The following is a 70201-nucleotide window of genomic DNA, read 5'->3' on the forward strand; positions in this document are numbered from 1 at the left end:
TCAGCTGCCCGGGTGGGAAGTCTCGGGGCTGGAGGACATCATCCTGGAGAGGAAGGAAACAATTCCCTGGGGGGGACCCCTTCTCCAGGGGACGGGCCCATATCCAAACGCACTCAGGATACTCCTCGGCGGGAGGGGCATCAAGGGCTTCTTGTAGTGGGGGATTCGATTATTAGAAACATAGAGAGGGGGGTTTGCGATGGATGTGAGGACCGCATGGTGACTTGCCTGCCTAGTGCGAAGGTTGCAGACATCACTTCTCGTCTAGACAGGCTGGTAGACAGTGCTGGGGAAGAGGTAGCGGTTGTGGTGCATGTCGGCACCAACGACGTGGGCAAGTGTAGCCGGGAGGTCCTGGAGGCCAAATTTAGGCTTTTAGGCAGGAAGCTGAAAGCCAGGACCTCAAGGGTAGCGTTCTCGGAAGTGCTACCTGTTCCACGCGCAGGGCCAGCTAGGCAGGCGGAGATCAGGGGTCTCAATGCGTGGATGAGACGGTGGTGTAGGGAGGAGGGGTTTAGATTCGTTAGGCACTGGGGAACTTTTTGGGACAAGCGGGGCCTGTACAAGAGGGACGGGCTCCACTTGAACCAGAATGGAACCAGACTGCTGGCACATAACATTAAAAAGGTGGCAGAGCAGCTTTTAAACTGATCCCTGGGGGAAGGCCGACAGGAACCGAGAGGCATCTGGTTTGGGACTCCTCATCCCTATGGGACGAGGATGGGGAGGTTAGAGAACAACAAGACAAAGGCAGAGTAGGAGAAGAAATTGGGAAAAGTAGCGTGATAGGATGTGATAGACAGTTTGGCACAGTGAGAGGAAGTGGGGACAAAGGAGCGAATCAGCAGACATAATGGGCATAACGGAAACCTGGTGGAATGTGGAGAATCAGTGGGATACCGCAATCCCGGGCTATAAACTCTACAGGAGGGACAGGCAGGGGCGTGTTGGAGGTGGGGTGGCCGTTTATGTTAAGGAAGGGATAGAATCCAGCATAGTAGAGATTGAAGGTGGGTCCGACTCTACCATAGAATCTCTGTGGGTTAAATTACCAGGCTTGTGCAGCGACGTAATACTGGGGGTGTGCTATAGTCCTCCAGACCAGAAATTGGAAGGGGACCTTGAAATGAGGAAACAGATCAGGGAGGTGACAAGGAGGGACAGGGTTGTAATCATGGGGGACTTCAATTATCCTCATAGAGACTGGGTCAATTTCTGTTCTGGTCACAATAAGGAGACCGGATTTCTTGACATGCTAAATGACTGTGGCTTAGAGCAGCTAGTCACGGAGCCCACCAGAGGGCAGGTGACTCTGGATTTAATATTGTGGATATTAAATAACACAGGACCTGGTTAGAAATGTAAATGTTACTGAGCCATTGGGGAACAGTGATCATGCTGCAATCCGTTTTGACATGCACGTTGGGGGAAGAATACCAGGCAAATCTCTAACAAAAACCCTTGACTTCCGACGGGCAGACTTCCCTCAAATGAGGAGGCTGATTAGAAGGAGGTTGAAAGGGAGGGTAAAAAGAGTCCAATGTCTCCAGAGTGCATGGAGGCTGCTTAAAACAACAGTAATAGAGGCCCAGCAGAGGTGTATACCACAAAGAAAGAAGGGTTCCACTAAATCCAGGAGGGTGCCCGCATGGCTAACGAGCCAAGTTAGAGAGGCTGTGAGGGTCAAGGAAGTTTCCTTCCGTAAATGGAAGTCTTGCCCTAATGAGGAGAATAAAAAGGAACATAAACTGTGGCAAAAGAAATGTAAGAAGGTGATATGGGAGGCCAAGTGAGACTATGAGGAACGCATGGCCAGCAACATTAAGGGGAATAATAAAAGCTTCTTCAAATATGTTAGAAGCAGAAACCCACCAGAGAAGCGGTTGGCCCTCTGGATGGTGAGGGAGGGAAAGGGGAGATAAAAGGAGACTTAGAGATGGCAGAGAAATTAAATGAGCTTTGCATCTGTCTTCACGGCAGAAGACCTCGGGCAGATACTGCCCGAACGGCCCCTCCTGACCGAGCAGTTAAGTCAGATAGAGGTTAAAAGAGAAGATGTTTCAGACCTCATTGATAAATTAAAGATCAATAAGTCACCGGGCCCTGATGGCATCCACCCAAGAGTTATTAAGGAATTGAAGAATGAAGTTGCAGATCTCTTGACTAAGATATGCAACTTGTCCCTCAAAATGGCCACGGTGCCAGAAGATTGGAGGATAGCAAATGTCATGCCTATCTTTAAAAAGGTAAAGAGGGGGGACCTGGGAAACTATAGGCCGGTCAGCCTAACATCTATACCGGGTAAGATGGTGGAATGCCTCATCAAAGATAGGATCTCAAAACACATAGATGAACAGGCCTTGCTGAGGGAGAATCAGCATGGCATCTGTAAGGGTAAGTCTTGCCTCACAAACCTTATAGAATTCTTTGAAAAGGTCAACAGGCATGTGGATGTGGGAGAACCTGTGGACATTATATATCTGGACTTTCAGAAGGCGTTTGACACGGTCCCTCACCAAAGGCTACTGAAAAAACTCCACAGTCAGGGAATTAGAAGACAGGTCCTCTCATGGATTGAGAACTGGTTGAAGGCCAGGAAACAGAGAGTGGGTGTCAATGGGCAATTTTCACAATGGAGAGAAGTGAAAAGCGGTGTGCCCCAAGGATCTGTCCTGGGACCGGTGCTTTTCAACCTCTTCATAAATGACCTGGAGACAGGGTTGAGCAGTGAGGTTGCAAAGTTTGCAGACGACACCAAACTTTTTTGAGTGGTGAAGACCAGAAGTGATTGTGAGGAGCTCCAGAAGGATCTCTCCAGACTGGCAGAATGGGCAGCAAAATGGCAGATGCGCTTCAATGTCAGTAAGTGTAAAGTCATGCACATTGGGGCAAAAAATCAAAACTTTAGATATAGGCTGATGGGTTCTGAGCTGTGTGTGACAGATCAGGAGAGAGATCTTGGGGTGGTGGTGGACAGGTCAATGAAAGTGTCAACCCAATGTGCGGCGGCAGTGAAGAAGGCCAATTCTATGCTTGGGATCATTAGGAAGGGTATTGAGAACAAAACGGCTAATATTATAATGCCGTTGTACAAATCTATGGTAAGGCCACACCTGGAGTATTGTGTCCAGTTCTGGTCGCCGCATCTCAAAAAAGACATAGTAGAAATGGAAAAGGTGCAAAAGAGAGCGACTAAAATCATTACTGGGCTGGGGCACCTTCCTTATGAGGAAAGGCTACAGCGTTTGGGCCTCTTCAGCCTAGAAAAGAGGCACCTGTGGGGGAACATGATTGAGACATACAAAATTATGCAGGGAATGGACAGAGTGGATAGGGAGATGCTCTTTACACTCTCACATAACACCAGAACCAGGGGACATCCACTAAAATTGAGTGTTGGGAGAGTTAGGGCAGACAAAAGAAAATATTTCTTTACTCAGCATGTGGTTGGTCTGTGGAACTCTTTGCCACAGGATGTGGTGATGGCGACTGGCCTGGACGCCTTTAAAAGGGGATTGGACAAATTTCTGGAGGAAAAATCCATTACGGGGTACAAGCCATGATGTGTATGCTCAACCTCCTGATTTTAGAAATGGGTTACGTCAGAATGCCAGATGCAAGGGAGGGCACCAGGATGCAGGTCTCTTGTTATCTGGTGTGCTCCTTGGGGCATTTGTTGGGCCACTGTGAGATACAGGAAGCTGGACTAGATGGGCCTATGGCCTGATCCAGTGGGGCTGTTCTTATGAGATCAGACATGTGTAGGGTAACAGGCATTCCCATTTCATTTCTTGGGCAGTCTCTCTCAACCAACTCCACAGTCCATTTCATTCATCCTGCCAATTCCCATTCTAGGAGGGAAACGACCCAAGCTCTTCAGGTCATGGGAAGAGCCTTCAATTTCTCCCATTTTCGTCCCTCTCTTGCTCCCACAGGTTGCCTCTGGCCTGGCTGTCTGGTTCCTTGTCCGGACAGATGAGGAGTAGTCCTCCCTCCAGGTAAGAGGGGTCAGACTGGTTGTGCTCCCGGGGCTACCTCCAGCCAGGGCTCTCCAGCAGCCCTGGGAAGGATCTCCTGCCTTAGCACGCCAGGCTGCACCTTGGGCAGGTTCCTCCTTCTCCTTCCCTCCTCAGGCCAAAGTCTAGCTAATGGACTACCGGAACTGCTGATGGACTGATTGGTGAATGGACTTTGGAGGCTGCTGGAGACACTGAGATTGGTGTTTGGCTGCCATGCCCAAGACCTGCAGAGGACCAATGTGCTGCTATAGTGGTGGGAGGAGCTGCTGGCAGGAGAGGGGAGGAAGGAGGCCTCTGCAGATGGAACAGTTATGTAGGTCTACAAGTTATGTAGGTCTACTCAGAAGTCCCATTTGAGTCAATGGGGCTTACTCCCAGAAAAGTGTGGATAGGATTGCAGCCACATAGAGCAAGACTACAACTCACCCCCAAAGTAGATGGGGGCATGTTCACACACATACACCCCAACATGCTGCTGCCACCCCTATTCCCCCCCAGGCAAGACAAAGTAATGCAGGCTGGGGCATTTGGACACACACCCCTAAGAGCAGGCTGGGCTCCCTCCTTTCCAAGAGGAGGAAAGCGCTGTGCTGCCTGTACTTACTGGTGGAGCTCTCTCTAGGTCAGGCTTCCCTCCCAGTTTGAAGCCTGCCAGGAGCGCACCCTGTGCTGATGAGATGCAGCACCTCTAATGCTGCCCATCCAGCCTTCTCTTGGTTTGGTGGGGAGGCTCCACCACCTCCCCCCACCATGTTTCACACGCCCTCTCCACCTCGCACTGCCCCACCCACCTCATAAGAACAAGAAGAGCCCAGCTGGATTAGGCCATAGGCCCATCTAGTCATACCCAGGGCTTTTTTTTCTAACAGAACACACCAGAACTGCGTTCCTGCACCTTTTTTCTGCAGAGAAGCCCCCCATCCTCTGTACAGTGATGAGGCATGCAGGTTCCCAGCAAAACAGAAGGTGCGAGCCTGACCAACTCTCAGTCCCTCCCCGGCTGCCACCAATGGGGTGACCAACACTCAGGGATGGGAAGAAAGGCGGGAGGGGACACAGCCACCCAGCCCCACTGAACACACAAAGCACACGCCTGGCTGGCTCACCTGGGGGGGGGTCCTCTGCGGGGATCCCCCAGGCAAGCTCGTCCTCCGGCACCGCAGCTCTGGCGGCTGCCTCCCTCAGACAGGGTGAGTCCGGGGAGGGAGGAGTCTGGCTAGCAGCAGCACCTTCTGGGCTGGGAGCTGAGCGCTGCCCACCCACCCCCCATTGGAGGTGGAGAGCTTCTTTGTTGCTGGGTGGGGTTTGGACTCCTCTCTACACTTACCTGGGAGTAAGCCCCACTGCCTATAGTGGGACTTGCTTCTGAGTAGACATGCCTAGGCTTGGGCTGTGAGGTTGCAGTCCTAGCCACACTTTCCTGGGAGTAAGCCCCATTGACTCTTATTGGACTTACTTCTGAGTAGACACGCATAGGAGCGGACTCTCGGGCTGCAATCCTGTCCTCACTTTCCTGGGAGTAAGCTCCATTGACTACAGTGGGACCTGCTCCTGAGTAGACATGCCTAGGCTGGGGCTCTTGGTCTGCATTTGTCCAGGATTCTTCTCCCCCTCCATGCACTTTTCTTCTGCAGCATCCAGGCTGATCTTGTCTTCTTTATCCCAGTCTGTTTCTGGGCAGCCCGGCCATAACCAACTTTCCCACACCCATCCAGCCACCTTCAGCCCAATCCTGTCCACACTTTCCTGGGAGTAAGCCCCACTGACTCTGTTGCACGGCGAATCAGGGTTCAAGAACAAACTCAGCAGACTGAAGTTGTGGTGGTTTCCAAGCTTTTATTCATTGCCAGCAATGGGCTTCTCTTGGTGGTTCAAAATGGGAGACACAGAGTGCTGTGGTAACTCTCAGTGCCTTCAGAGAATAGCCGCCTTCCCATAGGTGTCCATTGTTTAAATAGTATTTTGGCCTCTTTGTCTCAAAATCTCACACTCTCATTGGCTTGAAATAATGACATCAGAGGTAGCTCATTTTACAGACATCTGGTTGGCTAGGTTTAACTGACCAATAAGAAAATAGAAATTTGCATTAAAACATGTCCAGAGGTGGCACTGTTCACCCAATTATTACTGTCTTTACCTATCTCTGCTTATTCTTCTATTGGCCTGACCTTGACTTCATCTCTTTACAATCTTAGTACCAGGCTTCATAGGGCTATGTGCCAGCATTGTTTAAACTAAGTTTTCTCTTATATGTGTACTTTAGGAGATGTTAGTAAGGTATAGTAGTAAACATATATTTATTCTGTACAGGGAAACTAACTTTTAAATAAAGATTTCTCTTTTAGAACTCTTTTCCTATTTATTTTAATTAAACTTAACTTTTTCTGTCAGCTTTTAGAGGCTTCATTAATGTTTTGCTGACCAGTGGACTTTCAAGAATGTTGGCCAATTAGACAACTTCATAGACAATTTATTACCTCATTATTTTGTTCTTATGCAGGTGTTTCTTTTATCTTAGGGACTCAATGTTAGTTAGCTGAACTTGATTTACAAGTGTCCTCATTAGAGTGTCTATGTCCAGTCTTGTTAGACAAGATTAATGGCTGCTTAGCTCAGGCTTTCTTAAAATGATTTAAGTTATGTCTCTTTATTTTACGCATCGTGGTGCTAAGAGATAAGTTCTTTAATTATCTCATTTCCTGGCCAGGTGCATCTTTGACTTCTCATTATTTTCAAATCTCCTTATGAGTTAGGAGTTAAACATACTCATCAGTTAAACATCAGTTAAAACATCAAACAAGACTTTGAATCTTACAGAATTGGAATGTACTCCAACTAACTAACTTTAGCCTTTCAAGGTTGCTTCCGGCTGCTACTTGTCAATTCTCACTTCTCTGTGTATTCTTACAATTAACCTATTAAAATTCACTTAAACTACCATACTTGTATCAACTTATACTTTAAAGAATAGCTTCAATAATTATTAAAGCTATTTTCCTGGTTTAATTATGTCTTTTGTTTCTAAAATGCTCTTTTTGTCCAGCTTAACTTTCAAGCTTTGGGGGTGTATTTTCTGTTCAGCCTGGCTCCATTTATCAATTCAATTAACTTTTGACAACTGGATATTCTGAATTCATCATTCTGGCAGGCTGCCAAGAGCAACACCTTTCAGGACTGCCTCACCAGCTTCCACTCTCTGTCCTCTGAGCATCCCCCTAAATTTGCCTTTGTTTATTTGTGAAATGCTTAAACACTCAGGCTTCTAGCATTTGAAATGTTCTAAGCATAACTGTAAACTTTATATGTTTATTTGGCTAAAAAGGGAAAACTTGTTGAATCACATTCTAACATTCAACTTAGCTTTTCCTATTGCATCCTTTTTAGAAAGAAAAGCCTATTAAAACTGTACAAAATACAACTTTTGCTAATTAGCTACTCAATTTGACATATCAGTTCCTTTGGCAGTTTGCCTGGACATTCCTTAAAACTGGACATTCCTTAGGCAGTGCCTGCTTGAAGCTGGGACCTAGCATTTGATTTTTTCCCTATCATATTACCAGTAATTAATCCATTGGTGTATTTAATCCTAGAGAAGCCTAAATGAATTTCATTTCAAACCTTTTCTTCTCCCTGGGTCACTTATTTAGAAAGGGAATTTTCCTGCATTTTAGCTGGGGTCCTCTCTAATTCCTTCAAAAGAACATTTGCTGGCTGTCAAATAACACTTTAATTGGACTGATTTATGGCTGGCTGTACCTTTGGCCTAAATCAGACTGTTTCAAACTTGAGAGAGGGCAGAAATGAATCTAGCTGTTTGTCTTATGGGAACATATATATAAGCCTAACTAATTTACTCATAACATTGCATGAACAAGCATTTGCATAAATGATTAGTTTCAGCATAAGTAAACATGAGTAAACATTTAGCATAAGTGGCTTACACTGGCCTGTTGCACAAACAGACCCTCTCAGAGAGAAAGAGAGAGCAAAGTTGCTTTTCTGGGCCTGCTTGAGCAACCAAACAGAAGGCTGCTTCTGAGAAAACATACATTTTGGCTTACTTTGGGTATGCTGGACTCTTTAAACATACATCTTCTCCTTACTTAACATAACATTTGGTTCATAAGCACTATTCAGCATTGATACATCTTGGCATCATGTACACTTGGTTCATACATACATTTGAACAGCATTAGCACATGAACATGTATACAGTTTGGATTACCTCTGCCAGCTTGCCTCAACTCTAATGGGACAGACTTCTGAGTAGACATGCCTAGGATTGGTCATCACCACATCTTGTGGCTGCAGATTCTATACATGTGTGTAGAAGAACTTTCTTTGGACTGTTCTGAATCTGTTACCCTCAATTCAGTGGCTGAATTTTAGGGGTTGGAACACTGAGTGTCTGTGGAACTCCTTTCTGAGATGTGTTGACCAGAACTGGATGCAATACTCTAGGTGTGGCCTTACCATTGATTTGTACAATGGCATTATAATATTAGCTGTTTTGTTCACCCCCTCCACCTTCTATCTTAGTAAGCTGGATTGTACTGGAGATATAAAGAAACCACAGGCCTTCAGACACAGGTTGCCCTTGCTCTGAAGTACTGTTTGTGCAGACTACCTCCTTGAGGTCCTGTTATCTCTACCACAAAGACACAATGAGGGGTGGCTTGCAGCTTTTAACCTACAACATTAGAAAGCCCAAAAGTAGGGACAATGAGCTGATGTTAAGATGGTGTTACTTTGGTTATGTAAAACTCTTAGCACAGGCATCAGTGGGTAGCAGAAGGAGGAAAGCAGAAATCAGGAGACTGGATTAATGGACTCATGAACTAATAGCTAATGGACAACTGGAAATGCTGATGGGTGAATGGACTTTGGAGACTTCTGGAACAGACTGCTGAAGAGCTGAGATTGGTGTTTGGCTGCCACGCCCAAGACCTGCAGAGGACCAAAGTGCTGCTATAGTGGTGGGAGGAGCTGCTGGCAGGAGAGGGAGGAAGGAGGACCTCTGCAGGTTAAATAGGCAAGCTAACCTGGTGGTGGGGTCCAGCAGAACTAGGGTCATTTTTGGAGAAAGAAGGGGAGCTAATTATCTTAAAGTGGGCATAATTCTCCAGACGGAGCTTGGACTGGGAATCTGGCAGAACAAATTGGTACCAAGAGGGATACTTACTGATGCAAGCCACTTGAACAAGGGCCTGGGGATAGGCAACTTGGAACCTGAAGGAATGGGTGTAAAAGGCTTGGGCTTTAGGATGAACAAAATGGGAGGAATGAAAGGCCCTTTCCATGGCATAGCGAGCTTGGGCTTCCTTCCTAGAATGGGGCATGGCAGGATGAATAAAATAGACTGTGCAGTTGGAGGTGGGTAGCAGAAGGAGGAAAGTTTGAGGAAGGACAGACTGGAGACTGGATTAATGGACTGAGGAGCTAATGGACTACTGGAACTGTGGATGGACTGATTGGTGAATCGACTTTGGAGACTGCTGGAACAGACTGCTGGAGACACTGAGATTGGTGTTTGGCTGCCATGCCCAAGGCCTGCTGAGGACCAAAGTGCTGCTATAGTGGTGGGATGAGGACCTCTGCAGGTTAAACAGGCAAGCTACCCTGGTGGTGGGGTCCAGCAGTACTACAAGGCAGAACTAGGGTCATTTTGGGGGAGAGTAGGAGAGCTAATTAGCTGAAAGAGGGCATAATTCTCTAAGTGAAGTCTGGACTGGGAATCTGGGGAAAAAACTGGTTTGCTGCCCCTCTTCTCAAGGGAAGTGAAGGGCAGGATCTGAACTCGCACAGATGCTAAACTCACTCTTGGCACTGGGTTCCCAGAGGCCAGGTGCGCTTTGTGCAGAGAGGCTCATGCATGGCAGGCCCTAGTTTTATATTCTTAGCTAGATCCTCCTCCCTCCCTCCTTGCTGAGAGAAAACAGGCTGTTTTTCCCAGGTGAGATCTCCAAAGATCAGGAAGACAATAGGCACAACCCTGGAAACTGCAGAGAGTACTGATGGAGTTAATCAAATCTACAGGCTCCTGAATGGAGTACTTGAATTGGCCTAATGGGGCTCTTGACCTAAAGGTCAATGGTTATGCTAAAATGCCCTGGCTGGCTAGGAATTGGCCCTTCCTAGATTCTTGCCCTAATTTAGAGGCGGAGTGGAAGCGGCAAGTGCCCCCTCCGAGGTCAGAGGGGATGCGCACCGCTTACCGTCCGGGTCGCCCCTGCTCTGCCTCTGAGGGTGCTCCTCAGGGGCAGAGCAGAAGCGGCACGCGCCCCCTCCGGGGTCGGAGGGGACGCGTGCCACTTCCCATCCGGGTCGCCCCTGCTCTGCCTCTGAGGGCTTTTGGGAAAGCATGCTATTTCCTGCCAAAAAAATGTGGGTCTGATGAGATCTGAGGATCTGTGATCAGGAGAGATTCGATCCTACAGATGGTGTATGGTTTCGGAGAGGAAGGGTCCAGTCAGGGGCTGTTTTTTCTCCAAGGGAACCCAGCCATCAATGTCGGTGTTGGTGAGGATTCATGTGGAAATTAAGCTGAAGGCCTCAAGCAGGGAAGGACGTTGGAAGAACTAAGAAAGAAGATATAAGGAGGAAGAAAAAGGATGACAGGAAAAGGAGCGAAAGTTAGGGGCTCTCCTGCCCTGGAGTCAAGCTTGGGAAAACTAACACAAGAGGAACCGAAAGGGAAAGATTGGAAGCAGACATTACAAGACAATATAGAAAAATTAGTGATGATGGACAACAGCACACAAATCAATTTTTGCAGGTTCAAGCTAGTCTGGATGTTTTAACTACACAACTAAATGATCTTAGTATGCAACTGAAAGCCATTAAAGATCAAGCAGATGAGAATACACAAAAGATTAGAAAAAAATACAACAAAAGATCAATCTAGAATACTGGAGATAGAACAAAACCAATATGATGGAGAGGCAACTTTAATGGAAATTCAGATGGAGAGTGCAGCTTGAGTGGTGAGAATACACAATGTACTAGAACAGAAAGGGGAAGATACAAGATGTCTGATTGGTGATTTAATATCAGTGGATCGACATGCCAACAGAGGAGATCCTCATGGATCTGGATTCAGTGTGAAGAGTGAGCACTTTCTAAGAAAACATGAACTACCAAGAGAAATCCATGTGAAATTCATCAGAACTTTTTACAGAGATAAAATATTGAAGATCTCACAGGAAAAGGAATGGATGGTAGAGGGTAACAAAGTGAAAATTCTGAGACATGTCCCATGGAGAGTGAGAAAGAAGAGAAAAGAATATGAAGAGCTAGTAAAACTTTTAAAAGCAGATACCATATAGATGGCTTCTCCCGGAAGGTATGTTTTTTCAATTCCAGTCACAGAGATATAATATAAATTCAACAATGAAAGCAGAAAATTTTTTGAGTACAGTGATGAAAGGTGAGATGAGAAATGAAGAAAATGAGGAAGAGGAATTGAGAAAAAAAGAACCAGAAAGTGTAGAAATGGAGCTGGAAGAAAAGAAATCAGATGATTCAGAGACAATTGAGGAATCAGAGAAGGAAGAAACTAGAGGAGCAAGGAGGCACTCACCGATAGAAACAAGAAGACAAAAAGAGAAGGTGAATAGTAAAAAGTAACATGGTGGTTAAGGCAGGGTGGAGTATTTACTCTGTCAATATAAATGGCATAAATTCACCTCAAAAACAAAAGAAAGTCTTCCTTCAATTGCAAAAGTTATTTGCTTAATATTATCTTAGATGTTATAGATATATCATTCTTTAATAAAGATATTATAGATAAAGAAAATGATGTGTATTTAGTTATTATGATATTAACTGCTGTAAGGATTTTATATGCTAGATACTGGAAAGTTATTAAAATTCCAACGAAAGATGAATTAATAGAGAAAATAATGAATGTGGCGGAAATGGATAGGCTTACGGAGACTTTGGATCAACAGTGTAAACCCACACAGATAATGGAGATCATTTTATGCTTGGTTGAAAATGAAGTTGTAGATGTATAAGATAGGGCATTTAGATAAATATATTGTATACATGATATATTATATATGATATGATAAATGATATTAAGAGGCTAAGCTAGAAGAAGAACAAGATTAGAAGTATGTATTGATTGATTAGATATATTGATATATGATTGTGTGCACCCTCCAACGGGGTGTGTGTGTGTGTGTGTGTGTGTTGAATTTGTGTTTGTTGTGTGTTTGTTTATATTTGTTGTTTTTATTTTGGAAAACAATACAAAAAAGATATACAATGGCAAAGACTTCCTGTAAAATGCCAACTATGAAGTAAACAAGTGAAAGTTGTTAAGGATGCAAATGAAGCCATCAGTTCAATTCCAACTAACACACTGAAGGAAGCAAACCAGTTCATGTACAGTACTGCTGCCATAATAACCATGGAATTTGGTTACAAATTACCAAAAAAGAAACCCCTGGCACACCTAAGTAGAAAATTTGGTTAGAAAATAAAATAAACTTGGTATAGATATCAGTAACATGAAATACTTGAAAGACAAGAAACTTAAAAATGTGCAAGAAAGAGTTAGACTTTGTAAAACATACGACCTGGAAAGGAAAACAACTGCTGAAATTATGGAAGAAATAAAACAGCGGGTAATGGCTACTGTGAAGAAAATTGTAAGATATGGTGGGAATATAAAACAGTACAGGGAAAACACGCAGTTTAGAAATAATCAATGGTTATTCAAATCACTAGGAGAAAATGCAGCCCCCAAAAAACCATCAGCCCAGGTAAAGATGACACCCTAAAATTTTGGAAAGACATATGGGAAAGCCCAGTTGAACATAATAAAAATGCCTCATGGATTAAAGATGTTTGTAAAGCGGTATATAAATACTGTTAAGAAGAAGAAGAAGAAGAAAGAATTGAAAGGAAAACATATGAATGGCATTGTGATAACTGATATGATTATAAAGCAAGTAAAGAATGTAAAAAGCTGGAGTGCACCTGGGTCAGATGAATTGCACAGATTTTGGTTAAGGGCGCAAAACTAACCTTGTGTTTGCGCCTTCTTGTGTATCGGCTGGGCCAGTGCAGGGACACGTGCTGGCCCGCAGAGGCTGCATCCAGCCTCTGCACAAACCTGGGGAGAGAAGATTGCATCAGCCAAGCTCGGTCAAGACATCGGTCTGGGGGAGGCAAGAGGGAGGCATTCCGGGGCATGGGGAGGTATTCCAGGGGCACACAGGCGGGCGGGTGGGCAGGGAAGTGGAGGTGAGGCTGGGACACTACAGTTATGCCAGATCACAACCCTGTTCCCCAAGCAATGCGGAGCTGCTCCAAGTCGCTCCGTTCTCCTCGGACTTGCATCACCTCCTGAGGTGGGTGAGGTGAGACCCACTGGGGCTGTGGTGGCTTGCCTGGGGGTAAGGGGAAGAGTTTCCCCTTCCCTCCGGCTGAGCCACTTCTGGCCCCAATCTTGCGCTGGATACAGTACAGGCTTCCTGGCCTGCCTGTTCCAGCGCAAAACAGGATTGCGCTGTACAGCATCCATCAAGTCTCCACCAACGTTTGGCAGTGCAATTCAACAACATTCTTCAAAATTCCATCACTGAAGACTGGATGACAAAAGGTCGCACATTTTTAATAATGAAAGATCAAGAAAAAGGTAATGAACCTAACAATTATCAGCCAATCACATGCCTCCCAACAACATTCAAGCTACTTACAAGTATAGGACATTTGGAAGAATTTATCATATGATATAAATAAATGGATAAATGATAAGAAGAGGTAGAAGTGGATGAGAAATTAGGAGACATAATATGATTAATTAGCAAAGTGGTATATGGTATTCACACTCCTAAATATATGTGTATGTTATGTTTGTATTGTTTTGTATTGTTGATTTATGTTTGTGGGAAAAAAATAAAACTCTATATAAAAAAATATTGAAGGAAAGTGATAACTTGACTGGCTGAAACTGGGTACCATCAAGAAAGAAACTGAAGGTCTGATTTTTGCCACAAGAGAACAGGCACTGCAAACAAATGTTATGAAGGTTAAAATCCAGAAAGTAGGTGAAAACCCTAAGTGCAGACTTTGCCAAGAAAATGTGCCAAGATATGTGAATGTAGTAAAATCATGCAGACAGTTTAGAAAGTTGGACACAACAGAGTTGCAGAATTAATCCACTGATAATTATGTAGGAAGTATAATTTGCCAGCATCAGAAATGTTTGGGAACTTCAGGTTGAAAAGGTGTTGGAAAATGAATAAGTCAAGAACCTCTGGGACTTTAAAATCCAAAAGAACTGACACTTTGAACATAGTACACCTGATATTCAGTGGGAGCAAAATGGAGGCATATGCCTGGAATGGCTCCATAGGGGAGGGGAGCCCCTTGCACACTGCGGTGAGGCTCCCTGCAAAACTTAGTGCTTTGCACCCCCTCTAGCTATGCCACTACCCTAACCCAATAACTGCCTTTCCCAACCAGCATGGAACAACATAAGAACAACCCAGGCTGGATTGCATGGCCAAAAACCCATCTAGTTCAGTCTCCTGTACCTCACAAGTGGTCTACCAGATGCTTCAGGGAGCACACAAGACCTGCATCCTGCTGCCCTCCCTTGCATCTGGCATTCTGAGTTAGCCTACCTGTAAAATCAGGAGGTTGCACACAGGGCCTAGGAGAGGGGGGTAAAGGGGGTAATTTGTACCTGGGCCCAGGGTCAAAAGGGGGGCCCAGGAGCCAAAGGAGGGGGCCCAGAAATTTCCAGGGATCTGACATTTTCCTATCTACTCAGACTTGTTGCTCACATAGGATGCTGGGGACACTACCATGACCGGGGATGCTGGGGACACTACTGATGCCACATGGGTGGCTAGACCTGGGCTCCAAAGTCTTTTCCAGCTGTCTCTACCCTCCCCCCACCCTGCTTCGCCCCTCCCTGCCCCTATTCTGCACACCCATCACCACCCTCCCCTGCTCTGTTTCACTGCTCCTACTTTGCAAAGGGGCCCAAAAGAAACTTGGTACCCCCTGATAAAATTCCTCTCAGAGGCCCTGGCTGCACATACCCATCATGGCTTGTAACCTGTGATGGACTTTTTCTTCAGAAATTTGTCTAATCCCCTTTTAAAGGCATCCAGGCCAGAAGCCATCACATCCTGTGGCAAGGAGTTCCACAAATTAATTACACACTGAGTAAAGAAACAAAAGGATTTGCATCACACAGAAGTCTCGCTCACTTGTTAATATGCAGAACTGAAAAGGGGAGAAAAATAAATTTCTTGGAGAACAGCTGCAGTTTGTTTCAGTCCACAGATGACCTTGGAAAAGAGGCTTAGTGCTTTGCACCCCCTCTAACTACATCACGGGGTTGGAGGCAGGAATGTCCCCACCTCACCTGCCCTTTTCTCACTCCCTCAAAGTGGATCCACCCACGCTCCGTCTAAGGCCACCTGCTGCCTGCGGTTCCCCCCCCCCAAATCTGGAGAAGAGATAAAGTGGGGTTGGAAAGGAGGAGACTGGAGGGTTGCAATTTGACCCCTGCAGATTGCAGGGCATCAGCAAAAGGGGGAGGTACATATTGACAACTTTCATAGGTAAACCACCACCTCTTCTTTATGTTCTGGCCCGTGTGCGCAGGATGGATGCTCTTGGTCTGGATGTCTTGACACACAGCACTGTCTGCTCACAGATGGCAGGGGTGAAACCAGTGTTTGTGTTGCGGAGGGGGGGGGGGGCATGAGAACTACCTTAACTCTTAGAGCCCAGGTCAACCAGATGAGTTTACCTGGGTTCCCAGTTGAACTCTGGCCTCCAAGGGTAAGGGTTTGCTGGGCGGGTAGACTTCGGCTCCCGCCCGACTTGGAGCCCAGGTCTACCTACCAGGTAGACCTGGGCTCCGATTCTGACTGCTCTCTGCAGCCATCTCTTCCGGGTGGGTAGATCTGGGCTCCCAGCTGAACCCTCTGTGGCCAAGGTTGCTAGGCGGGTAGATCTGGGATCCCACCGTACTGGGGCAGCTCCCTATCCCACTGAGCGCCCTTCCTGCTGGTGCAATAGTTTGGGGGGCATACACCCATGCCCCCCCCATGAATCCACCCCTGACTGACAGTGCTGCCCTGTGGCCCTTCTGCAAGGACAGGGAGAGCAGACGCTGGACCCCCCCAAGTGAGGATGGAGCAGCCTCTCCTCCCCGGGCTGGGCAGGCGAGAATGGCCATGCCTGGCCCCCCACCCCTTCGCACCCGGGAGGAGGAGGAGGAGCAGTGGGGGGGGCGGTGACCCGTGTCCCCCTTGGGGGGGGCTGCAGCAACACTCCCCTCCCCGCCAGCCGCGGGTGCGCGCGCCCCCAACGCCCTCCAGCCAGCCCCAGCCGGCAAGGGGCGGAGCGGGGGGCGCCGGCCAGGCCGTCAGCTGACTTCCCGCGGTCGTGTGATCCGCTCCCGCTGCTGCACAGCCATGGCCTGGACCCGGCACCAGCTGCTGCTGGCCGCGCTCATGCTGGCCACCGGCTCCATCAACACCCTCTCCGCCAAGTGAGTGGGGGGGAGAGGAGAAGGGGGAGCCCCGGTGCCTCTGACGTCTGGCTGCGCCTTGAGGCCTCCATGTGGCAGGGCGGGGGGGTGGAGGACGCCACCGCGGGGCTCCCCTGAGCCGGGGGTGGGTGCTTTGGGGTGCCCCCGGTGAGCCCGGACCTCGCTCCCTCCCTCCCTCCTCCCGCGGCGCCTCCGGGCCCTGGAAGCCTGCCGCAGGCCAGACTTCCCCCAGGGGAGAGCCCCGGGTAGACTTCCGCCTCCTCTTGGGTGCTGCCTGCCTGGAAGGCCGGCCGGGCAGTCAGGTGCCAACAGGGCGACCCGTTTGGGTGCCAGTGAGTCACGCCACCCCCTCCACGCACCTCAGGCCTCGGAAGGAGGCAAGCACAGGTGAATCCCATGCAAGGGCTCCGTGGCTGGCGCTTAGGCCTCCCAAGCAGCAGGCAGGCGGCATACAGGCTCACACAATGACATGCCATGCTCAGGCACCCTCCTCTAACGCATCCCTGGCCATAAAGGTGGTTGTCAGGCAGAACCGGCCTTAGGAGCTGCAGGGCCCGGTGCAAAACATTGGGGGGGGGCACCCCATGGGGCCCCCTACTCACCAGGATGAGCAGCAGTGGCATGGCACCCAATGGAAGTGTCATGGCCAATTGCTTTGGGAGGGCAGTTTCAAGCCAATCCAACCCAGGGGTGGGGGGGCCATCCGGTTCACTGCTCCACTCGACATGCTCTCCTCGCAGTGCCTCAGCATGCCAGTGTCAACTATAGAGCGAGGTGCCAGCTCCAGGCATTCCACTTACCACTCCAGTGCGGGGACCCAATCTGGCCAACTTGGTCAAATTGCCCTAAGGTTGGCCCTATTGTCAGGGAGGAGGTTAGCATGGAACCCTCTCCCTGAGCTCCTGTCTCCTAGGTTAAGGGTGCCTTTTGCCCTCCAGTAGGCGAGCATTCCAGTCTGGGAGCGCCCAACTGAAGGGGTACAGTCCAAACAGTGGTTTAATATCTCCTCTTCTACTTGAGAACAAGGGCAACTGGACCTGTTAAGAACATCACAAGAACTCTGCTGGATCAGGTTCACCTTCCTGTATCACGCAGTGGCCCACCAGGTACCTCAGGGAGCACTCAAGATAACAAGACCAGTTGCAGACTTACCCCTCCTTGCTTCCAGAGCAAAGATCCTTGAGGCCACCTTTTCGGCACAATGCAGCCTCATGCAACTTTTAGACCGAAGCGTTCTGAGGCCTCCACACAGTTTTAAACTGCACTTCCAGAAAACTGGAGCTGCAGTTTCCAACCCTGTCGGGAACTTCAGTGACGCTTCCTGCACGGTCCTAGAGGCACTCGGACCCAGTGCCCAGGACATTTGGCCTGTTTGCCCAGCACTAGGTCTGCTGCTGAACAAGATACCAATATCCTGCACCTGGCATTTAGAGACAGGCTGATGCTGAAACCTGGGTGTGGCATAGAGATCACGATGTCACCTAAGATGGACTTTTCCTCCATAAATTAAAGACATCTAGGCAAGGTGCCATCACAACATGCCAAGTCAAGTTCCACAGGCTAATTACACACTAGGTATAGAAATATTTCCTTTATCCTTGCTGACCCTCCCTCCCAGAATGCCTCAGTTACCCCACATCTCTTTCTTCCAGATCCCTCCTCAAAGCTCAACTCTTCGGCTGTAGATGGGGACTAAGTACATGTAGTTACACCCACTTGTTACTCGGCCTCTCCAATGTTTTCCCTCCCCTTCCTCTCTTCCCCAATTTAGATCATGAACTCCTTAAAACAGTGACTCATCCTTTTCTGGGTGGGGGCTTGTTTGATAAATTGCATGGATACAGATAGTGCTGTTTAGATAGTGAAATCCTTTCTGCAGCAGAACCACAGGCCTGAGGCTGCTTGGCTATCTGCTTCCTCTTAGACCAGCAATTTTCAACCACTGTGCCATGGCACACTGGTGTGCCATGAGTGGTCCACAGGTGTGCCACAGGAATTTAGGGGAAGGTCATTTATTTATAGGGCTAATGGGAGATATGAGCCCCCACTGGCAGCATGGTGTGCCTTGTCAATTGTCAAAAACCTGATGGTGTGCCTTGACTATTTTAGTGCCTTGTCAGTGTGCCATGAGATGGAAAAGGTTGAAAATCACTGTCTTAGACTGTTCAGGCCATTCTTGAGTGAGACCAGTCAGCCCAGATGACCACCTTGGTCCCAACCAACTGTGATTTTCAACCATTTTGCAGCATTCTCTAAATCATTGATTCCAAGTGCTTCAACACTACCTTTCATTTCTGAAACTTTCAAAACATGTACAGTATTCTTTGTCTATGAAATAATATTTATTTGGGTAAATGATCAAGCTGCGTTTAGAAGAAAAGAAACAGATTTCAACGCATGGTCTTTTCAGAACTTTCATGCATTCAGATTGGCCCCTTGCAATTTCTGAATGGAATCACATATACAGCTCTCCCCAAGTTCTAGAAGTGAACCCCTGTCTTTTCTTGGTCCAAATGATGATGTCCTCAATCACTCTGTTGATGAGTGATGTCACTATTTCAACCAACTGCATGGAAAGGAGGCTGGCACTTTTGCACAGGGCTAGAAAGAATGCAGATGTTCTGCATTGCCATCTGTTGCCCCTCTCCCAAGTTGAAGCAAGACTCCCACCCCACACAGACATGGAAAATCTTGCTCAACTGTTGTTGACCGCTTGACTTGACTGCTGACCCAACCTTCTAGGAAGCCTAGGTGAACACTGTCAGCATTGCTCCACATGGCATGAAGGCTGCTTGTGAATTCAACATGCGCTCTGTAGGCCTCCCAGGCCTGCTACTGTGGGAGAGTCAGAGGTTTGGCTCATAGCTCCCCAAATGCTGACATAGTTATCCTGGCTTTTCTTGGCCCTCTGCTAGAATAACCAGTACTGTATAATCAGATTCACCGAGAACTACGTGTTTCCCTGGTGGGGTGACTGGAGCTGCTTCTGCCTTGCAGCACAGAGCAGTCCCTCTCTCTCTCTCTAAGATGACAGTTTTGGCAGAGATGAATGGCAGTCCCAACATCCGATCCATGGGAGATGCAGCTCCTGTACTCTACTTGTTGTTACACTGAGGTCTCCAGTTCCAAGAATCGAGGAGGAACTTGGCCTGCTGTCAGCAGACAGATCTTGCCTCTCTTGTTTGGAGGCAAGTTGCAGCAGGAAGCTTCAGTTTTTATTTGAGAGAGATGCTGAAGCAACTCGTGGCAGATTGGTCTTCAGACATGCATCACATTCAGGGACTTTTCAAACTGTTAGGGCTTATGAGGTTTGCGCTGGGGTGGTCTCAGTGATCTCATCTCATCAGTGATCTCAGCCAGCACCACCATTTCCCACAGTAATTGCCTCCTAGTAGGTGAAGGAGCTTTGACACACATGGTTTAACATACATGGAAGCTGATGTGGCCCAATGGCTAGTCCCTGCTTTGGGAGGCCCCCATTTCAAATCTCACCGACCTGGGCAATGAATTCATTGCATTCACAAGTCATTTGCTTCCATCATCACCTCCCCTCCCCCATGTTGCATTATGGGGATTGTTGTGCTGATCGAACTTATCACATGGTTGTTGTCAGGATTGGGGACGATAATGTGTGTGAAAATGTGTTGAACATTTAAAATTCTATGCAATTCTACTAATTAGTTGCACATATATTTGGTGGTCTACTCCTATAATCTGATTTGGCTTGCTGGCATGGGGGTGGGAGAGGAAGAAGAAGCTGAGCAGAACCTGCATGTTCTGTTTAAGTTCCCTTCTAGCTTCTGAATCCTCACCAGACATTCTTTAACCCAGGGGTGCCCAAACCCCGGCCCTGGGGCCACTTGCGGCCCTTGAGGCCTCTTAATGCGGCCCTCAGGGAGCCCCCAGTCTCCAATGAGCCTCTGGCCCTCTGGAGATTTGTTGGAGCCCACACTGGCCCGATGCAACTGCTCTCAGCATGAGGGCGACTGTTTGACCTCTCGTGTGAGCTGTGGAATGAGGGCTCCCTCCACTGCTTGTCGTTTCACGTCTGTGATGCAGCAGCGGCAACAAAGGAAAGGCTGGCCTTGCTTTGTGCAAGGCCTTTTATAGGCCTTGAGCTATTGCAAGACCTTAATTCATTCATATAAGTTCATCTTTAATATATTCATTTATGTAAACTTATGTAAATTTATTCAAATTTTAAATGTAAATTAATTTTTTTCCCCCGGCCCCCGACACAGTGTCAGGGAGCTGATGTGGCCCTCCTGCCAAAAACTTTGGACACCCCTGCTTTAACCTGTATTGAATACAGGGTGCAATCCTAAGTTTCGTTTAGGCCAGTGCAAGTCTTATGCCGGACCCCAACCCCTGTTCCCAAGCAGGGCAGAACAGCTGCAAGCCGCTCTGCTCTCCTCTGACTTATGCCACCTCCTGAGGTGGCACAAGTCCAAGGAGACCCATTGGGGCTTCGATGGCTTACCTGGGGGTAAGGGGAAGCGTTTCCCCTTACCTCCAGCTGAGCCATTTCGGGGCCCTATCTTGCAATGGATACAGTGCAGGCCTCCTTTTCCAACACAAGATAAGATTGCACTTCCACTTATGTGTTCAGATTACATTCTGTGCACTTGAAGCAACAGCTTTCAACTATGGAGTTATAGAGGCTGCTTGCCAATATAATCATAAAGCTACTAAAAGGTGTAAATGAGTCTTGAAAATGTGATTTATTATCTTCATCATCTTGGCATCCATAGGATTACGGTAAGAATGAGGGTCTTAAAAGCAAAGCAAAAAATGCTCTGTAGTCTAGCCAGCCTCATGCTTCTGACAGATATCCCTCTCTTTCAGGTGGGCAGATAAGCTGAGCGCACCAGGCTGCAATGGGACAGCAACGCACAGCTTCCAGCATCCGTTCCTCCAGGTAATGCCAGCCAAGGCCAGGCAGCTGTATGCCTGGTCTAGCTCTGCGCATAATCAGCAGTTCTAGCTTATCTTGCTTCATAGAATAAAAAGTGCTCCTGAGCGCATACTTCCCATCACCACCGAGTGCACACAGCTCTAGCACCCTTGTCATCATGCAGTGCAGGCGCTCCTGAGTTGTTCTTAGCTGTGAAGTGCTAAGAGGGGGTGGAAAGGGCACAACTGGAGGTGGGCATCCCTGAGGATCACTAAAGGTCTGCTCTGCAGGTGCTTGCTGCTGGTTTTCACTTGTGTCTCCAGAATGGTGAGAGCCAGCCGCAGCTTTTTAAGTGAACGCTGCTGAAGCTATCTTGAATCCAAAGTATCTGAAGCTGCTGTAGGCTACCCAAGTCCTTGGTGCAGTCCAGCTGAGTCGTTTTCTTCAGTGCTTTCAATGGCAAATAACAGATTGTGGTCCTCACTCTTCAGCAACAATGGCTATGCCGTGCTGCTTGTGGTAATCTTGTCACCTTGCTATTTTCCAGGCGGTTGGCATGTTCTTAGGGGAGTTCTCCTGCCTGGCTGTCTTCTACCTTCTGCTGTGCAATGACCGGCGGAGGCCAGAGCCCACCATGGCCACTCCTCAGTCCTTCAACCGATTCCTTTTCCTGCCTCCAGCACTGTGTGACATGACCGGTACCAGCCTCATGTATGTGGGTAAGTATGTGGAGATGTTTCTGAGTGAGGGCCAAGCAATGTCCGGAGGGTTGCTGAAAAATCTGGCCTTACACATGCGCACGGAGTGTGTGTGTGAAAGATATTTTTGCCTTATGTGTATGTATTATGATATTTTCTTGACTGTTGCTATCAAACTTATATACTTAGTTCAGCAACATTTTGTAAAACTGACTTGACCTGCTGGAGACCCGGCGGAGCTCTCGCAGGGGGGACGTGACTGCTTGTCATGGCAGCAGCGAGGGAATGCCTGGCCCTGCAGAGCTCTCCTGCTGTTGCCTGAGAGTTCTGCAGAAGCCCTGCCCACCCAGCAAACACACCAGGTGTTGGGGAGGCCACCACTGAGGCTGCACGTCTGGTGCGGGTGAGAGTAGCTTTGGTGTAGTGGGGGGGGGCTGCTGAGCAGAAGGGAGTAGCACTGGTCCATTTATGAAGGGGGTGACATGCTGGCTTGGCTTGCTTTGGTGGGTGAGGGCAGTGCTGAGTGGGAGGAAGAAGCTTGTGAGATCCTTATTCTGTGTTAACTTACTTCTGCTGTGTGTGAGTGAGTGAGTGGCTCCTGCAAGTGAGAAATGCCCCCCCTTCTCTCTGTTGCTTGTGAGATCCTTATTTTGTGTTCTGCTGTATTTGGGTAAGTGTGTGCCTCCTGCAATCCACAAATGGTGAAACTCTGTTGGTTCTGAAATACTTGGTTCTGTGCATTTTTGTAAAGTGCTGGGGGGAGTTGGTGAAAAACTTTTCCTCATGTGTTTCTGCCTTGGAGGGATGAGTTTCTGCCTAGAAATATTTTTCCTCATGTGTCTCTGCCTAGAAATATTTGTATTATAAATAAGCTCAGTATATTTCATTCATTCATATAAGTTCCATCTTTAATGTATTCATTTATGTAAATTTATGTATATATAGTCAAATTTGAAATATAATTCTTTTTTCCCAGCCCCCAACACAGTATCAGAGAGATGATGTGGCCCTTTTGCCAAAAAGTTTGGACACCCCTGCTACAGCCGTAATTCTTGCAAAAACTCAAAAGAGGTCAAAATGATCACTCATGAGCCCTTGTTTTGACCTCCTTCTAGTTTTCTGGAAACAAGGCAGGAGGGGGTGGGACGAACTGCGTGAGAGCGGGGACAGAAGCAGCAAGAGCACGGATGCAGGGATCAGGGTCAGGGTCAGATGCAGCAGCTGGGAGACTTACCAGTATGACCCAATCCTTCGCAGCTCTACTTGGAAGTACTCCTATTGCCGCTGGTCATTCAGTGAGCTTGCTGAAGCCATGCTATGAGTTTCTCCTCAATGGCTAGGTAGCACCTGTCCCCTTCCCCCACCTTCTCCCCTCACTTGTCCAGGGAAAAAACCTTCATCCAATGATCATTGGTTCCTTCAGAGAGGGACAAGAGAGTCCACTCCTGCCTTCTGCTCAGTCCAGAACCTAAACATTAACCCTTCCCTGCCCACTGGCTGGAACTTCTCAGCTGCTCACCCAATCTGAATGATGACCCCATGAGGTCTTTCACACCACAGAAAAAGTAAGCAAGCACACCCAGGCACAGACTCAAGTCTGCACCTGTGTAACTCATTTCTGAGTCAGTGGCCTCAAACTCAAATCTGTGCCAGCATCATTGACATGCCTGACTCGAGTGTACACCTGTCAGCAAAAAGCATGTGTTTTTGCAACTCAGATTCGAGTCACCTGGCTCAAGTTCCCTTCCCTGACTTACAGCACTCAGTTTAAGGAAGGTTTCTTCACTCGGTAAGGATTTAAACAAGGCAAATGGGCGTACCGGGAGATGCAGGGGGATTCCCTGTATCCGCAGTTTCCCGTATCCACGGGGGACCAGGAACACATCTTCCGTGGATATCAGGGCATACCTGTACAACTTACAACCCAATCCAAACCAGCGTTTCAGCCAGCACAACAGTCCCTGCACCGGCTCCAAGTGTCACAAGTGTACCGTAAGATACATAGGCGCTGACTCAAGAGCCAGCTCGGCTGGTACAGAAGCCTGTGCCAGCTCAGCTAGGCCAGCTCCCGACCCTGCACCATCCGGGACAAATAAGATTGTGTTGGGCTACGCAGGGAGAGGGTGGCAGGAGGGGAGTTCAGAGGCAGGGAGGGGGTGTTTTTGCATGGCGGAGGGCGGGACAAGGGAGAATCGGACCCAGTAGCATACACAGTAACCTACCCTCCCCCCAACTGGCCCAGCGTTACACCGGGCTTCTCAATTTACACCAGCTAAATAGCTGGTTCGGGTCTGGAAAGCCCATATGGAAAGCTGAAGCATTACACAGGGTAAGGGGAAAAATACCTCCTTACCCCAGGATAGCCTCCAGCTGTCTCCTAACATGTGCTGAATACAGTATAGGTCATGCAGCCTGGCTGTACCAGCGCAGTGTTAGGATTGCACTGTTACTGATGCACAGTGTTAAAATGACACTGATCAATAAGAAAACATATTCCAAGTGAAGAGAATTCTATTCAGCTGCTCCTTGCTCTAGATCGGGGGTCTCCAAACCCTGGCCTGGGGACCAGAAGCGGCCCACGGAGTGCCTCTATCTGGCCCGCAGCCAGCCTCTGATCCCCTGAGAACTTCTGACCCAGTTGACCCAACACAACTATAGTTGTGCTTGTGGGGTGGGGGAATGGGGGTCCATTTAAGTGTGTGTGCTTTATTTCTTGGGCTGTGTTGGTGCTTGGAGAAATCCTGAACATTTGAGCCCATTCATTCATTTCAGTCAACTAAGTTCCATCTCTAATGTATTTATTTAAATTGTATATTTAATTTTTTTTTCCGGCCCTCGACACCATGCCAGATATTAGATGCGGCCCTTTGTGGGGGAAGTTTAGAGACCCCTGCTCTAGATGTTGCTGCCAAATGAAGCTTGGCAGGCAACTACTGGAGTAGGACCACCTTGGTGGTCGCCCTGCCAACAGTGATGCTCTGCTTCCCCAGGGAGGTGCATCAGGCCTTAGCACCGGCTTCCTTCAGGCAGCAGACTAAAACTGACCTCTATTAAGGAGTGTTTAGCCAGCCTGACCATTCTTGGACTACAGTAGTGCTGTTTATCAGTCACCATTCCTGCAGTTGTGTGTTGAGGAAGCAGGATTGGCCCATTCATTAGGTCACCTAATGCTTGTTGCATCAACAGCAGATTACAAGGGGTTCGAGGGTCCAGCAGATGTGGGGTGCCTTTCACCATCAGTCTGCCACTGCTGTCTCCCTCCAGCCTGCCACCAATGGAAGCTGCAATGATCTGCTTCCTGCTCACTCAAATGAGAAGCAGATAATTCCTCTCCTTACTGCACTCCTTGCACATTGCCATGAAATCCAGAAGAGCCAGATTTCTGGTTTCATTTACAGGGACAGTGAGAATCTGGAGGCCGTATTTTATCAATGACAGCACAAGCATGCTGTTCCCTGGATATTCTTTAGCAGAAGAGTTGTTCCTTCATTGCTTTGTCAGGTTTTTCCTTACTTACCCCCCACCTTCTCTTCCAGCCCTGAACATGACCAGTGCCTCTAGTTTCCAGATGCTACGAGGAGCCGTGATCATCTTCACCGGGCTGCTCTCAGTAGCCTTCCTTGGACGGAAGCTGGTACTGAGCCAGTGGCTGGGGATTCTGATCACCATCCTAGGACTGCTGGTGGTTGGGCTGGCAGATCTGCTGAGTAACAGTGACAAGACGCACAAGCTGAGTGAGGTCATCACAGGTAAGGGGGAAGGAATGCCTAGGTCTGGGTGCTGTGCCAATGTTCTGCAGCGCCACCTCTTCTTGGGAGCAAAGGCGTGTCCCCTCTTGTGGTAGTACTTTCAGCAGAACTCCTGGCCACACTGCCCTTACCCTTCTCCTCCTTTTGCTGCCTCCATGTTTAGTTTGACAGATAGAAACATTTTGTTCTGTATGGCTTGCTTCCCAATCTGCTCTTTGAATCTTGGGTTTTTTCCCATCAATTCAGAGGTTTGAGGTGATGCACAAAAAATAGGATTTAACTTTTTTCTGGCTTCATTTTATGTTGCAATAAAACATGGATACCTCTATGTTAAATGACTACGGTCACTATCTGCAGAGGGCTTGCCTAGACAAAAACGGATGTGATTTGCCTCTGCACCATAGCTGGGCTCAGATTCAAAGGGAAGGATCTTGCATAACCCTGAGTGCCACCACTGGGAATGCCTCCTTGTGTGCTCTGAGTCCTGATCTTGCGTATGGTTGGTACGGGAGCATCCGCAGTGGACCTCGCAGATTACGCAGACAGCCAGGAGGAGGCAGTACTTCAGGTCACTGTCCCCATAGTGTTAGAATTTGGGGCTCACCCATTGAGGTAGATGGACAGTATCCCATTGATGGGGTATCCCATCTTTAAAATAAAATGCATAGGAACTGGCTTGTTCCTGTTCACCTTGCAGCTATCTCCCCTTTCAACACAGGATCCCTGGGGAAAGGAGTGAGCACAAGATCTCTTTCTTCCAACCCCACAAAACAAATATATTTTGGGTGTCCTTTCTCCCGGTATAGACAGGGAATAATTGAGAAGGTAGAGTCAAGAGAGGGGATATCTCCCTTTGGGAATGACCAAGCTTGTTGTCTTCCCCACAGGAGACCTTCTCATCATCATGGCTCAGGTGATTGTTGCCATCCAGATGGTGCTGGAGGAGAAGTTTGTCTACAAGCATGATGTTCACCCTCTGCAGGCTGTTGGCACTGAAGGTATGCCGGGAAAAGGAGCAGGCCTGCTATTTTGTTTCTTTGGCTGCTTCCTCCACCTTCTGGCCCTCAAGGAACAATGAAAACAAATGGCAATGGCAGCTCATATCAACTGCTATCAATACAGCAACTTATTTTAAAAACCAATGAAAGTGGCCCACAGCAAAGAATGTATAACCTTCTCCTGAAGGTTAGTGGGGGTTGGAAGCAGAAGAGGACCACTCCCATGCCAGCACAACTCCACATCCTAGCAGCACAACTCCTTGGACAGGACAAATCTTCCTTCTCATAGTCAGATGCCCAGCATTGCCTGCTCTGACTGGTGGCAGCAGCAATCAGGGCTCTAGTCAGAGGAAATGTCTCCCAAGCTGTTGCTGGAGGCACTCCAGGGGTTTGTACCTGGAGTCTTCTGCATGCAAAGCAGGGGCCTGACCACAGTGGAGGCTTGTTAAAGGGTGTCTTCTCCCCACCTGAGCTGGTTGGGCACATCAGCATACGGTTCCCCATTGTTCATTTCTCTCTGAATGACACACCCCTTAGAGTCTTTTTCTGTGATAATCGGGCTGTCCAGCTGGCCTCTGGAGTCCCTCACCTCCATGTCCAGCTGCTGCTTGCATTGGCCTCCCACAGCACTGGTGCAGCGCTGTGGCACCTCACAACCAGTGAGAAGGCAGGTCCCTGCCTGAGGGGCTCAGAATCTGAAAATAGCAACAAGGGGAGAAGGAGGAGGCTGGCAGGGTGAGCAGGGAGAATATGCAGTTATTTCATGTGCATGTCACTGAACTCGGTTGCAGGAGTCTGGTATTAGGGAGAGGAGGTTGTGCCAAGCCTTAGTGGAAAAAGTGGATTTTGAGGAACAATTTGAAGGAAGTTAGAAAAGAGGTGATGTGGGAGGAACCCCTGGGGGCTGGGGATAAGAATAGGCCCTCAGTTTGGCTGTACTTGTCGTAAGAGGCAACTAAACAGCCACCAGGTAGATGGGATTAGCCTGGGAAGGCAGCTCATCTGAGAGAAGGAAAACTCTGACCCCAAACCTCCACTGCCTTGTGGCTACATCCAGTTATGGAAAAGACTTCAGGAGTCAACCTCGAGGCAAAATCAGGAGCCGGAGTCCCTGAGGCAGTTCATGGCTGAACACAGTCACGTTCTGGCAACTCCTGCAATGCCACAGGAACCAACCGTATTGGCTTCTGCCTTTCCATTGGACCATTTCAGCGACGTGGAGAGGGGGGATTTGCTGCATGGGTAACAGCCTATTCTCCATACCTACTTTACCCGGGCTTCGTGCACTGGAGAGGACACTCTGATCCAGAATCACCATTCAGAGCGCAATACCATAGTCTTCCGAGACTGAAGGATGCCAACAGTGGGAGGAAGTGCCAAGCAGAAGGGGCAACAGGGGAGAAAGTGCGCTTAGAGGGAGCAGGAAACCTTTACAGGGTGGAGGAGTGGAGGTTCTGGGTGGGAGTGTAACATACTGTACTACATGAGAAGGCAGAATCTAAGGTAGGACCGCCTGGGGAAAATATTCTGTACCCCGACTGGGTTGGGTTCTAGTGATCAAACAAGCACCTCATACTGTTCCCAAAACTAACCAGTAAATGAGAAGAATGTTTCTGAAAGGGGGGGTGATTAGATCAGCCCTAGTAGACACAAAGTTAGTTCTTGAGAACTTTTATCTCAGAGTTGGTAGTTGTTTGGGGGATGGTGACATTTTCATAAGGGTTGGAGTTTGCTTATTGGTGGTTGTGGCAATGAGAGCTGTGTGTGCTTTTCAACACTTCCCCCCACCCACTCTGCTGCTACTGCTGTAGTAGAATGCTCTTAGTGGTGACTGGAGTGGTAGCTGGCCCTTTTTCTTCAGCACCACAACACTGAGCGATGCTACATCCAGAGCATTCAGGAGGGAACAGTGGTGGCTAGCAGCTGCCCAGAGGACCTCTGCCGCTGCCACCAAATTTCCTGAACTGTGCAAAAGCGTTGCTGCCTTCCCCAACTGCCCACCTGTGGATGGAACTAGTTGCTCACCAGCTGTCAGTGGGCAAGTGGTGCCAGTCTGTACCTGCAGCCATGTTCAGACTGCATCGAGGAATGACACACAAGGAGCACATGCCAGCAGGGCAGGATGACAGCTAAGGGGGAGAGTGGCTGCTGCTTATGGTTTTGTGGGTGGGGGGGAGGTACAGAGGAGCAACTTAGCAGCTGTTTACCCCGGGTGATGTTTGCTGTATCTTTGATCCAGCTGTGTTTACACCCTGTGGCCAAAGGATGGAGCAGCAGGCATTAAAATGAGGAAGCAGCATTGCAGCCGACTTGCGCTCATTAAATGTTGTTCCCCAAACACAGAACTAGAGCAGATCTAGAGGCTGCCTTTTCTCCAGTGCCTCATAATTATTAATTAAAATGTGGGGGAGGGGGCAGCCTCCTCAGCATGGTAACTGTAATGGGGAAGGGGCTTTGAGAAGATGCCCATCCCCCACAGATGCCCAGAATTCTGCCAACTGCCCGTAGCCCAGCCCTTTCCAAGAACATCAAGATTCTTTGGTAATCTGCAGTTTGGAGTGAAGAGTGTGTGCCGGGTACAAACTGAACGGTTATGCAGGTGTCATGTATACTAGAAGCAGGATTGCAGGGTCCTAGCCCTTTTTTTTCTTGTGGCTATTTGTTTTATTCTGTGGCCCAAATTACTTCTGAATTCTTGCTCTCTTCCCACAGGGTTCTTTGGGTTCGTCATCCTCTCCCTGATCCTGGTGCCCTTGTACTACATCCCAGGGGGCAGCTTCAGTGGTAATCCACGGGGGATGCTGGAAGATGCTCTCGATGCCTTCTGCCAGATTGGCCACCTCCCGCTCATTGCCGTGGCCCTGCTGGGTAACATCAGCAGCATTGCCTTCTTCAACTTTGCTGGCATCAGCGTCACCAAGGAGATCAGCGCCACCACCCGGATGGTGCTAGACAGCCTGCGCACTGTGGTCATTTGGGTTGTCAGCCTAGCCGTGGGCTGGGAGACCTTCCATGGACTGCAGATTCTCGGGTTCCTCATCCTCCTGGCTGGTGCTGCCCTCTACAATGGACTTCACCAACCTCTTCTTGCCCGCCTGCCCTGGGGGAGGGCACCAGCAGATGCCACAGGCACAACTGCAGATAGAGAGGGCCTATTGGCTGCAGATGGGGCATCCATTAATGGGGACAGTTGATGGCAACGGAGCCCCCTGCACTAGACCTTTTGACTTCTCTCAAGTGAACTTGCCTGGGCATGCTATACTAGGCCTGAGGACCACTTTGCGTACCCTTGGTTACACCTTGTTCTGGGTCTGTGCTTCAGTCTTCATTTTCAAATGCTGCTCCTCCATCTGTCCGCTTCGCTCATTCTAGAACAAACAAGGGGCTTTGGCATTCCCACAGCAGCCACAAAGAAGATTCCCTGTCAGTGCTGCTAAGCAACCCAGGACTGGCATGCGGGGGAGAGGGGACAGGGAGGCAGGCAGATGGCCCAAAGCACCCCTTCAGGTCATGGCTCCTAGGCTGAGTTGTACCTACCTCATGGGACCCATCTCCTCTCCAGGTCATTTAGTTTCCTCACCTAGCATAACATTGCAAGGTGACTTGGAAATCTTTTGTGAGGTCTCAAATAATCCATGTACCTAAAATATGGCCTGCCTTTTAATCTGCTACCAAACGCTATCCCTCCTGCAGGCTGTGGCAGGGCCCCTGTGCTCCCATTGGCTCTTCTTCTTCTTTTGATGTGACACCTTAGGACAACTGTGCAAGCTTTGTGGTGGGCCTGCTTTGGTAGCCCTTGGCCACTAACAAGGCTTGGCCTCCTCCCTGGGTCTGGTCCTCTTGGCAAGTACTGCCTTGAGAGGAACAAGTGAGGAGGTTGGGAAGTGGAGACCAAAAAGCAGTCTCCACATGAGCAGCAGCCACCTGCTCCAACAGGAGGCAGCCCTGCAGATCAGGCACCTGACTTGTAAAGAGCACTCTGGGGTGTTGGAATTGCTTGGCCTTGCAACCCCAGAACCAATGGCATACTGTGCCACTAGTGCAGTTCTGAGAGCTGTGGCCCAACATTTTGTGGCAGTTCCCGAAGACATCACTAGATATGCCTTTTGGATTTCTGCAGTTGAACCCACTCTGGCTAGTAAAACAGGTGAGGGTTGACTCTGCATGGAACAGCCTGCTAGGGTCTCTTCTACTCACAGATCCATCTTGTGGCCCAGTATTGGAATGGCAACAGGAGAGAATAGCATACCTATCAGTGCACACAGATATTTACCCACCAGGATGGGGGAGCACATCTCTCTGTTATCTCAGTTTTCTTCTTCTTCAAAGGACTGGGAACGCATAGTTTGCAGGCATGAAGTTTTGGGCTGCTGAAAGGTGGGTTGAGCGCTGGAAAAGTATCCTCACTTATAGATTCCTTGCACCTGTTGGCACAGGACACATTACCCACTTGTGTTTAAGAGCGGGGGGGGGGGGACACATCTCTTCCCACTTCTGTCCTTGTTTCCCTGCCTTCTTTCTATAGGAGGTAGTGCTGTGTCCATAGACTGGTCCTGACAATTCCTTTCATTTGTCGCTATGAGCAGCAAGCCCAAGGGGGAAGAAGTGTAGTCAGCTGATGGGTTGTTAGGTGTTCTGGAGGCCTCTCTGGCATTGGGTAGGGGCCCCAGCACCCCAAGGGATGCTGCCTTTACTCCAGGGCCTCTGCAACAGAAGCAGCAGAGCTAACCCACCCAGGCAGGACCAGCCTTTCTCCTTGAAGAACTGCTTTGGGGCTGAGCTGGGCATTGATGGTGATGGGGCATAATGGGGGGGGGGCATTCTTTTGTCTCTAGGCTACTTGGAGTAAGCCATTGAATAATCAATAAAGGCAGCCTGATTGGAAGTTTTTCCTTGCTTGCCTAGCTGAGAGCAGTTTGTCCACAACTCCTGAGTTTTCTCTCCAGTGCTTTGTGTGAGTGGGGAGAGTGCAGCTGGTGGGGAGCAAGGAAAGGCTCTAAATGCAACTAGATTGTGCTGTGAGTGGCAATTGTGTTGGTTTTAGTGCTTAAGCCAAGTGGGGTTGTGCAGATCTGTTCATCGCATCCTCCCTGGGGTTTTGCAAGTTCAGTTGTGGCCTGCTGGTGATGAACTCAGGTTGAGGTTGAGGTTTTTCCAGCATACATCTAGTACTTTTGAGGCTATAAAGATGGTGTTGAAATTTCAGAAGGAAGGGAGGGCAGAGCAGATTTTCTCTCACACTCACAGCTCTGCAACTACTTTGTCCTTCTTTGTGGTTAAAATTACTAAAGCTTGTGTAGCTTTAGTAATGACATAATGATATACAATTACATAATTGTATACAATTATACAGTTATGTAACTTGAATTTGCAGAATTCAGCCTTTTGGGCACAGATTATTACATTACATGCTACAGAGTTTTAAAATTTTACTTTAAGGGTACTTAGCTTTGTAGTTCATCCTCCAGCAGCAAGGCTTACCAGGTATCCTTATTTTATTTTTAAGAGAGAGAGAGAGAGAGCCATGCCCCTTCCCATTCAGCACAACTTGAACTCAGGACAGACACAAAAATTTCCCAAACTGAACAAAAAAAAAGGGAAGCAGAGCTGGGCGGCGTGTTGAACTGCTGTTCACTGGTGTGAAACAGCAGTGCAATCCAGTATAGGTGGGACCTATCCACCTCGCATTGATACGAGCAAGACCCGGGATCAGAGAAAAGTGGAGGAATTTGCACGAGCGCTTGAGGAATCTCTTCCAGGCCCGGTCGATGCAAACGCATCCAACAGATGGGAACATTTCAAGAATGCCGTTTACAACACCAACTTGTACATAAAAATAAATGGGTAAAGAAAATTTAGTGGGAAATTTAATTCCAAAATAAGAAGGGGAGCATTTACGCTTAGCCTCCCTTAGAAGGCAATCCCAACCTTGAATTAATAGCTTTTCAACAAGCAGCAAATGGCGTCTTCCACTGAATTTTTCTAGTGACTGTAGACCCAGCTCACATATTTTCATATTAATGTTGTTATTCCATTTTACCCAGCAGCGTTCTTCTGCTGCTATTTTTGTGAAAATAGGAAGATTTTCAGCAATTGTAAGCCTGTATTTAAATCCGATAATAGCTTTCCAAATCAAGGTTGAAATCTTTGGAAGTCCCAATTCCAACCATATAACTTCAGAGGCTATACATGGGGGTAGGGCTAAAAGCTTCCGAAAAAGGACTTGCTGGAGTCGCTCAAACTGTTCTATTGGTCCCAAAAACCAGATCGGTGAGCCATATAACATACGTGGCAATACCATTGCTTTATGTGCCTTTAGGAGTGCTGGCACGTACTGTCCTCTGATGTAAAAAGATTTTCTCAATGCTAGTAGCGTCAATTCAATTTTCCCCTTAAGATACTGTATATGTTTGGACCATGCAAGGTTACACTACTCCAAGATAGTGAAATTCATTAACCAACTGCAACTTGTACGGGCCAATTTTCCATCTTTCACCCAATGAAATCAATATACAGTACAAGTGATTTTAGCTTTTATTTTGTCATATCCTATATTTTTCTTGGATGTCCTACATTTTGGGGTGCTTTGTCCTCTTTTGTGATTATGACCTCTTGTCACCCTGGTCGCAAAGGCCTGGTGAGGTGGGCGAGTTTCGCAAGTCTTCTGGGCAGTGGGCAGGCATCCTATGGTAAGGAGTGCCAGGGGTTGGGGCCGCCACAGAAAAGGCTATGTTCTGTGTGCATGCTAAGGAGCGTCAGCTGATTGCAACACCTGGAGTAGAGCCCTTTTGGAAGATTTCCTAGGTGGGTTGAGTGGCTGGCAGCAGGCAGTCCTATCAAAAGCAGAGCCCAATCCTATGCATGTCTACTCAGGAGTATGCCCCATTATAGCCAATGGGGCTTAGTCCCAGGTAAGTGTGGATAGGACTGCAGCCTCATAGTTCAAGCCTATGCATGTCGACTCAGAAGTAAGTCCCATTAGAGTCAATGGGGCTTACTCCCAGGAAAGTGTGGCTAGGATTGGGCTGTCAGGCACTCAGCGTGCGCTCAGGACCACTTGGCCATGAAGAAGCTCCTCCTTCCCTGAGTGGAGGGAGAGGCACTCTGCACACCCTCAGAGGCGCTCTGTCTTGGCTCCTAGCATTTCAGCGGGCGTGGCTGGTGATCTTGGGACAGGGCGGCGGCTCCGCTCCTGCCGCCCGTCCCTCCGCTTTCGCTTTCGCTTTCGCTTTGCGGCGCCATGGAAGGAGCCGAGCAGGGCAGTCCCGGTCTCCGCAGCGGGCGCCCGCCGGCTTCTGCAGACCAGGAAGGCTTGCTGGAGCTGGATCCTGCCCGAACAGAGGCGTCGGAAGACCGCCCTGCCCAGGCACGAGGAGGCGGGCAGCCCCCCGACGAAGCCCCTCCGTCTCGGTGGCGGAGCCAGAAAAGCCCGGCCTCCTCCTCGGAAACGAAACCCTCGGCGGGAGCCTCCCCTGCGAAGGTGAGAAGACTGCCCAGGGCTGTTTGGTTCAGGTCTGGACGAAGAGTCTGCAACTCGCACCCCGCACTCTCGGTATGCTCTGAGGCACCTTTGCTAGGTGCCAAGCCTGGCAGTGAGAACAAATTCTGGGGCGAAGAGACCCCTGAGCATGTACAGAGAGCCTTCCGCTCCATACATAGCACTCACTGTTGTGTTGGTGGAGTGAAGTCATTGCAGTGCGCCCTCAAAAGGGCAAGAACTTCCCAGCCACCCCCAGGAAACCGACCACCACTGGAAGAGGAACAGACCAGAGGTGCAGGTCCCCCTGTCTGGAGAGGTGGTCCCCATCTGCTCATCACTGTGTCAGTGCCCACCGGGGCAGGGGGCAGGCACATGATCATGTGCAGACTACATTGAAGCCAGGAGCCCTGTGCTCCTGCTTTAAGCGCACACCCTCCTCCTGCACCAAGAAGCCTAACGTTGGTGTAATGCTGGGTGAGCCATGGGGGGGGGGAGTGTGCCAGGTTCGAGTCCCACCTCTGCCCTTGATCTGTTTGTAAACTGAACACAGCTGATGTGAGAGGCAGCTCAATAAAGCTTGCTGAGTGCTTGTGAAATGGGCAATGCTATTTAAATGATGGTCATACACGCCTTTATGAGGACCTCTTCTCTCTTCTGGCTCAGCGTTCTGCGTGAACTGGTCCCAGCCATGGTAACGCTGGTTTTCAGCTTGCTTTTCATCTGCGTTGCTCTTAATGGGCTGTGTCTTTGCTCCAGCATCTAGGGCAAGATGAGCCAGGTGGCAGAAGCCGTCCAAAGGCTGGGACAGCACCAAGCGGGGCGAATCAGGAGTCAGAGCAGGTGAGGTTTTTGGGCCTCTTCAGCCTAGAAAAGAGACGCCTGAGGGGGGACATGATTGAGACATACAAAATTATGCAGGGGATGGACAGAGTGGATAGGGAGATGCTCTTTACACTCTCACATGATACCAGAACCAGGGGACATCCACTAAAATTGAGTGTTGGGCGGGTTAGGACAGACAAAAGAAAATATTTCTTTACTCAGCGTGTGGTCGGTCTGTGGAACTCCTTGCCACAGGATGTGGTGCTGGCATCTAGCCTAGACGCCTTTAAAAGGGGATTGGACGAGTTTCTGGAGGAAAAATCCATTATGGGGTACAAGCCATGATGTGTATGCACAACCTCCTGATTTTAGGAATGGGTTAAGTCAGAATGCCAGATGTAGGGGAGGGCACCAGGATGAGGTCTCTTGTTATCTGGTGTGCTCCCTGGGGCATTTGGTGGGCCGCTGTGAGATACAGGAAGCTGGACTAGATGGGCCTATGGCCTGATCCAGTGGGGCTGTTCTTATGTTCTTATGTTCTTAGGTACCTGAAAAGCAAACACTAGAAGGAAGGGGTGCTGCAGCTGCTGTGAACCACCCGATTCCAGGAACATTCACTGTGCCTCCGTTGGCAGTTCTTGGCCTGCCTCATTCTGTCTCTCATGGCTTGATGGATGGCAGCCAAATGTGTGAACCGCCTCCACAGGGAAGCATTGCATGTGAGGTGAGATTGGGTGGTATGAAAGTCCTCTGCAGGGCACTAGATCTGCGATGGAAGTCACTGCATCTTGTTGTGGGTCGTCCATTGAGCAAAGTATGTGAGAACCACCATGTGGATCTAACTCCTGAGCCAGCATGGGATCTGCTGGGTTTAAGCACAGAGGTGTTGTTTAGTGGGAAGTCATTCAGTTTTGTTTTTACTCTTTGCACGTATCCCTTTGTGTTTCTGATGCATGTGGAGAAAAGGAGCCATGAGGAGGGCAGAATGCCACAGGTTTGGACAAGATACCACTAACTTAGAAGAAAAGGTTGAGCAAATTCATGGATGGATTTATCAGCGACCCTGATGACTACATGGAACTTCCATGTTCTGAATGGCAGTTGCTTGGAGATAACTGGTGGAGCACCCTCATCATCACGTTCTGCTTGTAGGCTTCCTGAGGGCACATGACGAACCAGTATGAGAAACCAAATAATGGGCTAGAGGTGCCCCTGGTTTGATCCAGATGGGCTCTGTGTTCACACTTTATATACATTGCTTCGCATTGCTTCTGTATTTCTGTCCACTGTTAGGAGCCACCTTGGTGGTCACTTATTAGGACCAAATGACAACCTACATTTATTTTAAATAAAATGAACATGAGACAACATGTTATCTCTTGTGAAGCCCTGAAATCTAGTTTGAGGAATTTCCCCTGATGCCCCGAGCCTTGCATATAGTCTGGATTCTTTCCTCTCTTGCAGGTTTTGAGGAACTCCACTCATCCCCTGGCTGTGGAAATTCTCCAGCTCCTGGAGAGGTTCACCCAAATCGTTGCCCAGCTGCTCACTGAGAAGCAGCAAAGTAGTCAGGGTGACCTGGTAGTCCAACTGTCGGCTGAGAACCAGCGGCTTCCGCAAGAGCTGCAGGAGCTGAAGAGCAGCCAAAGGGCCCCAGTACCCCAGAGGGCACCCCGTAGTCAAGCTAACCGGAATCCATTCAAACGGAACACAGGTAGGCAAAAACAGCCAGGTTGATCAGGGTTAAAGATAGGGGCTGAAATTTTTCTTTTTTTAAAAAAAAAAAGTTTGCTCCTTTTCAACCACAGCTCTCAGAGCAGTTTGCAAGAAATTTTAAACTGTATAAAATTTAATGCATTTCATATTAAAATATAGTGGTGCCATAAAAACACATTGAAAGGTGGGAGTTCCATATAATCATTATGATTATTAGTGTTAGTGGTTCAACTCCTGCACTGTTCCAGAGAATGGGAAGAGCACATGAATAGCTGCTGGACGTTTGATCCAGTGTCCCAAATTGAACTGATTAAGCTGGACTAATCACCACTCCCCGGTTCAGATTAGCAGAGAACTGAACTGCAACGTTTTAGTCTGCACTCCTGCCAAGAGGTGAACCGCCCTGTCTCACATCACAGGCTGTGCACTGTACTTTCACCAGTGTGTCTGTAGGGTTGTGGGGGAGGGGGGTTATAGAGAACCAAAGAAGACTAGGCCATGGTTGGACTCCATTTTGTGGAGTGACCTCCATTTTGAGAAAAAGAGCTGAAGTTACTAAGTACCAGCATGTGGTAGGAAGTCAGGGAAGGTGCAAGGACACTATAAACAAAGAAGGTTAGCTGATGGTTCCATCTAGCTTTGTTTACAGTGTAAACAAAGAAGGTTCCATCCAGTGGGAGGTTCAAGGACATTGCAGTCACTAGGGTTCCATCCAGCTGAAGGAGCAAGGTCACTACATAAGAACAGCCCCACTGGATCAGGCCATAGGCCCATCTAGTCCAGCTTCCTGTATCTCACAGCGGCCCACCAAATGCCCCAGGGAGCACACCAGATAACAAGAGACCTCATCCTGGTGCCCTCCCCTACATCTGGCATTCTGACTTAACCCATTCCTAAAATCAGGAGGTTGCGCATACACATCATGGCTTGTACCCCATAATGGATTTTTCCTCCAGAAACTTGTCCAATCCCCTTTTAAAGGCGTCTAGGCTAGACGCCAGCACCACATCCTGTGGCAAGGAGTTCCACAGACCGACCACACGCTGAGTAAAGAAAGATTTTCTTTTGTCTGTCCTAACCCGCCCAACACTCAATTTTAGTGGATGTCCCCTGGTTCTGGTATTATGTGAGAGTGTAAAGAGCATCTCCCTATCCACTCTGTCCATTCCCTGCATAATTTTGTATGTCTCAATCATGTCCCCCTTCAAGCGTCTCTTTTCTAGGCTGAATAGGCCCAAACGCCGTAGCCTTTCCTCATAAGGAAGGTGCCCCAGCCCCGTAATCATCTTAGTCGCTCTCTTTTGCACCTTTTCCATTTCCACTATGTCTTTTTTGAGATGCGGTGACCAGAACTGGACACAATACTCCAGGTGTGGCCTTACCATCGATTTGTACAACGGCATTATAATACTAGCCGTTTTGTTCTCAATACCCTTCCTAATGATCCCAAGCATAGAATTGGCCTTCTTCACTGCCGCCGCACATTGGGTCGACACTTTCATCGACCTGTCCACCACCACCCCAAGATCTCTCTCCTGATCTGTCACCGACAGCTCAGAACCCATCAGCCTATATCTAAAGTTTTGATTTTTTGCCCCAATGTGCATGACTTTACACTTACTGACATTGAAGCGCATCTGCCATTTTGCTGCCCATTCTGCCAGTCTGGAGCGATCCTTCTGGAGCTCCTCACAATCACTTCTGGTCTTCACCACTCGGAAAAGTTTGGTGTCGTCTGCAAACTTAGCCACTTCACTGCTCAACCCTGTCTCCAGGTCATTTATGAAGAGGTTGAAAAGCACCGGTCCCAGGACAGATCCTTGGGGCACACCGCTTTTCACCTCTCTCCATTGTGAAAATTGCCCATTGACACCCACTCTCTGCTTCCTGGCCTCCAACCAGTTCTCAATCCACAAGAGGACCTGTCCTCTAATTCCCTGATTGTGGAGTTTTTTCAGTAGCCTTTGGTGAGGGACCGTGTCAAACGCCTTCTGAAAGTCCAGATATATAATGTCCACGGGTTCTCCCGCATCCACATGCCTGTTGACCTTTTCAAAGAATTCTATAAGGTTTGTGAGGCAAGACTTACCCTTACAGAAGCCATGCTGACTCTCCCTCAGCAAGGCCTGTTCGTCTATGCGTTTTGAGATCCTATCTTTGATGAGGCATTCCACCATCTTACCCGGTATGGATGTTAGGCTGACCGGCCTATAGTTTCCCGGGTCCCCCCTCTTTCCCTTTTTAAAAATAGGCGTGACATTTGCTATCCTCCAATCTTCTGGCACCGTGGCCGTTTTGAGGGACAAGTTGCATACCTTAGTCAAGAGATCTGCAACTTCATTCTTCAATTCCTTAATAACCCTTGGGTAGATGCCATCAGGGCCCGGTGACTTATTGATCTTTAATTTATCAATGAGGTCTGAAACATCTTCTCTTTTAACCTCTATCTGACTTAACTCCTCGGTTAGGAGGGGCCGTTCAGGCAGCGGTATCTGCCCGAGGTCTTCTGCCGTGAAGACAGATGCAAAGAACTCATTTAATTTCTCTGCCATCTCTAAGTCTCCTTTTATCTCCCCTTTCCCTCCCTCACCATCCAGAGGGCCAACCGCTTCTCTGGCGGATTTCCTGCTTCTAACATATTTGAAGAAGCTTTTATTATTCCCCTTAATGTTGCTGGCCATGCGTTCCTCATAGTCTCGCTTGGCCTCCAGTATCATCTTCTTACATTTCTTTTGCCACAGTTTATGTTCCTTTTTATTCTCCTCATTAGGGCAAGACTTCCATTTACGGAAGGAAGCTTCCTTGCCCTTCACAGCCTCTCTAACTTGGCTGGTTAGCCATGCGGGCACCCTCCTGGATTTAGTGGAACCCTTCTTTCTTTGCGGTATACACCTCTGCTGGGCCTCTATTACTGTTGTTTTAAGCAGCCTCCATGCACTCTGGAGAGATTGGACTCTTTTTACCCTCCCTTTCAACCTCCTTCTAACCAGCCTCCTCATTTGAGGGAAGTCCGCCCGTCGGAAGTCAAGGGTTTTTGTTAGAGATTTGCCTGGTATTCTTCTCCCAACGTGCACTACAGTTAAGAAGACTCCATTCAGCTGATGACCCACCACTTGGGCTAAGTGATTTGACCTTTTTAGTGACTTCAGGACACTCAGTGACTTCATTACATAACTCAGTCAGGAATTTTCAGGCCTGTCTCCTGATTGGATGATTGATTGGGCAAGGGGTATAAAGATAGGATAACATCAACATCAGAAGATCAGAGCATCTTCTTGACGCTTCGGACATGTGAACTAGCAACGCTATTAAAGCTAACTACCTTGTAAGTGGTAGGCTTAGTTAAGTTCAGGAGTATAGCTTCATTTTTTTTTAATGTTGTTGGCATCCTTCAGTCTCAGAAGACTATGGTGTCACAATCTGAATGGTGGCTCTGGAACAGAGTGTCCTCTCCAGTGCGCGAAGCCTGGGTAAAGTGGGTATGGAGGATAGGCTGTTACCCATGCAGCAAATCCCCCCTCTCCATGTCGCTTAAATGGTCCAATGGAAAGGCAAAGGCCAATACGGTTGGTTCCAACAGCGTTGCAGGAGTTGCCAGAACGTGACTGTGTTCAGCCATGAACTGCCTCAGGGACTCCGGCTCCTGATTTTGCCTCGAGGTTGACTCCTGAAGCCTTTTCCATAACTGGATGTAGCCACAAGGCAGTGGAGGTTTGGGATCAGAGTTTTCCTTCTCTCAGATGAGCTGCCTTCCCAGGCTGACAAGTCCCATCTACCCGGTGGCTGTTTAGTCGCCTCTTACGACAAGTACAGCCAAACTCAGGGCCTATTCTTATCCCCAGCCCCCAGGGGAATGTATGTCTTTATGTTTTTAATGTATGTCTGTTAAATCTCTAATGGTCTTTTAACAGTTACAGTTACAGTTACAGTTACAGTTAAAGGGTACATCTCTTTATAATTCTTAATAAATATACTTAAGCTATAAACTTGTATGTATTTGCCATTCTAAATTCAGTCTTGCTACTTGGGCACTCTACTGTTTGGGTTATGCTTTACAGCAGGGGTGCTCACACTTTTTTGGCTCGAGAGCTACTTTGAAACCCAGCAAGGCCCGGAGATCTACCAGAGTTTTTTTTTACAATGTTCGCGCCATCATAACATATAACATTTATGTGTACAATGTATGTTGGTGTACATTCATACATTGAATGAGCCCTTGAACCCCACTGAGTATAACAGGACTTACTCCTGAGTAGACATGCCTAGGATTAGGCTGTGAGGCTGCAATCCTAGCCACACTTACCTGGGAGTAAGCCCCATTGAGTGCAATGGGCCTTACTCCCGGCGTTTCCTCCCAGAGGCGCCTGAAGGGGGGGTCGGCACTCCGCGATCTACTCATTTTGCCTCGCGATCTACCGGTAGATCGCGATCCACCTATTGAGCACCCCTGCTTTACAGCTTTTACTGGTTCCCTGTAGTTAGGACCAGCACTGCTTGTGGAGCTAGTCATAGCTGAGAGGCCATTCAGTCCTTTCCTGTCTGTGTTGAGCTGTGTTCCCTAAGCTGGTATTAGGCTGTACAAGCCGGTGAATTTACAGGGGGGCACTTCAGACGTTTCAGCTGTGAAACTAGTCCCCCCCCCTTCCCTTCTCCCAGTATTTCCTGTGCAGCTCTTGATCACTGGAGAGACCAAAGGACGTGAAAAGGATTTCATGGACGATGTGACTCGGCTCCTGGCTCGCCAAAAGGTCTCACTCCAGGTGGAGGATTATCAAGAGAATTCTGAGCAGTTTCTCCTGCTGTTCTGCCCAATTGCCTCCCGCATAGGCACTGACATTGACAATGCTCTTGAGGGGCTCAGCAGTAAGTAGTGGTGCTTTCAAGCTGGCGGGTGGGGGGTTGGGGACATTTATGACTACTAGGAAACTGGGGAAGAGGTCTGCATCCAGGAACAGGGGCAGTCTGTTAAGGATGGCAGGACCAAGGGACTGGGTGTTGGGCTAAAGCCAGAGAAGGATGACTGCCGGGCTGCAGCTGGTCTTTCTGGTGTCCCCTGAGGGCCAGAAGGATTTGTTGTCCTAAGGAGAGGACATTCTGGTTTTCCCCTTTCTTCTTCTCATTTGTTTTCCTCCACCTCACTGCATCAGTCCGAAGCTACAAACAGGCACAGCATAATGGCAGCCTCTGGGTTCCCTCCCTGTCTGCTCCTCAAGAGACCCCAGATCTTGCTTCTCACAATCACCTACACTGGGCCTCAAGGCCCTGATTCAGCAATGTGCCATTTGCACATGCGCTCTCCTTTGGCATCACTTACCTCTCAAAGGTCCCACCTCCTACTCCTATTCTACTATGTCCTTTTATTCTGGCTCTGCCCAGGCCTCCAATGTCACTCAGATTTCCTCTTTCAGGTATACGAAAGGCCCTCCTGGTTGTCTGCCATTTTAAGCCGAAGGGCAGCGTCCAATCAATTGTCAGCAGCAGGGAAAAGGTGCAGCATCCCGCCCTGGTGACAACAGTGCATGCCTGCTACACCATTCAAGATGGCTTCTACGACTGCCAGATGAACAAGGAGGCTGCGGCTGCTGTGGCAGCTGCCATTGCCAGAGAGCTGAGGGGAGACTGAGCAGCTCTTGGTATTCCATCTTATGCAAGGTGGGAAGAAAATCTGCCGAGGAGGGAAGGGCCACAGACTTCTCGGGCAGTTACGTGGCTTACTGAAGTGCATATTTACACAGAAAGTGAAAAAGGAAATTAAAATTACAATAGAAATTACAAAAGGAAATTAAATAGAAATTACAAAAGGAAATAGAAATTACAAAAGGAAATTAAAATTACAATAGAACCAAGACAGTTAGTATTAAAAGTTTGGGGGAAAATGCAACCCAATTGGATGCCAAAATTTTCTAAATGGACCCCACTTGAATTTTTAAGTGAGGAATTTAAAAACATTGAAAAAACTTTTTGGGAGAAGTTAAAGGAAAAGGGTTATTTTAGAGTGAAGGATTTATACAATCCTCAGGGGATATTGACTCCTATACAAGAATTATTGGAGAAAGTGGGAGGAAAATACTGGTTAAGGATCTTGGCTTTATATATTTTAAAACAAAGATACTCCCGATTTTTGAATGAAGAGGATACTCAATTTGAAAAAATATATAGTCTTAGAGAGGATAATAAAAAGGGTATGGCAAAACAGTTATACAATTTAATGAATAAAGATAGAGATTATATGATTATGTTAATACAAATTAAATGGGAAAGAGGGGGAATGTCAGTACAGGAGACAGAATAATGAAAGGAATATTGGAGATTAGAATGGAAAAATTTAGAGAATTGGAGATGAAATTAATATTGAAATGGTATAGGACACCTGCCCAACTGGCTTATATGATTAAAGGAAGGAATTCAAATTGTTGGCACTGTAGGAGGGTAATGGATTACTATGCCCATCTTTGGTGGGAATGTTCTAAGGTAATTGATTTTTGGCAATTGATATTTGAAAAGGTGAAGGAATTATGTAACCTTAAGCTGGAGCTCTCTGGGATTTATGGGAGTTTTTGGAAATAATAAAGTAATAAAACATAATCAGGATTTATTCAAAGCTATGATTCTAGCTACCCATGCAGTTATAGCATATGGGTGGAAAGATGCATCAAAATGTACTGTGGAAAAATGGTATTTATATGAATGGGTACAATCAGACATAGTATCAATACTGAAACAGGATAACACATGGGAAGACAAGAAAACCGAGATAAAAAAGAAATGGTTCAGATATATAAGATGGGTAAGGGAAGGGGGGGCCTATACTGTTATAATGGATAAAATCCAAAAGGTGTGCTTATGGCTGCAGATATAAATACTTAATGTTAATGGTCGCTGTTCATGGGGGGAGGGAAAAAAGGGGGGGAAAGATTGTTGATTTATGATTAAGTAAATATAAGTGGAATGTATACTTTAAAAAATTAAACATCAATTAAAAAAAAATTTAGACCTCCCAGTTGCTCACGGGCATGTGTCCAGGGCAGGCCATGAAGGCTATGAGCTTCTAGCCAGTTTAGTCTTGGAATTAAGCACAGTTAAGTATTGATTGTTTGTTTTATACCCCTCCTTTCTTGCAACTGCCAATCAAAGCCCCAAATCAAACTGGGAATGTGTCAAATCTAAATTATCAGAAGGAAAATTCTGAGCAGACAGATTCTACCAGGACAAGCCCAAGACCTCCAAGACACATCAAGGGGTGTGTCATGCTGCCCGCCCCTCCCCCTTGCTGATGTGTCAACCTCTGCTCCTCCCACTCCCTGAATTGGACAGAAAAGAGGAAAATGGAGGAAGGGAGGCAAGTGCTGGGCTAGGACTCTCTAGCCCATCACTCTCCTCTTCCCCCATTCTTCCCTTTACACTCTATTCCCATCCTCCTTTTCCAAATGATAGAATAAGTGTATGTGGAGGAGCATTGGAGGTGAGCAGGTGGCTGGAGGCAGGTACCCCCTGCCAATCTGCTGCCTGAGATGACCATCTCAGTTGGCCTCATGGATAGGCTTCTGCAGTCTAAATGATGGAATTGGAATTAGATGTCAAAAGTGCAAATTTAGGTGCTAGCATTTAGGTTGCCAATGGTTTGGTACCAAAGTGGACACTGTAATGTACGTACATGCCCTGCCTGGCATCCGGGATTCAAATGTTTGGCATTACCTGTAGACTGGAGTGTTTTTTGTAGGAAAAAGCATGAATGGCTTTACAAAGATTGACTTGTGTCTCAGACATAAACATGCCTTTTGTCTCTGTACCTCATGCACACGTATGCGTACTCGGAATGAGTTGCTGGCTAAGGCAACCTAATTGTGGTGTGACTTTTCACTTAATTTGGGTAACATTGGTTGTGTGGCTGGGGATCTTCCTAGTTGGGTGATGTCTCAGGGTTCTCACTCTCTAAACGTTCTGGTCCCTAAGGTTGCAGAGCAGAGCTTAAATTGTGGGTGCCTATCTGAAACCCTTAGGAGTAGCTGTGGACAAGGTTGAACAGGCAGTGCATATCCCAAGTATTGCCACATGGCAGTATTCATAGCACTGCATGCTTGGCTGGAAATAGAGTGAAGCTAGCAGCTAGGCTACTAAACAGTTACTCAGAAATATTCCGTTCAGAGACTGGAGTTCATCAGATTGGAGTTCATCAGAGAAAGGCAAGAGGCTACCTCTTAAATCTTTTTTAGAACCCTTCAAGTATTCTTCCAGTTTGGCAGAAGTACAGGCAGCTACTGACCAAAGGTGGTGTTCATGGAGCATTTGGACAATGGCAGAGGCACCAATACTGTACAAGCATTCTTCCCTCCCCCAGGGCAGCTCCCGGAGCTCCTTGGAAAACCACTCCAGAGGGTAGGATGTGGCACAGGAGGCTGCTGTGGGAAGGGGAAAATTCCTGACACCTGCATGGAGGGTTGGTTTGCAGGAGCAGAGCTGCTAAGCACAGCTTATGATCCAACCCATGTTTTAAAGAACTCTCACTGGCTAGAAACTCTCACTTTGAGTGGGGGAAAAGTGCACATTGGCCCAATGGTTTTCTCTGTCATCAAGGGTAGCTGTGCTACTAAGACAGCCCCCTCTGTCTTTTTCAGTATTTATGTCAACCATGTGGTTTCTCTAAGAAAGGAATTGGCAGGTGTTGAAGGTTTGTTGATTGTGACTTGCTAGTGAAGATTTGCTTTTTAAGATATAGATCAGGGGTGCTCACACTTTTTTGGCTCGAGAGCTACTTTGAAACCCAGCAAGGCCCGGAGATCTACCAGAGTTTTTTTTACAATGTTCGCGCCATCATAACATGTAACATTTATGTGTACAATGTATGTTGGTGTACCTTGAGCCCCACTGAGTATAACAGGACTTTTATTTTATTAAAATTGATGCTTTCCCCAACAAGTTGAGTGCCCTCTCCCCATCATACATACACTTCGTTCTCCTTGTACTGGCGCAGGATCTGGTTGACCACTGACTCCATAAACCCAGGGTCATCTATGTTTCCTTGCACCGTCAGGGACAGAGGGTCCAAATCAAAGAGCTGCACATTCACCTGAGTGACAGGTGCTTCAGACAGGTCTGTAGTGGAAGAATTTGTCTGCACCTTGGAGAAAGAAAAGGTGTGCCTCAGTAGCTGTGGGGTGCAGCTGACCAGGAAGAACAGCCACCACACCCCATCTCTCCCAACTGTGCATCTGTACCCCACTCTTCAGCACAGGTGTTCTCCAGGGCAGCTCAAAACGTTACGTGAACCATTAGCGTGACATCAAACCAAAACATGGGTCAGAAGATGCTAGCGACTGAGCCAGTGAGCTCTGCATGTGGACCAAGTGTTTCAGCCCTTTGCCACCCCCAATGCCACCCCCATCACACACAATAGAGGAGCAGGGTGTAAAGGAATGTGACACAGGCACACACATACACACCATGATGACCCGCAGAGACTGATTGCCATTCAGGGTATGGTTGGCCACTTGAGATACCCAGCCAAACTGCTTGTTGAGCTGGTCAAGTAGGCTTGTGGTGTTGAACATTTCCTCTTGGAAAGACCTGAGGAGGTCATCATATTGCCGGGTCAGTCGTTCAGCTATTAGCAGGTGGTCCTTGAAGTGGTCCCTGAGCAGGGTCTGGTCTGGATCCGTCTGGGAACAATCTGAATGAAGTTTGAGGCAGGAGGAAAAGGGTAGAATCAGAAGAGGGAAAAGACCACACTTGGGAAGCATCCAAAGCACAACACCCCTATCAGTTGAGTTCAGACCTGCACATCTCAGGCAGGCTCACCAAATCCCAAGTATGGCACACGTCAGCAAAATTACCCCAAATCCATTGCTGCTCCCAGGTCCAAGGTGAACTGGGAAGCAGGCTGAATTCAAGAGCAACCTAGCAGAAACTGGATTCCATGCTCTGGGGTCACATGCCAAGCAGGTTTGTGGGTTCTGTGTGAGGAGCATTCACGCACCAAGGACCAACAGTCCAGGCACATGCAGTGCTAGGCTGCACAGGAAGGGACCAAGGACCCGAGTCTCACATCCCCTGCAGCACAGCTCATGAGTTGCCCAGCATCATTCTTAAATGGGACCCCAGTTATCAAACAGAGAACGAGAGAGGCCAAAGCAGACCCACAGCTTGCAGAGAAATATTTGACGTTATATATTTGATATATTTTCACCTATATAAAGAGATGCCAAGATACAGAGACTGAGCCTCCCTGGACCACTGGGAGAAACATATTTTCAGTCAAGGACTCCTGGTTGGTTATGAAAAAAATATTTTTACAAGGTATTGCGACAGCACCTCTCATTTGGCAAATTTAAAGTGGGGCACCCAGGATTTAAGGTTTGCCATTTGAAAGCTGAAGGGGCACACAATGCCTATAGTGCCCCCTGAGAATGTGAGACAGCTATTTGGACTAAAGGCCAACACAACACAGGAAGGCTGAATTCCCTGCTGCTTCTGGTCTTGACTTGTGTGAAGCTGCAGAGCAGGGGCAGTGTCGGAGGGCAGCCAGGTCCGGCACTGGCCAGGGGTCCGCAGAAGTCCCCCTATGCAGCCACCGGCAGCACAAGCTCCTCAACCAAGTCATGTGCCCTGTAACCACCTTGTCCCACCTCCCCCATCTGCACCTGTGCTTCTGAGACTCTTGCAATGACAGAGGCCTCCAAGATATTCCAGTAGTGGGTGGGGAGGCCTGGAAACTGCTTGAGCACTGCTCCCACAGTGCTGCCAGAGTGCTGAGGAAGAGGGGGTCACCCAAGTTCATCGGGGGGGGGGGGAGAGTCACTGCACATACACCCATGCAAGCACTTGCAGATAAAAGCCACTGGCTCAGCCAACCCTGGCTCCACCACTGGAACAGAATTTATGCAGCCTGGGAAGGAGCCCAACCACTGGGCTGCATCTGCTTTGCTTGGTTATCATCCTAGGACTCCAAGAGCCATCAGTTGCCTGCATAATTTAGCCAGCTCTAAAAAAAAAAAATCAGAATATTTCTTTGCTCAGAACTGGGACTACCTTGAATGTTGCTCATCTCCCCACTTCTGCTCAATACAACCTGTCTCATTCATGTCTGAAAAGGAGGGGGGGTGGAGCAGATGAGGAAAAGGAGGAGTGGAGGCCTTTCCTGTGTGGTGCCCAAAGTCCAGAACTCTCCCCCTAGACATGGGATCATCTTAGGTGCCAGCTGAAGTTGCGGTTTACTGGTCTTAAAGATCCCTTTTATTGGTGGTGGTTTCTAAGCTGCTGACCCCACCTGTTGCAGGGCTCTCTCCTTTATTCAGGCAGTGGATCTTCCAGTTTGCACTCTGCTTGCTTGCTAGCTGCCTTGAGGGCTTTTGCATCAAAGCTCAATGCCCATGGGGTGCCTGCTGAAATGCTCTCCTCACTGCATACAATCCCAGCAACTAGGTGGAGCTAACTGCTTTGGGTCTCCAAGCCTTGGCAGCTGCTCCATGGCAGCTGGGTAGAAAGGCCTCCCTCCTTCTGCCAGAGAGCCTGGAGAGTTGTGGCTGCCAGCAAAGCACTGGTCTGGCTCTGTCTGGCCACTTCCTGCAGTCCCTCCAGTTCTGTTTTCCAGCTTTAAAATGGTATCCATTAAATCCTGCCCTTCTGAAGGTCCCACATGGGAGGTGCTATCACAGCAGAAAGGCAGAGTCTTGATGGCAATGGGAAACAGATCCACCCTAGGCTGGCAACTTCTCCCTGACTGACTCACCTACATCCAAGATTGCCTGGCACTTCTCACACTTTTCCCTCAATCTCAGGCAACCTGCAGAGTTGCGCCGGATCTCACGACACACCATGCGGTCATCACTGGGATAGGGTGCCACTGGAAGAGATAAGCAGAAAGCAGCATCACCGTGGGGCTCCTGACCCCCAGGCCTCTCAGGTACATTTGAACCCCTGGCCAGTATTGTCACTCAAACCCAGATTAACTGGGCTTCCCCTAGCTTTAGAAAGCGCTGCAAGAAGGGATATCAGTGGTCTACCATACAGCGGTGTATCATAAGGATGACTGAAGATGGCAAGTGAAACAGGGCTTTCCTCATGTAGGGGTCATAGAGACCTTTGGACTAGGCACTTTAACCAGTTGTCCAAATCCAAGTCTTCACCACATCAGAATCTCTCCAGTCAGCCTGCACATATGGCACCTTGCAAAAGCCAGAATTGGGAATACAGTGGCACACCTTGTTCCACAATGCACTCTAGCTCTTGAAGGCTCTTTCCATAGTTGCAACATTCCCAGACGCAGGCTAGTTCAGCAACTTAACTAGCCAAGACAAGCCCATTCCCCAGATCTGCTCAGTAGCCCATGGCCTTTCTTCTCCTGCAAGGAACCTACCCAGGAAAGGTCTCCGGGTTCCCTCGAGCCACTGGCCATCCTGCTCCATGGCCCTCTGAGCTCCCTCAAAGAGGCGCTGGGTCATCTCAAAAAGTGGCTGGAAGAGCTGATGGAATTCCTGATGGTGCTGGAAGTTGCTTGGGAAGAAGGAGAAGGCAGGCACGTTCCTGGCAATGCGGGAACCTGGGAACGGGCGTTGGATGCTGCGGACTGGTGCCCAGAAAGCATCCCGGAAGCCACCAAAGGGTGACTGGAAGAAGGGGGAGAAGCGCCCATAGACCTGTGTGCTTTTTTGGAAGAGGTCGTCCACTCCCTCTTCCACCACCGCATAGCGTTCCTCCAGATCATCCAGCCGCTGGCCCTGCTGTTCGTCCACATCCATCAGGGAGTCAATGCGTTCCCCATTTACCCATATGGAGAAGGGAGAAGATCGGTTCAGGAACTCCTCCAGCTGCAGACAAGCAAGAAAACTTCTCAGGCGGCTCAAACTGGAACACAACAGGAACCCAGGGGGCCTCCCAGCACTGCTACCAGAGAACCCAGCACCATCAGTTATATGGGACAGCATTCAGTTACCCAGAAGATTTGTACCCCACCCTATCGGGCACAAAGCTCTTAGAGTGGCTGACATACAATTAAGTGCAATTACACAGAGAAACACCAATGACAGCATGAACCAGGTTCCCACAAAGCTTCAGAACTCAAAAAAGTCACAGTGAAGGTTTTCATCTGGTGCTGAGCAAGCACCACATTCAATGCCAGGTGAACGCCCCTGGGGTGGACAGTCCAGGGCCATAGCAGAGAAGGCCATCTCCCTGGGACATCCTCTTACTCTCTGCAGGAAGAGTTTAGGGGTTGGGCAGCCTTGAGTGAGAGAAAGCAGCCCTTCAGGGAGCCACAAGGAACACAAGATGTAGTCCTACACTGGGGTCAGGGGATTGGTACACCTAGCCTAGTACTGTGCTTCTGGCAGAACAAAGACCTGCCCCTCTGCAAGATAGGTGTGCTGTCATGGAGACCACTGTTGGTTTCTTATCCACCGAAACTCACAGGAAAATTAAGAGGCAAGACCCTCCCAGAACACCAGGGAAAACATGGAAGATGTGTGTCCCACTGACCTACGCCTTCTTCTGTACCACACTCCTCCCAACCACATGGATCAGCCGAGGCAACATCTCAGATTTTAAGGCACGACCTAATCCCAAGATGTCTGATATCCAGGGAATAGACAGGCCACAGCGTGGCTAGTTCACTCACCTGCCTTCCAACCAGCCCAGCACCACTGTGGCATGTCCTAGTATAGAACCTCATGCAGGTCTGCTTCAGGCAGGGCTTGCACTCCTCCCAGAGAGCCAACATGGTCTCATTGCAGACCTCTGTCTTCTCAGTCAGCTGCTGCTCGGTCTCCTTTGCACGGAGGAGGGCCTCCTAAGGAAGAAACTGGGCTGTTAGTTCTTGCACTGGGCCTTCACAGAGAAGACAGCAGCCAAAGGGAGGACAGGTAGTGACAAATTCTCCTTTGGCTCACATGGATGAGAGAGGTGGAAGGATCACACAGATACCCTCACTGTTTAAAGCTGGCAGGGGAGGAGATGAATCTAATGCCCATGTGTGCAATTTTTGAGTTGTACTACCTTGAGCATCAACACCAAGTACAGGGCCTTGATTGGGTGATGTCCTGACAGTGCCTTGAAGAGGAATGCTCATGTGCAGTGGTTCTCAAACTGGGGCATCGCAGCGATCCAGCCAGAGAGCCCTAGCCTCTGCACCCTTAAGGGGTGGGAGGAGGGAGGCAGCAACATGATCGCCAGAATGGTGTCGCTGTCAAGGGGTGCAGGGGCTTGCTTCCACTTACCAGAGACTGGAGCAGGCTCCCAGGGGGTGCGGGGAGCCCCACACCAGCCTCCGCAGGGCCCCCCAAAGCACGCAGGCACTCAAAGTAACGATCGCAACCCACTTCCAGTTTTCAGTCTCAAAACCAGAAGTGGGTTGCAATCATTATTTTGACAGTTTGCGCACTTCAGGAGGCCCTCCAAAGCGATCATGTCACTGCCTCCCCCGTCCCCATGCAAGAACTTACAGCAGGGCTCAAACTCCAGGGGAGTTTGAGAACCGCTGCTCTTGTGGGAGAGATGCTGTCTCTAAACACACACACTCCGCTCTCAGGAAGAGCTGTCAAAAGTTATATGAAAGGGGACACAGAGAAGTAGTATGTGCCTTCAAAATACTATTTTGTTTTCCCACACCATAATTTGTATACATCAAGTTAGGACTTCAAAGGGGGGGAAAAATCAAGCCAAACATGAACACATGGAACAGCCACTTTGTCCACACACCAGAGTGCTTTATGTAAAGTCACTTTAAGTTTCCCAGAATGCCAGCTCCACCCCAGCACCTGTACATACACCCTTGGTTCAGGGCCTCACATCACCATCTTGCGCATGCATCCTAAGGCCATGCACTGATCGTGATAAGGACTTAGGAGGTCTGGTTGAGGGTGAGGAGTTAACCTCTTGCCACTTTGTTTTTGCAAATGTTGGTAAAAGACAGTACCCTGGCAGCACAATCAATGAGTGGAAAGGTTATGATTCAGCGCTGAGTCATATTTCAAGCTGTGCCAGCCATAGATTGAGACGCCTGAAGGGAAACTATCTTGTCTCCTAGACCTAGAACAAATGACAGGCAGACCTCCTTCTTCTTCTTGGTGTCTTCCAAGGCATTCAGGATGTCTCGGTGGTCTTTGTCGGCTTTCTCCATGAGCGTTTTCATCTGCCTGACTCCATTGATGGCGTTCTCCACCTCCCTGTCAATGTACCTGCTTCCTGTTATAGACATTTCTGGGGAAGAAAGAGGTGGCTGCTGAGAGAGGGGGAAGTCACCTTCACAGCATTCTAGAGCAGTGGTTCTCACACATTTAGCACTAGCAGTAGCCGCCCTGGGTCCCTTTAGGGGGAAGGGCGGGATATAAATAAAGTTTATTATTTATTATTATTTTAGGACCCACTTTTTAGAATAAGAATCTGTCAAGACCCACCAGAAGTGATGCCATGACCGGAAGTGACATCATCAAGCAGGAAAATTTTTAACAATCCTAGGCTGCAATCCTACCAACACTTACCCAGGAGTAAGTCCCATTTACTATCATTGTTAAGAGAACAAGTCTATAATTTCCCCAAATACAGTCACATACTATGGTAGCATCAAGTCTAATATATTTTTTAAAAATTGAAATGAATGGGGACCCACCTGAAATTGGCTCGCAACCCACCTAGTGGGTCCCGACCCACAGTTTGAGAAACACTGGTCTAGAGAATGTAAAAAACATTATAATTAACCCCTGCTAATTGGGTAAGAGGCACTTTTTCAAGTGAGCGCTCCTTTTTTTAGCAGGGGAAGAGTAACTGGCCCACCTCACCCCAGCACTGTCTGTTCTAGTGGCTGTCTGCTGGTATTCATTTGCATATTTTAGATTGTGAGCCCTTTTGGGGCAGGGAGCCATTTAGTTATTTGATTTTTCTCTGTAAACCGCTTTGTGAATTTTTAGTTGAAAAGCGGTATATAAATACTGTTAATTATAATTTCACTGAAGGCATTTCCATGTGCCAGGTTCACAGGAAACTAAAAACACATGACAGCAACAGGGAGGGCTACATGATCTTGTATATGTGCCATCACAATCAGAGGCTCAACTGACAATGACACACAGGACTTTCTTTTCCATGGCACACACCTGAGGAACTCCTTGCCACAAGAGAATTGATCCTCCTTTATAATGTTCTCTGCAAACAACTGAAAACCACGCCTTGCTGTGACGCTAGGACCAGAACCTATGCAAGCAGCACCTACCACAGGAACCCAAGCACAGACTTTGGTCTTCAGAGGAGGCCCTGCGCCATGTTCCACCACTGGTAGAGGTGCAGCTGGTGGGCAGGGCCCACTTGATGGTGGCACCTGCTGCCCCTAGGGACCCAGCCGACCTCTGCCAGGGCGGCATCAGATATACTTCTTAAAAATATTGGTGAGACATGCATTTGCTGAGGGTGCCCTTTGAGAACTGCTTGGGAGTTTATTACCACTGCTGTGGTCCATTTGTTCCAGAAATGGTTTCCTAATTGTTGGCTGGCTGGCTGCCTTGAGGGCCCCATCAGGGATAGACAGGCAGGTAGGACAGAAGGCTTTTAAGAGATAAAAATAGAAGAAATTCTCTGGACTTTTATTGGTGGCATCACAAGCACCAGCAAGTCTCCATTATGCTTAATCTCCCCCAGATGGAGCTCTAGACTCTGTCTCATTTGCTGGACCATGTCTCCATTGCGCAACTGGGCACCACAAGAACATGCTGTGCCCTAACAAGGCAAGATATCTCCCCCCCCCCCCATGAGGAAGAGTGAGTCACTATTCCAGAAAGTGACCTCATGGGGCAGGTGTCTGGTTGAGCAACAGTGCCTTAATGCTGCCAGCATTTCTTGCCGATGTGGGCGTTCAGTGGTTTTGTGGTTGAACAGCCATTATGGACCTAGGATTAGCCTAAGCAAGCTCTCCATCCCACATACCTCCTCACTCCACCAGGCTTCCATGCCCAAAATAAAACTGCAAACGTTCAAAATAAAACTGCAAAAAGAGCCAAGTTCAATTCAAATACAAATGTCCTCCAGAAGCCCCTTTTACAGTATTTACCCACCTCAGAAAACCAACACTTCCACCCTAGATGCCAGAACTCAAAATCTGATGCGCGCACACACACCTGCCTGTGAACGTATTTGGAAGCAGGCATTGCCTCTGTGCTAACTCTACACTCAGACCTCCTACTTACGCTCCAACTTCTCAGGAACAAGGCAGTGGCCTCCCTCCCAGGACGAGAGAAGCCCCAGCAGTGGAAGCAATAAAGTGGGGGTCATCATCTTGACAGAAGGGATGCCAGGTTTCTGCAAAGAAGAAGGGGAAAAAAAGATAGTCAAATCAACTAAGGACATTTTGGAGGGGACACCTCCTATTGTTTTGTTCCTCTTCTAAGTGGTAGAATGTAGAAAGATCCATTTGGTTTGGAAAAAGTGCTGCAGATTTAATAGCACCATTACAGGAATCCAGTTCTACAAGTGGTCTTGGGGAGAAGGAGTGGACGGAGGGAAAACAAATGCAGTCCCTGTGACCCATCAGCCTCCGAGCACACCAGCCTCCTTTTTCCTGAGCCCTAACTTCCAGAATCAGATACAACCAATTCAAAAATCTGCTTCTGGCCCATACTCAAGTCTACAGCTCCTAACTGCCAACAGAACGCAAACAGTTCCAAAAGGAAAGCAAGCCAGCCAATGAAGGGACCGTTTCGCCAACAGGTGCACATTTCTCATTCACGGTGATGAGACGGACACTAGCCACCAAGCAACCATGATAGCCAAATGACATTTGTTGGATTCAAATTTGTAAGCTGCATGGTGTTCAAATCAGGAGGCTGGTTTGGAGAAGTCTGCGGCCAAATTGTTCGCTCCAGTTGCTCCTGCTGAGATTGCCCTATTGCGTGCCAGCTGCCACTTCTGGCAAGCAGGGGGCCAGCGGAGCTTGTACATGGATGAAGTTGTACTTAGGATTATATATGCAACAGCTTGTCAAAGGTTTCCCAGAAGGAATTGTACAATTTGTTTCTCAATCATCATCAACGATAACCAGTCTTGGAGGAGCTCTGTAAGAAAAGACAGTGTGCAAAAGCTGACATGACCTTGAGCACATGATTTGCTCTGCTATGGGCATGAACCCAACCCAGGCAAGCCAGTGCTCCATCATCCTGCCATGCAGGCAATTCAGGAGCAAATCACAAGTGAACGTATTGCTTTCCCACCAAATTTCCTTTACTGCATTCATAAGCTCTGAGTAGCATAAAGTAGAGAAGCTTCTGTTCGGTGGACCCCTTTGCAACACGACTGCCTTTGCCTCAGTTTCTACAGAGGGCTGTGCCATCTGACCTCCACCCTGCCCCAGTGGCCAGGTTGAAACAGGCAAAAATATGCAAGCCAGCATTTGCCACCCCCCTTTAAGTTTCCTAGTCTTCCAAGGTATTTCCGGCATTGTATCTTGGCCTCCTTCCAAGCAAGGCTAATGTTTCCCTGGTTCCGAGAGACGTTATACAATGTGTTCGCTGCCAGCCTATCCACAAGGGCACCTGATAGGGGCCTGCATCAGTGGCGGATTGTGAGGAGTGCCTTTCATCCCAAGTCTGCCACCATCTCCCTCCAACCTGCCACCAACGCAAGCCACTAGCATAGCTAGAGGGGGGGCAGCGCACCAGGTTTTGCAGGGAGCCTCCCTGCAGCATGTAAGCAGCTCCTCCCCTCCCCTTGGGAGCCATTCACCTCTGCTTCCCCCCCCCCACATGGCTCTAAAGGGGAGGGGAAGAGCTGCTTGCATGCTGCGGTGAGGCTCCCTGCAAAACTTAGTGCGCCCCCCCAGCTACGCCAGTGATGCAAGCCACAATGATCTGCTTCCTGTTCGCTCACGTAAGAAGCAGGGAAGTTCCCCTCCTTACCATGCTCCTCATGCACTGCTACGAAACCAGAAGTCCTGCACTTCCAAATTTCACAGCAACGCAAGACGTGCACAATAAGGTTTGGGGGCTGTTTGCAGCACAGAGGCAGCAGATCTGAGACTTCTAAGTCACACTGCCCTACATATGTGATTTGGTAGAACACCATATCTTCTACAACATAACCCCAACACACCCATCAAATAACATTATTCAGGCAAGGGAACACAAAGTCTTTCTGTTCATTATGGACCAGCTGGGGGAGGCAGAGTTCTCTGGTCTCATCTTTGCACATCACCTCCTTTCTGCAGGACTATGGCTTCTGTCAGGCACCCTCAGTAGGAGCCCGGGTAGCTCCTGTTGGAAATCTCTGCTTCCTGCCAGACCAGTAAGCTCCACCAGTTCTTTTATTTAGCTCCTGGGAGGGGCCTGATGGATAAAGAGGGGGACAAACTCCTTCCCTCCCCATGTATTCATGTACTCCATATTTCATGTATTATGTACCCCATATTTTAGTGCCATGTTTAGTTAGGAGCTGTCTTGTATTAACAAACAGGACAACAGGGATGCAGGAGGGAGAAATAAGGAAGAATTGGGTCTGAGGACCAAGACCACATATGTTTGGCCAAGCGAGTTCCAGGCCTGTAGGACAAGGGCTGCAAAAGAAGATGGTTGTCACCATGAAAAATCACAGGGAAGGAGAAAGTGCAGAAGGTAGAACAGATGATCTTGTGGTCAAAACCACAGAGTCCAGAAAGAGCTGTGATATGCATCTATAAACAACCAAGAAGAGAAGAAGTCTGGTGGCCCATCTGCTGACCCTTCCCTACCTGCGCAGAGCACGGCCCTCCTCATTGCATGCTAACCTTTCCACCCACAGGATTGAATCTGAGTCAGAAATCAGGTAACCATGCGGACCACTTGGAACCCATGAGATCCACTGAAAACGGGAACTTCCATGGAATTAAATACCGCATTTCTCTGCAGCAGCTCATTGTGCTTGGCCAGCATGCAACAAGTCTTTGACTGAGTTGTTGATTCATGGAGCTGTGCAAGTATCTGGAACCCTAGACTGAGGAGCAGTGAGCTTGTCCCTTGTTCACCTCTTTCATTTCAACGCTGTGTACATTTTCTGGGGAGAGAAGAGCTTCCTGCCTCCGCTAAACCATTTGCTGTTCTAGTGACAGCCAGGAGGAAAGACATTTGTACCTCCTGGGGGGCACCATTCACAGTGGCCCAGGCAGAGCTTCACCAAATCCGTGACCCTTAAAGCCAGTCAAGGAGGTGGCTGCCTCGCCTGGAATCATCAGCGGCCCCAGGAGCTGAAATTGAGACCAACTCCGGTTGAGAGAGGCAGTCAACTGACCAGTCAAATACTCTGAAGGCATTCACCTGAAGAGGACAAGAATCATCTGATCCTCAATAGGTTTGATGCCTCAATTAGCAGCTGTTGTGGAAAAGACACCAACTCTCAAACATCACAAAGAATTAACCCTTTTAACAATTTTAGGGAAGGTTTCTATAACAGGGAACAACTCAAAAGACCAGGAACAGACTGCAGCAGAGCTTTTCAAACTGAGGCGTTGCGATGCCCCAACCTGAGAGCCCTGGCCTCTACCCCCTTAAGGGGTGGGGGCAGTGGGAAGGCAGCAACGCGATCCCCAGGATCACTTCGCTAAGGGGTGGCTGCAGGGACTGGGATGCACTCGCCAGTCTCTGCAGCAGCCTCCTGGGTGTGCAGGGAGCCCAGCATGAGCACCTGCAGGGCCCCCCAGCTTTCCAAAAGTGAAAGTGGAGTGATCACACTCCACTTCTGGTTTTGCGGAGCTGGAGCGCAATCGCTCCACTTTCACTTTTAGAAGGCTGGGGAGCCCTGCAGATGCTCTTGCACGCCCGGGAGGTTGCTGCAGGGACTGGTGAGCATATCCCCATCCCTGCAGCCCCCCTTAGCGGCACAATCCTGGGGATCGCGTCACTACCCTCCCTCCACCGCTGCTACCTCCCTCCCCTGCAAGACTTACTGCAATCTTCAAACTCCCTGAGAGTTTGAAAACTGCAGGCCTACAGAGTCTTTTTAAAATGCCCTTAGCACAGAAGTAAAGCAAAACACCAACTACCTTTAAAAAAAGAAAAGAAAAAAAGTCAGCTTTTCATGGTAGCAACAGAGGTAAATCCCCCACCTACCTAGCCATCCACAAAGCATTCTTGGCTTCATGGAATATTTGACAGGGGTCAAATCGATGCTCAAGTGCCAGCAGCCAACTGGACAGGTGACTGGTGTGCCAGGAACAGCCGATGAGGAGCCATTGCCAGGATCCACAAACACACAGGGAGAACAAACATGCTCTGAGTCACCCCCAAGTCAGCTTTCCTGCAGTGTCTGCCGGAGAGACACAGCCATGGATCAGGGACTTGGCCAGCCTTTCCAAACTCCAAAGCCAAAAACTGCTGCTGGCCTAGATTCCAGCTTTCTGGTTACTCTGCTATTCTGCCCCTTTGGGAAAGAGTTGCATAACAGACCTCCAAGACCAGTGACAGACAAATAGATCTCACAGGGAACTGGGGGAGGGGGGCATTGCCCAAACAAGCTAGCCTGCCCAAAGCAGCAGGCCAAATTGAGGAGAGGAGGAAGAGGTGAGGACTCCTGAGCAGGGCAGCCACAGATCTCAGGCCTAGCAAGCAAGAGTGGGGGAGGACGAAGACTTCTCTAGGTCACCAAGAATGGCCTTTTTCCAAACACTGGCCAACACCAACCTGCCAGCAAGCGCATGAAGGATGCAATGATGAGAAAAAGGAGCACCACGGCACTGGAGACAGGGCATCCCCCTACCTCCACAGACAGACCTACAGAACTAATGACTTAAAATTCTGGAATGAAAAGAATGCCAACATAGTGTTGCAAAACTGAACTTTGAGGTAGGAAGGAGCCTGTTGCTCTGGCTTTGCCCTCCAGCAAGGCCTGGCGTGGGACTGAACAAAGGGGAGTTAGCAACCCTTAGATGTCTAGGAGACCTATTTGAATCACAGGAAGGTGATAAGTTTATGACCAGGTAACCTCTACCTGAGGGGAGGGGCCAAGGTTGCAACTGCACAATAATCACCCCACACCCTTGGACAGCTTGGTGTGGGCTGCATAGGACCTCCAGGGGAGCAAGTTTGCATTGGGAGGTTGACAGTCAGGCAGATCTAGGTCTATCTGTGATTCTGGAACGGGAGCCAGATGCTGCCTGCTCTCTTCCTCCAGTCAGTGCTGAGCCTGCATACTTAAAAGCAAGGCAAGCATATCAAAGGCATCATCCAATGGGGAGGAGGGAGCTCAGGTAGCTCTGCAGCCCCCAGAACTTCTCATGGCTGGGGGAACCGGTGACCATGCAGGCCACAACACCCAGTGAGAGACTGGCTCGTTTCAGTGCCTCCGCGCAGCTCTAGAACTAAGAAACAGTGCCTAGCAAAGACAAACCAACCAACCCACCATAAACCTCAAATGTCCCCGGCACCGGAATATTGTCATTTGAGTGCCAGGAGTGTTCGGTGCTGAGGACTGGCCTTGGGGAAGAGGTGCGCTTTGAATCCCTGCAACAAGGGGAGGCTTATTATCACGAGAACACAATCTGGGCACCTAGCAAGGCCCTTGGCCTGTGCAGAGCTCGCTTGCGTGGGAAAGCAAACACAGACCCTGGGACTGGTGTCACCTTGCCAGGGAGGGCTGCAGCTCAGTAACAGGGCACCTGCTTTGCATGCAGGAGGTCTCCAGTTCAATCACTGGCATCCCAGGTGGCTGGGAAAGGCAATGGAGCTCTGCCTGGGCACAGCAGCACCACAGGGCAGAACGGACCTTAGGCTGACAGTGCGCAAGCTCTTTATGTCACAGCAGGTCTCCTGCTCAGAACCTCTGCCCTGCAGAATTGCATAGACACCCCTTCTTAGAGAGAGACAATTATGGGAGCCGGGGTAACTGCAGCAATCTACACACTGAGTGGAGACAGCAGCTAAACAGAAGCATCTCTCTCTACATCACCCAAAAGCAGTTGGCAGGAAATCTGGGACTGTTCACAAAAGTCTCTCCACATCAAATCAAGCTGTGGGACTCACTGTCCCATGATGTGGTGAGAACCACACATTTAGGGAGGCCAGGATCAGCAGTGGCAATCAGCCACAATGGTTGAAGAGAACCACCATATTTCAGGGCATTTGAAGACCAGACACTATAGTGGGGAATGCTCTGGCCTCCATGCCATACTGACAGGCTTCCCAGGAACATCTGAAAAGGGAGTTCTGCAGTTGCTTGGCCTGAACCAGTAAGGGTCTTTTCTGGCCCTCCTTGTGGACAGCTCGGGAGACTGTCTCAAGCCCTCTCTGCTTGCTAAATCTGCTTCAAGTCCCAAACATTCTGCGCCATCACCTCACCATCCAACACAACAAAGGGTGCTGGGGGACTTCAGCCATGTCCTTACTAGAGTTCCTGCATGTGAAGCCAGGGCAGCTGCCATCTAGCTTAGAATGGCTCTGCTTGCGGCCATGCGCTCTGTAGCCAAACAGACAGCCTGTCCAGATGCAGATGTTCCCAATTACTACAGAAAACACCAACGCAAACGGGTTCAGAAAAATAGGCCTCTTTGGGTACCTGTTTTGAACCTCTTTATTATCCAAGGCCATTGAGGCATCGACTGACTGAACAGAAACTGAAGGGCAAAGAAAGGGGCTTGTGGAGAACCAGTGAAGCTGGAAATTTGCCCTTCTGCCTGGACAAGAAAACAAAGAGGCACGGAAATGCCAAACAAGCAAACTCCTCCCCATCTGGCGCCTTATCTCCAGCTGAAACACTCTCCTAATCTCAGCCTTGAGCACCACAGCAGTGCTCCTCTGGCTCCATCACTCTGCAAGGCTCCTCCACTCCCACCCCCACCCCATGACATCTTCCCTCTAGCCTTGACTTAAGACTGCTGGGACATGCAATGTATGGGGGGACTTTGTGGTTATACAGCTAAGAGCACAAGAGCCTCAGTGGGTCAGGGACTGATGGAGCCGCAGAGTCAAGTTATTGCTCCCTCTAGCTCAACATTGTCTGCACTGACTGGCAGCAGCTCCCTAGGCTTTCAGATGAGGGTCTTTCCCAGCAACAGCCATCAGATTAAACCTGGGAGGGACTATCTGCAAGCAACACAAACAGGCTTAAACACCAAGCCATAGCATCATCCCCCAGAGGGTTTGTTTTCACACCCATCCAGCCCCAGGTGCCCCCTCACCTATGAACAGTCAGTGTGGTACAGCCCTGGGCAAGAGCACTTCCCATTTCCTTTTGCCAGTCAGTGGAGACTGCCCTGAGCTCCGCATTTCTAAGTCTTCCTCCAAAGGGCACAGGGCATCCCCGTTTCACCCACCCAGCCTAGCCCACCTCACAGAATGCAACTGCCCCAAGGTCACCCAGCCATGACCCTAACGGAGTGGCAGGGGCAGATCCAGTGTTGGGGGAGAGGCCCATGAGCACTAACAACTCGAGAGCCCAGGTCAACCATTTGGTTAGTGCTGGGCTCCTGGCTGAACTTTGGCCTCTGTGACCAAGGTTTGGTGGATGGGTAGAACTGCTCTCCCACCTGGACTTGGAGCCCAGATCTACCTGCCAGGTAGACCTGGGCTTCCATTCCAGCCAATCACACCAGTGCCCCACCCAGTAGGCATTCCCCCAGCACCCGATTTTGTTCCTCATCCCAGCAGATGCCCTTCCCTGCTGGCACAATGGTTTTGGGGGGCCACACACCCATGCCCCCCCCCACTTAAATCTGCCCCTGCTAAATGGGGAGCTGAACCCAGATCTCCCTGATACAAGCCTGACACGCCAACCAATAAGCCATGCTACCTTGGAAGTTCCATTTTTTAAAAGCAGGCTGACAGCATAAGAACATAAGAAGAGCCTTGCTGGATCAGGCCAAAGGCCCATCTAGTCCAGCTTCCTGTATCCCACAGTGGCCTACCGGATGCCTCTGGGAGCATACAAGACACAAGATACCTGCATCCTATTGCCACTCCCTTGCACCTGGCATTCTGAGGTAGCCTACTTCTAAAACCAGGAGGTTGCACACACTCATCATAGCTCGTAACCTGTCATGGACTTTTCCTCCATAAATTTGTCCAATCCCTTTTTAAAAGCATCTATGACAGGTGCCATCACCACATCCTGTGGCAAGGAGTACAACAGACTAATTACACACTGGGTTTCATGCTGGCAGATTTTGCAGCTATATGGCTGGGCACAATCTGAAGGCCTTCCAATGATGGGATTTATTGCCATCAGTCTGTGTGTGTGTGTGTGTCACAGAGATTATCCTGCCACTGTTGTCTCACCCTAGTGATTGGCACTCTTCCTCGCCTGCTCTTTGAACACAGCTCTCTGGCACAATTTCATTTCAAGCAGGAACAAAGGAAAACAGTTTTGTCCAAACTGTTCCTGTCCCTCATCTCTTGTGTTTCTGGGGCAAGTTGCCCCAGGTGATGAAAACATTTTTCTGCTACAGAAGGCTGGGGAATAAGCAAGATCCAAGCAAAGCTTAAAAAGCTGCCCAGAGTGCAAGACTAAAGACAAAACTTCCAGGGTTTGTGAATCACTGAACCCAATGCAGCCCACTGGCAGTGTCTTCTTCAACTTGCCAGACACGGGAGAACTCACCTGGTTTTTTTCCAGTTCCCAGGAAGCAACAAAAAAGGTCTTCAAACCCCTGGGAAACCCACCTAGTTAGTTAGTTAGTTAACCTTTATTGGCATTATAAATATTACAGCAAACAACTGACAACAAAGTGGAACAATACAACCGTTATCCACTAGACTAGTTCAGGAAAACTAAATAGAGAAAAAAGAAATAGGATCTAGAAAGAAAAGGAGCCAGAAGGGACAACCTTATCCTTTCAGTAGAACAGGTGTTAGATGGAAAGAGGTGACTACAAAAATTTTAAAGAAGATTTTATAGAACTAAAGTCCGGCGTTTTTTGTAATGTATAGGCCAGGAAACTAGCCACTGAATACGTCAAGGGAGCAATAGAGTCTTCCAACAACTGGGGAAGGGGTGATACCTGAGGGGGAAAATTAGAAATCCAGGATTCTAGATAAATCCTACGATGAAAATCATGAGAGGGACAAAAAAGCAAAATGTGTAAAAGAGTATCCGGGGTCTCCCCACAGAATAAACATAATCGCTTCTCGCGAGGAACTCGCATGAAACGACCATAATGAACAGCTGAGGGAAATATGTTGAGTCTAGCGAGCATGAAGGCTCTCTTCAGTCTAGGATTAGTGAGGTGAAAAAAAATAATTTGAAGTGGCAACAACATGTTGCGGAAAAAGACCTAGGGAAAGGGGGGAGCAGGTCAAATTAAGAGAATTTTTTAAAGTATTGAATTCAGCTAGAAAAAGGTGGTCTTTGATAATTTTATAAGCTTGAGATAAGTTTAAATCAGCAAGTAATTCTACTGATAGGTTGATAGAGTGGAGTTTAGTTTCCACTATTTTAAACCAAATAGAGATATACGTGTCACTCATTAATTCTGTAATTAAGGAGTCAGGGGAAGGAGATAAATGAATCCTTAACCAAAACTTAAAGGTAAAAAGCCAGGCATAAGTAGAGGGAAGGTGTAAACCAAGTTCTAACAGAATAGTGGACAACCGTATAAGATTAGGAATACCTAATATCTTTCTAAAAAAGGAAGAAGCAATATGATCCAAATCCTTAGAAACTGCCTGTATCCATATCGGGATACCATATAATAAATGAGAAATAATTTTTGCTTTAAAAATTTGAATCGCTGCTGGGATGTATTGATTTCCTGCATTAAAATAAAAATTTGTTATAGCCAAAAGGTGGGTAGTTGTTGAAGAAATAACTGACTTTTTATGTTGAATCCATGATAAATTATAGTGAAAATGTAAACCTAGATATTTAAAAGTTTTAACTTGAATGTAAGATTGGGAGTTGATTGACCATATAGAAGGAGTCCAGGAGCGGGAAAAAACCATAATTTTAGTTTTATTGACATTAATTGCAAGGTCATTTAAATGACAATAAACTTGAAATTTGGAAATGAGCTCACGAAGACCGAATTTTGTGAGTGAGAGAAGTACTGTATCATCGGCATAAAGAAGAATCGGAATTGGCTTTTTATTTATTACAGGAAAGGAATGAGAGGTGGTGGTTAAGCTGGCAGGAAGATCGGCTATGAATAAATTAAAAAGAAGAGGGGCAAGGATGCAACCTTGCCTCACTCCTTTATTGATAGGAAAACTAGAAGAAAGAATATTGGTAAAAGGAAGACGGATTTGACATTTATTATGGGAATGAAGTTGCTGTAACAAAAACAGAAGCCTCTGGTCAATGCCCCAGTTGGATAACTTTTTCCATAAAAGGGCTCTATTTATCGAGTCAAAAGCACCTTGTAGGTCGATAAAGGCTACATATAGATTTGATTTATGATGTATGGAATATTTCTGGGCTAAAAAAGAAAGTGCAAAGGCATGATCCAGAGTAGAAACACCCTGGCGAAAACCTGATTGTTCAACTCCTGGAAGGTTTTTCAAACGGGCCCAGGATGACAGCTTTTGAAGAAGGAATTTGGCATAAAGCTTCTCTATACAAGATATAAGACTTATAGGACGATAATTTGACGGAGAAGCGGGGTCACCTTTCTTAAAAATTGGAAGAAGAAATGAACAACGCCAGATATCTGGGAATAGACCTGTAGAATTAATCGTGGTAAAAAGAGAAGCCAAGGGAGCAGCCCACCAACCAGGATTAGTAAGAAGAATTTCATTGATGATAAAATCTGGGCCGGGGGCTTTGGCTGATTTTAAGGAAGTTATGAGTTTATAAATTTCCAGTGGGGAAACCGATGGCCATTCAGGGACTTTTTGGAGATCAATATTAGAAATAGGGAGGGAAGAAGAATAGAAAATTTTGGAAAAATAATCTATCCACGTGGTTTCAGGAATATCAGAGTAGATGACAGGAGTTGGATGATTTGCCCTAGTAACTGCATCCCAAAAAGTTTTATGGTTTTTGGAAATAATGGCTTGATGGAGAATGGACCACTTCCCAAGGGCAAAAAGATGTTGTTTTTCCTGGAAATACTTTCGGCAGGCAGTCCGTAGTTGAAAATAATATTGTAAATTGTAAAAAGATGGATTATTCCGAAGAAAAAGAAAAAGGGTACGCACCTGCTTTTTTAATTTCCAACACTCCTCGTCAAACCATGTGTTTTTTGTAAAACGTGGAGGATTACTTGGGCTAGCCATCCTCAAGTGATCTACCAAGGAAGAGATTATAACTTGGAAAGCTTCAATCACATCAGTAGAGGCCCGAGAGGCAAATAATAAACGCAATTGGGAGTTAGTTTCAGGTGCCTGAGTCCACTGGGACAGGGCTTGCTCCACAACTGGTGACCATCTATAGGGACGGCTTGGATTGGGGAGAGAAAGAGAAGAGACAGGGGAATCAAAGGGAATATTAAGAGTAAGTGCAACTGGCAAGTGATCACTCTCAGAACGGGTGCAGACACAGAAATCTGATAAAAGGGGCAAAAGGGCAGAAGAAACTAGGACATAATCTATTACACTAGCACCTCTAGGAGAGAGGTGGGTAAAATCACCTGGCATGTCACGTCCTTTTGAGCCATTTAGAATAAAGACGTTAAATGAAATACATAAACTTATAAGATGTGGGGCAAAACTATTTATTACAGAATCTTTGGAAGACCTTGAGATTTGAAACCAAGGGGGGATAAGGTCATCAGAGTACCAGTTCATCTGCTGGGCAAGTGTAGAATTTGAAGGGCCAATTCTAGAATTAAAATCTCCAGAAATAATCATAAAAGCATCAGAATATAAGTTAGAAGCACGGGATATAGTGTTATCAAGATCTAACCAAATATCGGATGGGGCAAGTTTAGCTGGGGGTATATATACATTAAAAAGAAGAATTTGAATATCTTTAAACTGAATTAATATAGTTTGAAAATAAGGAGAATTCGAATCTAACTGAGAAACTAAACAAGAAAGGCCAGATTTAACAAAACAACAAAGTCCCACACAAGGTCTCCCTAGGGCATTCTTCCTAAATGCTGGGGTCACAAAAGAAGTATACCCATATAGGGACAATGGGACCGACGACCATGTCTCCTGAAATAAAATAAAATTAAACTTTTTAATAAAAGCGTGGAAATCCTTATCTGAGCTTTTAGATGACCAACCAGATATGTTCCATGAGATCAAAGTGAAAAGAGTGGAAGAGGAAGGGGTTAGGGAAGTTGGTTCTAGTCAGTGCTTAGAGGATGTGGAGAGAGAACCATCAGAATGATCCTTTACAAAGGTAAAATCGAAATTTAAAGGAGGAGGGAATTGGGATGTAGCGTCTACCAATACAAAGGGTTCAGAGGGAGGGGATTTAGAAACAACACAAACAGGAAATAGATGTTGATTAATAGACTTAGTTGGACCAGTAACAGTGGGTAAGGATTGCTGGTCCACTTCTGTTAAGTTAGTAGGAGAAAGGGGTAATTGGGTTGATATAGGAGAAGAGGAGGGACAGAGAGAAAGGGGGTCATTGGAACAGAGAGAAACAGCTGTCGAGTAAGTGAATCTCGACTGGTCATAGGACTTAGGAATTTGCGTTAGTGGAAGGGAGGGGAAAGAAGAACAGTTCGAGGACTCAGTAGATCCAACAAAGGGAATCGACAGAGAGGGGCACAGGTTCTTTGATCGCCGTGTTAAGGAGTTCTTAATCCTTCGAAGACTACGAGATTTTTGCTGAGGCCGGTCTGTCATAGATGTGAGTAGTGAGGATTGTCCTCGACGACCAGGAGGAGAAGGTGGTAACGGAGGGTTTTTTTGAGGAAGAACATGATTAGGTAAAGCTGGGCTAACTTGTACAGTTACTGAATCTTTTATTGTAGATGTAGAATTTCCATTTGAATGCATAGACTTTTCCAAGGGAGCGGATACATTTTGTAGGTGAGTTGAAAAAAGTTTTCGGATAATCATATTTTGGAAATGTCTCTGAGGAAAAATTCCCAACGCTCTAAACCGTTGAGACTGAAGAAAGATTCGATTTGGAATTCTACAAGTATTGAAATAGAGAAGAACGCGCTGTTGCCGAAGCACAGAAGGCAGTCTCACATAGTTACATAGATCAATATTAGAGCTATTCATCTTCAGGATTGATGCCAAGTGTTTCTTAATCATCCACGGTTGAGACCAGTCGACAATTACTCCAGGTTGATGGATGATTGAGAGAGCTATGCTCGAGGATTTTAACATTAGTTTTGAAGAGGGGAATTTCTCCAAAAGCTGAGACTCTATCGCTTGAGATTGGTAATTTGCTTCCTGCTGATGAGTAATATGAGCCAAGGGTTCCAAAAAACGTTCCTTTAAGAGGGAAAGAATGTTTTCCAAAGTGCTAAGGTTGTGCTTAACGTCTTTTGCTATATTAAGTATGTGGTGCAACAGCAGATCCGTTGAACAAGAGAGTTGCTCTTTCCCATTAACCAAGGAAGCCTTAGTCTTCTGATCGTCAATTAAGTCCTTAATTAAACCTTTAGTAAGAGGTGAAAAACTTTCAAAGTCGATAGCCACCGGTGGATCAAAACAGACACAGTTCTGAGGGGAGATAGGTTGGGGTTGAAGACTCTCAACAGGTTCAAAATATTTTTCCAGCTTAGACTGCTTGGATAGTTTTTGGGAGTCATGTTGTATTTCATGTTGTATTTCCGAGACTGATATCTCTGGTTGTATTTCCGAGACTGGTATCTCTGATAGACTGGTTTTTTTCCAGTTCCCAGGAAGCAACAAAAAAGGTCTTCAAACCCCTGGGAAACCCACCTATATGGGTGGTGGGCCACAAATACCCAGGCTTGTATCAAGAATGATCCAGCAAGGCTCTGCACCATTTGGGAGGTACTTTTGTGAGCAAAAAGCTACCAAACGCTATCCCTCCTGCAGGCTGTGGCAGGGCCCCTGTGCTCCCATTGGCTCTTCTTCTTCTTTTGATGTGACACCTTAGGACAACTGTGCAAGCTTTGTGGTGGGCCTGCTTTGGTAGCCCTTGGCCACTAACAAGGCTTGGCCTCCTCCCTGGGTCTGGTCCTCTTGGCAAGTACTGCCTTGAGAGGAACAAGTGAGGAGGTTGGGAAGTGGAGACCAAAAAGCAGTCTCAACAGGAGGCAGCCCTGCAGATCAGGCACCTGACTTGTAAAGAGCACTCTGGGGTGTTGGAATTGCTTGGCCTTGCAACCCCAGAACCAATGGCATACTGTGCCACTAGTGCAGTTCTGAGAGCTGTGGCCCAACATTTTGTGGCAGTTCCCGAAGACATCACTAGATATGCCTTTTGGATTTCTGCAGTTGAACCCACTCTGGCTAGTAAAACAGGTGAGGGTTGACTCTGCATGGAACAGCCTGCTAGGGTCTCTTCTACTCACAGATCCATCTTGTGGCCCAGTATTGGAATGGCAACAGGAGAGAATAGCATACCTATCAGTGCACACAGATATTTACCCACCAGGATGGGGGAGCACATCTCTCTGTTATCTCAGTTTTCTTCTTCTTCAAAGGACTGGGAACGCATAGTTTGCAGGCATGAAGTTTTGGGCTGCTGAAAGGTGGGTTGAGCGCTGGAAAAGTATCCTCACTTATAGATTCCTTGCACCTGTTGGCACAGGACACATTACCCACTTGTGTTTAAGGGGGGGGGGACACATCTCTTCCCACTTCTGTCCTTGTTTCCCTGCCTTCTTTCTATAGGAGGTAGTGCTGTGTCCATAGACTGGTCCTGACAATTCCTTTCATTTGTCGCTATGAGCAGCAAGCCCAAGGGGGAAGAAGTGTAGTCAGCTGATGGGTTGTTAGGTGTTCTGGAGGCCTCTCTGGCATTGGGTAGGGGCCCCAGCACCCCAAGGGATGCTGCCTTTACTCCAGGGCCTCTGCAACAGAAGCAGCAGAGCTAACCCACCCAGGCAGGACCAGCCTTTCTCCTTGAAGAACTGCTTTGGGGCTGAGCTGGGCATTGATGGTGATGGGGCATAATGGGGGGGGGCATTCTTTTGTCTCTGGGCTACTTGGAGTAAGCCATTGAGTAATCAATAAAGGCAGCCTGATTGGAAGTTTTTCCTTGCTTGCCTAGCTGAGAGCAGTTTGTCCACAACTCCTGAGTTTTCTCTCCAGTGCTTTGTGTGAGTGGGGAGAGTGCAGCTGGTGGGGAGCAAGGAAAGGCTCTAAATGCAACTAGATTGTGCTGTGAGTGGCAATTGTGTTGGTTTTAGTGCTTAAGCCAAGTGGGGTTGTGCAGATCTGTTCATCGCATCCTCCCTGGGGTTTTGCAAGTTCAGTTGTGGCCTGCTGGTGATGAACTCAGGTTGAGGTTGAGGTTTTTCCAGCATACATCTAGTACTTTTGAGGCTATAAAGATGGTGTTGAAATTTCAGAAGGAAGGGAGGGCAGAGCAGATTTTCTCTCACACTCACAGCTCTGCAACTACTTTGTCCTTCTTTGTGGTTAAAATTACTAAAGCTTGTGTAGCTTTAGTAATGACATAATGATATACAATTACATAATTGTACACAATTATACAGTTATGTAACTTGAATTTGCAGAATTCAGCCTTTTGGGCACAGATTATTACATTACATGCTACAGAGTTTTAAAATTTTACTTTAAGGGTACTTAGCTTTGTAGTTCATCCTCCAGCAGCAAGGCTTACCAGGTATCCTTATTTTATTTTTAAGAGAGAGAGAGAGAGAGAGAGAGAGCCATGCCCCTTCCCATTCAGCACAACTTGAACTCAGGACAGACACAAAAATTTCCCAAACTGAACAAAAAAAAAGGGAAGCAGAGCTGGGCGGCGTGTTGAACTGCTGTTCACTGTGTTAGAGATTTTAGGGGTTAACCTAACTTCTCTCAGAGAAGGAACATTAGGAAAAATGAATAGTGTTTTTCTGTTAAAAACAAGGTAGAAAATGTCAAGATGACCTGCAGAGAAAAACATGTGTGTCATAGCATTCCCAAAAAGAACATTCCAAGGTGTTGTGAAATCAAAGTGCAAGCCAGAACTTCTCCATACATGGATAACGGATTTCCCAGTGAGGGCTAGAACCATGCACCAGTATGCCAAATAAGGAGAGGGAAGTGACATGAAATCACATGGGTCACTTGTTTTTCATAGAGTACAAGTATAGGAGTTTTGGGTGTGGTTGGAGGAAGAAATCAAAGATCCACCATGGGGTAACTTAGAACCTGTATCCATCCAAATCTATTCTTAATCTGTAAATAGCATGTAAATAAATTTTCTATATGCTTATAAAGAAGTCTATGTCTGCTTAGCAATTTGACCCAGAGACCAAGTCCCAAAAATCTCTCTATCAGTTGGCAACCCAGATGGGACTCTGGTTGTTCTCTGCTAAG

At 47.9% G+C, this 70201-nt stretch overlaps 3 protein-coding genes across 4 annotated transcripts; 2 read left to right on the forward strand and 1 right to left on the reverse strand.

Annotated features, from left to right (window-relative positions):
- The first annotated feature begins 16401 nt into the window (after positions 1-16401).
- On the forward strand, positions 16402-31694 carry SLC35F6 (solute carrier family 35 member F6). The gene is made up of 6 exons (XM_066611996.1): positions 16402-16545; positions 21391-21463; positions 21987-22158; positions 25674-25886; positions 26774-26884; positions 29597-31694. Exons 1-6 carry the CDS (start codon positions 16469-16471, stop codon positions 30076-30078), a joined length of 1128 nt encoding a protein of 375 aa, XP_066468093.1. The 5' UTR covers positions 16402-16468; the 3' UTR covers positions 30079-31694.
- A 2424-nt stretch (positions 31695-34118) lies between these two features.
- On the forward strand, positions 34119-43487 carry LOC136650195 (uncharacterized). Of its 2 annotated transcripts, XM_066626737.1 has the most exons (6): positions 34119-34364; positions 35121-35204; positions 35731-35910; positions 36651-36900; positions 41559-41765; positions 42311-43487. In XM_066626737.1, exons 1-6 carry the CDS (start codon positions 34125-34127, stop codon positions 42523-42525), a joined length of 1176 nt encoding a protein of 391 aa, XP_066482834.1. In that variant the 5' UTR covers positions 34119-34124; the 3' UTR covers positions 42526-43487. The 2 variants fall into 2 exon arrangements, with proteins under 2 accessions (XP_066482834.1, XP_066482835.1); XM_066626738.1 differs by lacking the exon at positions 35121-35204.
- Positions 43488-45837: 2350 nt separating this feature from the next.
- LOC136647935 (clusterin-like) lies at positions 45838-54175 on the reverse strand. The gene is made up of 7 exons (XM_066623830.1): positions 54068-54175; positions 51943-52091; positions 50512-50682; positions 49255-49705; positions 48628-48741; positions 46343-46569; positions 45838-46020 (listed from the first exon to the last, which is right to left on the reverse strand). The coding sequence occupies exons 1-7, from the start codon at positions 54153-54155 to the stop codon at positions 45838-45840; spliced, it is 1383 nt and encodes a 460-aa protein (XP_066479927.1). The 5' UTR covers positions 54156-54175.
- Positions 54176-70201: the final 16026 nt, after the last annotated feature.

The sequence above is a fragment of the Tiliqua scincoides genome, chromosome 1 (assembly GCF_035046505.1).
Source record: "Tiliqua scincoides isolate rTilSci1 chromosome 1, rTilSci1.hap2, whole genome shotgun sequence".
NCBI classification, from domain to species: domain Eukaryota; kingdom Metazoa; phylum Chordata; class Lepidosauria; order Squamata; family Scincidae; genus Tiliqua; species Tiliqua scincoides.

What these genes read in the sequence shown, in the direction of transcription:
- SLC35F6 (XM_066611996.1), top strand. Translation starts at nt 16,469, where the DNA reads ATGGCCTGGACCCGGCACCAGCTGCTGCTGGCCGCGCTCATGCTGGCC. An exon ending in TACCAGCCTCATGTATGTGG is followed by an intron (nt 22,159 to 25,673) that starts GTAAGTATGTGG and finishes CTTCTCTTCCAG; the next exon opens with CCCTGAACATGACCAGTGCC. An exon ending in GCTGAGTGAGGTCATCACAG is followed by an intron (nt 25,887 to 26,773) that starts GTAAGGGGGAAG and finishes TCTTCCCCACAG; the next exon opens with GAGACCTTCTCATCATCATG.
- LOC136650195 (XM_066626737.1), top strand. Translation starts at nt 34,125, where the DNA reads ATGGAAGGAGCCGAGCAGGGCAGTCCCGGTCTCCGCAGCGGGCGCCCG. An exon ending in AGGGAAGCATTGCATGTGAG is followed by an intron (nt 35,911 to 36,650) that starts GTGAGATTGGGT and finishes CCTCTCTTGCAG; the next exon opens with GTTTTGAGGAACTCCACTCA. An exon ending in TGCTCTTGAGGGGCTCAGCA is followed by an intron (nt 41,766 to 42,310) that starts GTAAGTAGTGGT and finishes TTCCTCTTTCAG; the next exon opens with GTATACGAAAGGCCCTCCTG.
- LOC136647935 (XM_066623830.1), bottom strand. Translation starts at nt 54,155, where the DNA reads ATGATGACCCCCACTTTATTGCTTCCACTGCTGGGGCTTCTCTCGTCC. An exon ending in ACACCAAGAAGAAGAAGGAG is followed by an intron (nt 50,683 to 51,942) that starts GTCTGCCTGTCA and finishes TTTCTTCCTTAG; the next exon opens with GAGGCCCTCCTCCGTGCAAA. An exon ending in CCAGGCAATCTTGGATGTAG is followed by an intron (nt 46,570 to 48,627) that starts GTGAGTCAGTCA and finishes AACTTCATTCAG; the next exon opens with ATTGTTCCCAGACGGATCCA.